The 72,089-nt window shown below is 28.8% G+C and overlaps 3 protein-coding genes and 1 pseudogene across 3 annotated transcripts; 3 read left to right on the forward strand and 1 right to left on the reverse strand.

Moving 5' to 3' along the window:
• Positions 1–2,446: 2,446 nt before the first annotated feature.
• Positions 2,447–8,315, forward strand: ATR2 (P450 reductase 2). Its single transcript, XM_012218660.4, has 18 exons — positions 2,447–3,064; positions 3,153–3,212; positions 3,380–3,456; positions 3,553–3,610; positions 3,702–3,785; positions 3,887–3,923; positions 4,438–4,507; positions 4,603–4,797; positions 4,886–4,978; positions 5,116–5,341; positions 5,465–5,548; positions 5,633–5,784; positions 6,137–6,233; positions 6,484–6,633; positions 6,729–6,806; positions 6,886–7,008; positions 7,152–7,265; positions 7,866–8,315. The coding sequence occupies exons 1-18, from the start codon at positions 2,708–2,710 to the stop codon at positions 7,944–7,946; spliced, it is 2,136 nt and encodes a 711-aa protein (XP_012074050.1). The 5' UTR covers positions 2,447–2,707; the 3' UTR covers positions 7,947–8,315.
• An 18,441-nt stretch (positions 8,316–26,756) lies between these two features.
• On the forward strand, positions 26,757–28,839 carry LOC105635585 (auxin-responsive protein IAA33). Its single transcript, XM_012218661.4, has 2 exons — positions 26,757–27,321; positions 28,640–28,839. The coding sequence occupies exons 1-2, from the start codon at positions 26,888–26,890 to the stop codon at positions 28,704–28,706; spliced, it is 501 nt and encodes a 166-aa protein (XP_012074051.1). The 5' UTR covers positions 26,757–26,887; the 3' UTR covers positions 28,707–28,839.
• A 10,902-nt stretch (positions 28,840–39,741) lies between these two features.
• Positions 39,742–46,166, reverse strand: LOC105635586 ((DL)-glycerol-3-phosphatase 2). The gene is made up of 6 exons (XM_089725308.1): positions 45,923–46,166; positions 44,112–44,336; positions 42,836–42,896; positions 42,561–42,708; positions 42,322–42,401; positions 39,742–40,179 (listed from the first exon to the last, which is right to left on the reverse strand). The coding sequence occupies exons 1-6, from the start codon at positions 46,119–46,121 to the stop codon at positions 40,056–40,058; spliced, it is 837 nt and encodes a 278-aa protein (XP_089581434.1). The 5' UTR covers positions 46,122–46,166; the 3' UTR covers positions 39,742–40,055.
• A 5,661-nt stretch (positions 46,167–51,827) lies between these two features.
• Positions 51,828–52,582, forward strand: LOC149494409 (auxin-responsive protein IAA33 pseudogene; annotated as a pseudogene).
• Positions 52,583–72,089: the final 19,507 nt, after the last annotated feature.

Genomic DNA, 72,089 nt, shown 5'->3' on the forward strand with positions numbered 1-72,089 from the left:
GAGTTAAACCTGAGGAACTAACTAGATATTTACTCAAAACTTGGGATTAGTTGGTTAATTATATAAAACCTGAGAGACTAAATAATAATTTACCCTATTTTTAAATGTCCGTTCATTTTAAATGTTTTGGGTTAGCTGATTTATTTGAAGGCGAAGAAGTTTCAATTTTTTAAACTATAAAAGCTTAGACTTTTTTGTTTTAATTTTTTAAAGGAAAAAAAATTAATTCATCTACGAGGTTTAATCAAACTAAATAAGTCATCCTTACAATTTAGTAATATTAATTAATAGTTCCTAAATTTATATCCATTAAACCACTTGATTTTACCGTTTATTTTTAAGATAAAAACAAACTAAATCGATCTGTGCATATAATTAAATTAAATCGAATCGATTTAATTATGTGTTTGAGTTTTTTTAATCATTCTTGGATGGGTTCATGCTTTTTTATTTATTTAATGAAACCGAATAAAAAAAATTAGTTTTTATCAAAATTAAAATTAAATTGTATATACTAAAAACTGAATTTAAATGAGTCGATTTTACCAAAATTATGCTCAATTTTCATTAATGAAAACACTTATAGTAAATGTGACTCGAACTTGAGATATCTCATTCTCCACATGAATGAAAATACTAATCAGGCTATCTGATTGCCTCTAATTATTAAATTTAACAAATATTTTGCACTCATTTTATAAAATGAAAATTATATCTTAATTAAAAAATGATCAGGTCAAACTCTTTGATTTTAAAATTTCTTCAATGGTATTATTATTATTATTATTATTGCGTATGCAACAGAAGACCTGCCAATCGCGAATGGTAAAAATTGACCGTCATCTAAGAGTTGGCAATGTTGAGCAAGCCAACGACCCTCACATTCCTTGAAGGTCTGACAGGTGAATTTTTATATCTTACACCATTTTTTTAAAGAGATAGTCAATAATGCATATGGGCCATGTGGTTTCTAAAATAAAACAAGAGGTTTTGAGTTGATAATTTGGACTTTGACCCAAAATGCGACTCAACTCAAATGTCATCGACTCAACCCTGTTCAACAAATGATCAATCATAAAATTGTTAAGATCTAGCTATTAAAAAATTAATAACTATTAATTGCTTTTTTATTTATAAAAAGATTAAGGAACCGAAATAATATTGTGAATCATAACTTTTTTTTTTTCTCTTTATTTGGTGATAATTTTTATTATAAGATCAACTAGATTACAACACACTATAACTATTATTTATTAGTTGATAATTGATTTATTTATATTATCGTCAAAACGTAATTCTAGAGTTGAAGAAAATGATTATTAGAAAAAATAATTTTATGGAATCACTTTATTTAAGACTATTTACAAATTAAAACAATTTATTAAATATTATTACATTAAATAATATATAGCAGTTTCACTTTAAAAAATGGAAGAAAAATTAATGCATTGTTGATATTTTATTTTGATCTAAAGTTCAATTTTTTAACGTGCTGCACTTATAATTATAATTGCAGTTATAATTCTGTTCAATAATTTGATCGAAACAACAGATAAATGTTTGTTTATTGAAACAATAATTATTTTAAACTATTATGATTTCTTAACAGTAATAATTCTAATAATAATATATATTGTTATTACTATATACTTTTTGGTTCAATTATTATTATTTAAAAAGTAGTTCCAGCAGCTGTGTCGAGCATTCCATTCCTGCTTCCTGCCTGATTGAATAGAAGATAGAACTAGAAAATATTGGCCCCGTTTCGCGCTAATAGCATTAAATAGATATTTATAAAATTATAATAAATTTATCACAGCTCGAAAAATATTTTATGTTTTTAAAAATTAAAAATTATTTGTTTTAAAAATGACTTAATTTTTTTTTAGTAGAAAAATATTTTTTATTGACTTATTTTTTTAAATGTCTTAAATTACGGAAAATTATGAAAAATATTTTTCTGTAAGTTATTTTATAAAAATAAATAGAATATGAGACGTTGCTGTTAAAATAGAAAGGAGCTAAAAATCAATACCAAGGATACTTTGGTCTTTGGCATTTCACAGAAAGTAGTTTAAATGTTTAATTAGCATTGAAAATTTATTTATTCTCTTAAAAAAAAAAAAAAGTAAATTTTCTTTAAAACATCGTTAACCAAACTTTTCGTCATAGAAAGTGGCAAACCAAGGTATATATCTTGCTCTTGGTAGTGAAATTCTGAGAGAGAATAAGACAGAAAAAGAACAACATTTTAGAACTCCACTAATTAGCTCATAAATAAATAAAAATAAAAGAAATTTACTTTTCTATCCCTTTTCTCAAACTTAACTCTCTTTAGAGTAGTAGTTTTAACCATAGTTAACTTTGTGTTAGGTGATTTTGACCAGTCTGGTTTGGTGGGCGCTTCTGGCTTCTCTCTTTCATTCCCTTCTCCTCTAACACACTATTAAAAGCCCACGCCATTTCTCTCCTACCCTCTTCAGGAAGCTTGCTCTACCACTAACTCGCCTTTCTTTACCTACATTCTCACCCACCACCAACCGCAAAAAGCCCTAAAGCAAACGCAGAACGCAAGAAAGAAGCAGAACTTGAAGAAAAGAAGCAGCAGCATAACTGAGCGCTCTTTCTATTCCTCTTTTTCTCTTCTCTTGCCACCATTTAAAAGCTTTTTGTGGTTGGTTAGTAAGTTATTTGATTAAATAATACCATGCAACCTTCAACTGGTTCAATGAAGATATCACCGTTTGATCTGATGTCGGCAATTATTAAAGGCAATATAGACCCGACGAATGTGTCGTCGGAATCGGGAGCTGTTGAGGTAGCCACTATGTTTCTTGAGAATCGTGAATTTGTTATGATTTTAACGACGTCGATCGCTGTTTTGATTGGCTGTGCGGTGGTGTTGGTGTTGAGAAGATCTAGTGGTCAGAAATCTAAGACTGCCATTATTGAACCTCCTAAACCGTTGATTGTAAAGGAGCCTGAACCTGAAGTTGATGACGGCCAGAAAAAAGTTACTATATTCTTTGGTACTCAGACTGGAACTGCTGAAGGATTCGCTAAGGTTGGTTTAGCACTGTTGTTAGTTTAGCTGGTCTTGGTTTTGATTGTTTGCGTCGTACTGAATTTTTGACTTGAATTTATCATAATAGGCTTTGGCTGAAGAGGCAAAAGCACGGTATGAAAAAGCAACATTCAGAGTTGTTGATTTAGTAAGTTTGAGATTCTTTCTTGTTCTGTTTTTTTTTTTAAATTTTTTTTTTGAATTTCTTTCTTTCTTTTTATTTTTTAATTTTCTTTTCTGAATAAATTTTATGATGGGATGGGTTTACTGTGTTTTTTGATTGACATGATTTTTGAATTGTCAATTTGGTGATAGGATGAATTTGCAGCTGATGATGATGAGTACGAAAGGAAATTGAAAAAGGAGTCTTTATGTTTGTTTTTTGTCGCTACGTGAGTATAAGATGCATAGTTTATTGAAATTTTTTTTTTTTTTTTAAATTTCCTGTATCGGTCTTTTGTTTACATTTTTTGTTAATGTGATTTTAGTTATGGAGATGGTGAGCCAACTGATAATGCAGCCAGGTTCTATAAATGGTTTACAGAGGTAAAGTTTGATTGGATTGTATGTTTTTTTTCTTGTATCAAATTATGATTATTCCCTGGTAGATTGATTATGTAAATGATTATGTGTACAGGGAAACGAGAGAGGAGAATGGCTTCAGAACCTTAAGTTTGGAGTGTTTGGCCTCGGTAACAAGCAGTACGAACATTTTAATAAGGTATCTAATGCGATCCAATAAGTTTATTTATTCATTGTCTTATTTATGTGGTTGATTTGGTTGGTTGATGTTATATATGTGCTTTTGTTATTATTGAACAGATTGGTAAAGTGTTGGATGAGATTCTTGCTGAGCAGGGTATGCTTTTCCATTTTCCTTCACTCTTTTCTTGTTGATTTTGCGATGGTTGCTTATTTGACTGTTGATACTTTATGAATTGATATGTTAAAAAATTAAAATAAAGTTACAAACAGAGATTTGATGTGGCAGTGATCATCCTGTCACTTATTGACTTTCATTAAAATTGTTTTCCCATATTTTTTATGCATTCTTTTGTTAGAATTTGTGAATAGATAATATGCAACAAACTCTATTCGAAGGTGAAAAGAAGTTTGTAGGAATGTAATCATGCATTGAAGAGTTGCATCTCAGAAGCACGCTCCACACTCTTGTTTGTACGAATGACACATCGCCTACCTGTGTTGAATGGTTTGGGCATGTACTTGGTGTTTCTTTAGGCTTCTTTTTGACGTACTTCATTTGCTTGGAAAGCATAATATAACACATGTTTTTTATCCAAAAGACAAGTGATAGTGTTGCAACTTGCCAATTATTTCTGTTCATCAATATAATATGCTCTTTGCATTTGCAGGTGCAAAACGCCTTGTCCCAGTGGGTCTTGGAGATGATGACCAATGCATTGAGGATGACTTCACTGCTTGGTATGAAGATCTTGAACCTCTCATGCATCAACAGTTTGACTCTATTATAAGAGAGACTTATATTTTGCTCCCATATTTTCTGCTGGCTATTTCAGGAAGGAATCACTATGGCCTGAGTTGGATGAGCTACTCCGGGATGAGAATGATGCCCCAGCTGTTTCTACGCCCTATACAGCTGCTGTATTAGAATATAGGGTTGTATTTTATGATCCTGAAAATGCACCTGTAGAGGATAAAAACTGGAGTAATGCAAATGGGCATGCTGTTTATGATGCTCAACATCCATGCAGGTATCAAAAAAATAAGTGTATATATATATATATATAAATCATTCATCATTTTTGCTCATTATCTAAACCTATCCTGTTTGCAACTTAGGTCTAATGTTGTTGTGAGAAAGGAACTTCATACACCTGCATCTGATCGTTCTTGCACCCATTTGGAGTTTGACATTGCTGGCACTGGACTCACGTAAGTTGTTGGATTTAAGATTTATTCCCCGAAGAATGACATCCTATTGAGAAAAAAAGAATTTAAAAAAAAAAAAAAAGGTTTTCTGATTGTCGCTAACAAGGAGCAGTTGTACTGATGACTGGTTCTTTCTTCAGATATGAAACTGGGGATCATGTTGCTGTATACTGTGAGAATCTTGATGAAATTGTAGAGGAAGCATTGCAGTTGTTAGGTTTGTCACCAGATACATATTTCTCCGTACATACTGACAAAGAGGATGGCACACCCCTTGGCGGAAGTTCCTTGCCACCCCCTTTTCCACCATGCACCTTAAGAACAGCTCTCAAAAGATATGCTGATCTTTTGAGTTCGCCCAAAAAGGTTAGCTGTTTTCTTCACTCTTTGCGTTGTGTATTTTTCATTATTTTAAGTATTCTTAACATGATTTTTTTAAAATTTTTTTATGTTTTGAGTAATTGATTGTTCCATTGTTATGGTTTCCAGTCTTCTTTACTCGCTTTAGCAGCTCATGCTACTGATCCAACTGAAGCTGATAAACTAAGGCACCTTGCTTCACCTGCTGGAAAGGTTGTGAATTGATCAAAATGTTTGTTGTTAATTTAGTCCCACTAAAATTCTTGTTGGTGTAACTTTGGTCTTCTTTTGATACAGGATGAATATGCACAATGGATTGTTGGCAATATGAAAAGCCTCCTTGAGGTCATGGCCGAATTTCCAACAGCCAGACCCCCTCTTGGTGTCTTCTTTGCCGCAGTTGCTCCTCGCCTGCAGCCTAGATACTATTCTATCTCATCATCCCCAAGGTGAATATTTTTCTGACTCTTCTCTGGGGAAAGTTTCAGCATTTTGCTGGAGTGTTTTTCAGCTGAGTTATCTGACATAATGGAAGATTGATTAGGATTTCATATGCTTTAGGAATAATGGCAGTAAGAACAAACCAGTACCTTCCTTTAAGGAAAAAGAAAACAGCTCCACTTTTAGTAGGGAGCTCTACTTGTTAAATTTGAAATTTCCATAGTTATTAAGGTTCATGCACTGTGGGGGGAATTGGAAATTCTCACATGGGATATTTTCATTTTTTCATTTCTATTTGTGGTTTATTTTTTTCTCCTCTGGATTGTTTACATGCTTACCACTTGAAATAATGCTCTGCAGTATGGCACCATCTAGAATTCATGTTACATGTGCACTGGTTCTTGAGAAAACACCAGCTGGACGGGTACACAAAGGAGTGTGCTCAACTTGGATGAAGGTAACTTTTAATTTGTTTGCTGTTTTCTTTATTCCTCATTTTCTTGCTTTTTGGATCTGTTTTGAAGTTTTTGGTCTCATGAGTTACATTGTCCAACTGTGGCAAGCGGAATCCAGTCTGATAGTCTTTTGCCCTGACATCGATATTACTACTATGATATGGATTATTTTTTGTCAGAAACCTGTTTCGGTTTCAGAAATTTGAAATTTTCATAGAATTTCACTCATCTATTTCCTCACTCTCCCTGCAGAATTCTGTGCCTTTGGAGAAAAGCAGTGAATGCAGTTGGGCACCCATTTTTGTTCGTCAATCAAACTTTAAGCTTCCTTCAGACACCAAAGTCCCCATTATTATGATTGGCCCTGGCACTGGTCTAGCTCCTTTCAGGGGTTTCTTGCAGGTTTAGCTCGAAAATTTGAGCTATTTGTTTGTCATCTTTCATTGTGTTGATATCTATCTAAGCTAGTTGTCTATATTGAATATTGCCTTTTGCAGGAAAGGTTAGCCCTGAAAGAATCTGGAGCAGAACTGGGATCCTCCATATTATTCTTTGGTTGCAGGAACAGTAAGATGGTAAGTCATGCCCTTGTAGTTCTGGTGCAGGACTAGTACTGCCCTCCATTTTCAGTGATTGACATTCTTAATCTTTCAGGATTACATCTATCAAGATGAACTCAGCAACTTTGTTGGAAGTGGTGCACTTTCTGAGTTGGTGGTTGCATTTTCACGTGAGGGACCTACCAAGGAATATGTGCAGCATAAAATGATGGAGAAGGTATTGTATCTGATTCACCTGCATCCTCGATAGGAGATTTGGATGCCAGTGTTTTGTTTTGTTTCAATCGATTGGTTAACTGATTAATCTGATGTATCAATTCATGTTTTTGCTGTATCCAATTTGTTGTTTATAATTTGCAGGCTTCAGATATCTGGAACCTGATTTCTCAGGGAGCATATATATATGTCTGTGGTGATGCCAAAGGCATGGCTAGAGATGTTCATAGAACACTCCACACAATTGCACAAGAGCAGGTATGATGTTTTCAAATGAGTTTTGGTATCTTTGTATTATGTTTTTTATTTTTGAATATCAGCGGTAGTGTGGAACTATTGGCCAACTTTTGCTTACTGTACTTAAAACCCTGGAACGAAGGGATTGACAAAAGAGGGAAATATCTCTTCTTTGTGAATCTCCTAGTCCCGGTGTACCTAATTATTATAGAGGAAATGTGCTTCCAAAAGAGCCACATCATTCATTTTTCGTGGTATAGAGGAAATGTGCTTCCAAAAAAGCCACATCATTCATTTTTCGTGGTTGGAATTTTCGTGTAGAATGTCCCATTACTTTCTCCTGTATATGGACAAATATCCCACAACCCAATCGTCATTTTTGCATACTCTCTTTTTGATATGGTGATGGTGATGTATATACCCTCTACCTGTGCCTTGAAGGCTAAAATCTCCTTCATAGTAGAGAAATGTCACTTTCATGGCTGTGCTCTATTCCACGTCTCCGGCATGCTTTTTTATTCGTAGATGTTAAATTTGACTACTGCGAAGCAATTGATACTTGTAAATTAATTTAATTGGGTCCATGTCATTAATCAGATCGTCTTTTGCTTCTCATTTCAGGGATCTCTCAGCAATTCCCGGGCCGAAAGCATGGTCAAGAATCTGCAAACGAGTGGCAGGTATCTGCGTGATGTATGGTGATGATTGAACCTTCCAATCGTCGAGATAATAGTAAAACATACTTGGTAATATATAAATACTGAAGCCATCCATGTTTGGGATGAAGAAAATTATTTGATGACTAGTCGGCAATTTCTGCGTCATCATCCCCGCGAGAGTGCCACCGGAAGGTGTTGTTATGACACTTGTGATTCTTTTGTGCTTCGGATTTTTTTGTTCAATGTAATTTATGTATACAAGGTATAATAATAATAATAATAATAATTATGAGTAGCTCTAATTAGCTTTATGAGTTATAATTTTGTTTGTACGAGGCGACAATGGTCTCAAATGACATTCAAAAATGTAGTTGTTTGGATGGAATATAATTATGAGTTTTCAAGTTTGGCATTTCAAGTAGCCTTTCTTTCTCTGATTACCTGTACAAAATAGTTATTGCTATATTAAGCAAACTATAAGTATGGTATTAAACTAATAATTTAAAAATAGTAATAATCTAATGCATTGACTATCATATATAAATTATTAAAATATAACATATGGACTACCAAAATTTGGTACTTTAAAATGAACCATATATAACATATCGTATTAATTTGACGTAACTATATATCATTTTATTACTTTAAAATGGACTATATATGCTTTTGTCTTTTGAGATGGTGTGAAAATGCATAAAATGATAAAAAATAAATGTAAATAGAAAACAGTTAGTAGACGCAAAAGCAGACACAACCTAATAAATAAAATACTTTAATATTTATTGTAAAGCAATTAAGCAAAGCAGTGGGGTGCCAACTGCCAACTGAGGCTTGATGTAGGTAAGTAGTAGCCTAACTAATAGGCCACCTGCAAAATAATAAATTAATAATAAATTCCAGTTCCTCTGCGTTTATTATTGTTTTATTAAATCTTTTGCGGTCTATATCTTCTCCACGGTTCTTGGTGCACAACCGCTAATAACGTGGTATGTGTTTTTTAAATATATTACATGTTGTGTCTTAACTCAAGTCCACGTGATCATCTATGCATCACATGGTGTTTATTTATTTTGTTTATTTTTTAAATTTAATATAGCATGATTAATTTGTTCAACGCACCTAGAGCAAAAAGCTTCGATCTAATATTTATACGGATAACATAATTCAATAAATTTATAAATTATTTTATTTTATCTATTTATTTTGTCGTTTCTAATATTTGCTTCCTCTAATTTTTTTTATTGAGACACGTAAAATTTAAGAAGACTTTGTTATTTTATTTGCATGTGCAAAATAAAAAATAATGTGCAAAATCTTTTACTTAAATTTCACATTATCATTCAATATTATTATATTATATAAAACTAATATATCTTGTTAGGTCAAGCCGCCCTGACGTAAAAGATTAGCAATAATATTTGAAAGAACCTCCAAGATTTAAATTGGAATTAATATTATATAATATAAAATGAAATTAAAACACCTTCACTTCTTTTTTGTGTTAGACAACGTAGAAGAAAATAGTGTTATAAAAAAAAAATCAAGAGGAGATACACGTCAATGCAAACATCAAATTTGGCTTAATTAATAAATTTATTTTTTTAATCATATTTAATTTGTATATGAGCCATTTGAATATGCCAACATTTTGAATAAGAAAAAAATAAAAATAAAAACCCTGAAACAAGTCTTATTTAAAAATTAAATGGGGTATTTTTTTTTTTAAGGATAATTAATAAGGGTATTTTTGTCTTTTCATTAATGTATTCAACCATTGCAGTGATACCACGGATACATAATATGAGGACATTTTAAAATATATTTAGTAAATTAAAAAAATAGTTAATTAGGTCAAATTCTAAACATTAAGCTCTTGATAACTGCTTTTGAGTTAGCTTTTAGCGTTTTAACAAAGTTAACACTCTATTTTTATTAATTATAGTATTCGATAATATAATTTTTATAATAAATGTCACGGTGCTAGAATCTCGGAGCCTTTGGCACGCGCGTGGCTCCTAGACTTAGCTCATAACCTAGGCCAACTATGCATATTCGAAGGGTCTTTGCATCCTTTTCGACTATAGGACTCATCTTGCAATGCATATCTAAGGATCTCGCACAACAGTATATGAGCTCCATGCTTTCGGGCATCCCGGGCAGCATAGTCCTGCCTATACCCAAACCTTCATTTAAAGAGAGATGCGCACTGTAGGCCCTCGGCCTTATAGTGTCCATAGAGCTCATTCTCTATGGAGACATCAGTCCCTCTTGATAGAACATGATGCCCGCATCCTAACTCATTAGGGTTCGGTCTCGCATACTAGCTTTGGGGCGGCGGAGAGCATTACGCCGGGTCTCTCCTCTTATATTTTTGGTTCAAATACCATTCAACATGCTATTCTCATTTCCAATAGCCTTATTTTGTTCATAGGGTCACCATAGTATGACACCATGTATAGGGACATTTTGAAAAAACTTTTTATAAAAAATTAAATGCTGTAAAGTTTAACGTTGGACAAAAATTGATTGATTAATTAATTTTTTTTGACAAATACACCAATTGATTTTCCCCTAGCTGAATAGAAATGCATTTATAAGTGGGTCATTTTCTGAAAGGAACACTCTGTCCAGTTCAAACTAGTTGGTGGTGTTGGTGGGGATAATTAAGTCACAAAAGAGGTTAATTAATGAAAGACAAGACAGGACCTAAAGAAAAGACTAAGAGCATAATTTTGCCTCAGCAAAACCTGTGGGCACCCATTGGAGATAGATAAAGAAAGGAGGTTTGGCACACTATATTTTGGTAGGTCAGCTGATAGTTGCAAATTTATCACACATCTGTGGTAGGTAGTTCAGAATTACAAAAAAAAAAATACAATGATTCCTTGAAAACTAAAGTATATACTTACTCTACTGCTACATCTGTTATATAATATTTCTTTAAATAAATAAATAAATTTATTTAAATTATAATAAATGATTGAGTAAATTAATTATACTATCTTTAATTTAATAGTAATTCTTTAAAAAAATCATTAAATTAAAGTAATAATTATTGATAATCTATAAAAGGTAAATATGAAAAAAATGAATTTATTATTTCTTGAAACAAGAAATATGATAAATATTATGGAACAGAAATAATTATAAAGTTCCATTGATTGTGACTATTAAAATTTATGCCTATACAGTAATGGATGTAGATTTAGACTATGGACAATAGAAATGTCTATTTAAATTTATTATAATAACTTCGAAGAATTAAATACAAGAGGTTGATGCAAAAAAATTTCATATCTACATTTTAAAAAATGAAAAATTTAAATTTTAAAGGAGAGAATATTGAAATTATAGATTGCTTGTTAGCAAAATTCTTCAAAGTTTAATTGTGGCCGTGAGAGATCAACAAAAAAATTTTCAATTAAGTGTACAATAGCTATATGGCTAGCTTGAACGCCAGTAGGACGGTTGAGCCGACAGTATAATGAAAGATTTACTGATTAAGCACAAACTAATTAAGCCATTCTCAATGATCTATTGGATTGATAACTAAAATGTCCCTTTCCATTTCTCTTGCACCGGCATCTTCACCATTGTTCTTTCCGGTCTTCTTAATGTGTTTTGGTTAGAATAAAATACGATCTTTATTGTTCAGTCAAATCTCAATTGTTTATTTATAAAATGAACTGAAAAGAAACAAGAGGACAACAATTATTCTAAGGGCCATCAACAGATTGCTTAGACATAAGCAGGATCTAAAAAAATAGGGGGGGGAGGGAAATAATATAAAATTTAATTAAATAAATAATGTACAAAGTAAAAGGGAGGCAATGTGATTGAAAGGTAGTCTCGCCCATTCATCAAGGTTCAAATCTTAGCATCATCAGAGGATTCTATTTTCCTAAAAGACAAGGAGGCGATTGTCCCCCTTCTCTATGCGGTTGCCTCGTCTCTGGACATAAGTTGTTTTTTTTAATGGCAACTCCAAATTTTTAACTCTAGATAAAGTTTGTTTGGAGATATAGTTCATTTTCATTAATCTAACTGCTTGTTAATTTCAAAATTATTTATGATGAGACAAGTAATTTTTTTTTAATTTACCATAAACGAGATGGCAAATGTCCCTAATATATATATTATTCTTAGTGTTACAAGAAAATAAACACCAAAAATAACATTGGAAACACATGAAAATAAATAAATAAATAACAATAATGATACAGTAAAAATGTAATTTAAACCAGAGTCATAAATAGCGGCCTTCCTTTTGTGTTCAGCTTACTGTTGGCCACAGAACTTTCAGATTGCAGTTCTGCATTTAAACTGAGTGTTGCCAGCCCAAAATATGGGCTTTGAGCCCAATAGTAACATACGGGTCTGTATTGTTCAAAGGCCTGTTTAGAAAATTTTTGTATTTCCTAATTGGGATATTATAATAAATATCATATTTTAAAACTTTATTTAAAAAAAAAATGTCAGTTTGACTTTAAATATTAAAATAATATCATAACATTTTACCTATTTATTGTCGTTTTTATTGCCATCGCCTTTGTCTCCTTTGTCACCGTTATTTTTATTATCATCGTCATTGTTCTGGTCGCCTTTGTTACTATTATTATTGCTACCATCCTCACTATTGTTTTGGTTGTTGAATCACTTAAACTGGTCGCCTTTGTTACTATTATTATTGCTACCATCCTCACTATTGTTTTGGTTGTTGAATCACTTAAACTGTATAAAGATAGTTTGAAAAATTATTTATTTATTTTTTACCAATATTGATATTTTTTGTTTATATATTTTTTTGACATTTTATTAATATAAAAATTTAATTTCTGATATTTACGACTTAAATATTTCGAAATTGAATATATATATATATATATATATATATATATATATATATATATTAATAGGTTTTAAAAATTATTTGCAAAAATTTCTTGAATTTAATTTAATTCTAATGCTGTTTAGTCAACATTAAGTAATTGGCTAAATTGCTATCTAAAAAGAAGGATAATAAGCAAACGATAGGTTTGAATCTTCCTCCCCACAATTTCTCTCCATTATTTTTTCTATCTAAATAGGTTCCTATTGCCCTCTTGAGCCTCATACTCTCCAATAGGTTTATCATGCATTTGATAACATTTGTAACTGTTAAGTTTATTCCATCACAGGCTGCCTATTAGATTTATAATACATCTATTATTTATAATAATTTATGGAAAAGAAACAAAAAAAAAAAGCCTAGACCAGAACAAAAACCAGGTAAGCACAGCAGAAACGCAGAATCACTCCACACCCAGTGCATTGCTTCTCCATACACAAAGAAGCATCAACATTTGCACTTAATAATGCCCGAAATAGGCGCCTGCCATTTTATATTGTTCTGAGCAGATTGTTGTAACCTTGAAGAAATAAAATTCAAGTTTTTCGCTTCACGCCAATCTTCAAGAGATCGAGAAGCTAATGACACAATAATATGTGTAGGTGTTTGCTTATTCCGCCATACCAGAAGATTTCTAAAATACCAAACAATATTATACAAGACCGCCATAGTATCCTGCATTTTAGGCTTGTCATTATCAGATAGACTATCCATAAGCCAAAAACCAACATTATCATCAATAGTATTAGGTATCACAAGACCAACATCATCCCAACAGGCACGAGCAACATGAGATGAAGTGTCAGGAACATGACAAGAAAAACAGTTAGTATTAAGAGGAACACCATGTTGAGAGCAACTCGTTATTGCTTGCTTTTATTTTCATTCAAAATGATTTAGTAAAATTATTTATAATGGTTGTAATTAAATGCAAAAGAATTATTATGAGAATAAAGCTCTCTATGCTTACAAAGGGACAAGCAATTATATATACAGTAGCACTTACTCGCATCACGCCTGTGAATTACTATAAATTATCTCTTTTATAATTAGTTTTGGATCAAAAATCAAACATTACCAATCAAAAAATTTTTGAATGCGTGGGTTATATTCTAATCGTTCCACCACCATGCACTAAGGTGGGTCCTAAAAGGAGGTTGTGAATATGTCGGATATAAATGTCTATCTATGATTAAATGTGGAATTTTCATGAAGACATTTCTCTATGGCCAAATTTGTTAATTATTATGAATTGCGACATTAGGGGAAGAAACTGAGCAACTAGAAAAACGAATTAGTTGGAAAAGAATTATTGTTATTGTATCTTGATCCTCATATAAGACAGTGCGAACTGAAAGTTTAAAATGATAATTCATTTGCAAAATAGTATAAATTAGTTATTATACACATTTATTGATCCAAAAGGAAATAATTAAATCTCACATACTAGTTATAAATACTCGTATTAGAATTGGAGTCCATGAAGAACAAACTGCCTATGATGCTCTACGGAACGCTTGAAGCGTTGTAGATCAATCGGTTTCAAAGATAAAAATCAAAGAAAATGAATAAATGTTCATGATGGTCAAGTTCTAGGAAAATAGATTTTAAAAGAGATTTTAGGCATGACTAATAAGTTTTCCAAAGAAACTAAGATACTTGAAATCAATGAAAATTATGAGATGTCTATAAATTATATCATGTCAAGACAAATATGGAACTAATAGAAAATAAAAGTCGACAAATATTTTTGTATAACACTTAATTTTGTGAAAGATTACAAGAATCTTGAGTATAATCTATTGAGAAGTATATGCATAAAATTGATTGGCCAAAATAGTACGACACATTTGACATTTAATTTACTTGAAAAGTAAATTTTTGAAATTTTAGTCTAAACATCAAGAGATGTGAAGCCAGTAAAATAAAAATATTTGAATATAAAATTGTCATTATTTCATTCATGAACATTGCTGAAACTTTTGAATAGCTTTCCAAAAATTATAGATTCGTTAAACGAATGATTTGAAATGAAAGACCTTTGGAATATAAGATTTTGTCTTGGCCTAAAGATTATTCATAAATGAAACTTTGTCCATCAGTCTAGATATATGGCTAAGTTATGTGGATGTTAATGGTTGTAAGGCCACTTGATGAGAAAAAAGACCATTTTACCTTGAGAAAATTATGAAGAACTTATTTATCATGAAGTACTATATCTTAATGCAATAGAAACAATAATGAATCTTACTAGTCATACTTGACTTGATATAAAATTTTGACTGAATACATAAATTCACTTTTGAACTTTGCAATTTTAACCTTGTGACATCCTGAGCTTCGCGGATGATTTGTCGTGCACTTGAACTTCTAAATTTTAATAATATTACACTTTTTTCAACACTAATATCAATAATTTTTAGAGTTTTTGGCTTTTATCTATAAAATATCGACTTGATATGTAGTTAGCAAGACTTTTGAAACAGTAATTTTTTAATAAATTTCAACTTTTTAATGAGTGTTTAATTGATCTAATTTTGCAAGTTAAAATATTTAATAAAAAACTTTTGAAAATTGAAGTGTTTGTAGTTTTATAAATTGAAGTATTTGACAGATCAAAGTAAAAGTTAAAGGTTCCGCAATGTTAAAGTAATAGAGTTTAGAGTGAATTTATGTATTCAGTGATAAGATTTTTATTAATTATATTATAGTAAGATACAGTTCTTTTTGAATATGAAGAAATTGAATTGAATTAAACATATATTTTTATATCTCCATAGTATTATGACTAACATGTTAAAATTAGATTTGATTGGCTATAAAATGCAGGTTATTTATCTAATCTACATTACATTGAAGTATTTGACAGATCAAAGTAAAAGTTAAAGGTTCCGCAATGTTAAGGTAACAGAGTTTAGAGTGAATTTATGTATTCAGTGATAAGATTTTTATTAATTATATTATAGTAAGATACAGTTCTTTTTGAATATGAAGAAATTGAATTGAGTTAAACATATATTTTGATATCTCCATAGTATTATGACTAACATTTTAAAATTAGATTTGATTGGCTATAAAAATACAGGTTATTTATCTATTCTACATTACATTAGATCACAAACAAATCATTCATTTATATAGGGAGTACAATTATTTAATAGCATTCAAGAAATAAAGTATTGTTACTACTTTTAACCATGCATAAATTTTGGTAACTCATGAAGAAAGGTTAGAATGTGTTTGATTAAGATAAATATTTTAATATGTTCAAAGTACGTGCAGTTTATTTGTTCAAAAAGTAACTTTTACAATATTATATGGAGATAATATTTCATACACTCGTCTCTCTCTTTGAATGAATGATATATTAAAAGAGACAAGAAAAATATATTTCGCTAAAATTTTTTCACTCATGATCTCCAAAAAGGACGAGGATATTGATATTAAACAAATTCATTCAAGCGACAATATTGTTGATTTACTCATTAAAATACTTTTTATTATAAGTTTTCTACTAAAAGTTTTGGAGAATTAGCTAGTGCGTAAAATTAGAATGCATAAACTCAAACATATCAGGTGATAGCTTTAAGAGGGGGAGTAAATACTCACTATACTTTTTTTCCCTTTTTGTTATTAACAAAAATAATTTTTATTAAATTGTATTGTTCAGGAAAAACTTATTCTATCCAAGTATTATCTCAAGCCATTAGACATCCTATTTACACCCAATCTAACCTAAATAACTTAAGTAAAAAAAACCTTGTCAAATATCATAGACACCAAACTAGAAAACATAAGAAACTATTCAAAACTCTGAACACAACTAATAACTAAATTGTCATAATAATAAAAAAAGAATGAAAAAAAAACAGATGCATGTAAAGCCCACCTGTTGCAAAGTGTTTTCACAACTAATCATATTGAGAAATTGCAGTTCAAAAGATTTGCGTATTGTCCTTTCCATCGTTATAACCAAGCGAGAAAATCTTTATGAGTTTCAACTTCCTTTTTAGCTAATGAATTTGCAAAATAATTTTGTTCTCTACATATATGTAAGAATTGAACCCAACATAAAGATCCACATATGCTATCAAATCTATTCAACAATAATCTCTACTTTCAAGGTCTTTTTTCTTTATTTAAAACTCAATACACAACATATTTTGAATTAGATTCAACAATTAATGGTGAGAGTTTGAACTGAGATTGGAAAAAAAATTCTATAGCCCTGGAAATTATTCTTAATTCAGCTTCATTAGAGTTAATAATGCAAGCTGATTGAAAAAATAGACACTTTACGTCACCTTCATTGTTGCTTAGCACACCACTGAAATCGGTAGGACTTGGTTTTCCTCTTGAAGCTCCATCAACTAAGGTTTTTTCTCACTAATTTTTCTTGATAAAGATTTTTAATGAGTCAGCATTTTAATGCGTATTTAAAAAATTCATTCACTAAGATTTTTTTCTACATGATTTTTTCTTAGGGTAAAACTATAATGCAGAATCCTAATAATTCTACATCCATACAAAATGGTTAATAACCATTGATTTTTACTACTTAAATTTTGTCCATCTATATATATATATATATATATATATATATATATATATATATATATTGAAGTAAAAAAAATCTTCAAAAAGCTTGAGTGACACTCTATTCTTTCAACATTCCCTTTTTTTCTTTTTTTACAAATTTTCTAATTTTTTATTCAATTTTTAAATATTAATTTTCATATTTCTAATCTAACATATTCCTATATCTAAAATTTTATATAATTAATAATTTAAAACTTTTGAATTTTAAAATTAGAACTTTTAAAATTTTGAATTTCTTTTAAATTTTGAAATTAGAAAATTTTAATTTAAAATATTTGAATTTTAAAATTAAAACTTTTAAACTTTTGAATTTCTTTTGAATTTTAAAATTAAAGTTTTAAAAAGTTTTTAGTTTTTTTATCTATTATATATATATATATATATATATATATATATTTATTTATTTATTTATTTATACACCTCTATATTAATCATCTCCAATGATTTTCTTCCACGGTGGTTTTTTACTTATTTTTTTTGTTGCTTTTCAATTCTCTGAGTTTTGATTGCTTTCTTTATTTATTTCTTTATTTGTATATATATGTGGTTTTTTGTTTTGCAACTTCAATATCGATAATGTTAATTCCTTTACTTCGGTCCAAATAATGTTAATTCCTTTTCTTAGACTTAGGTGATGTTAATTCTTTGATTTTTTTTTTTTTTTTACATTTCAGATTTTGTTAATTTTTTTGTGCAATTTTTATGGTGTTATCTCTCTCTCTTTTATTTTTTTTTTTCGTGCATCCTGTGATTTCTCTTCTCTTTATTATGCAGGTATGAGAAATATCATGTTGATGGAGATGAAAAAAAAGAAAAGATTTATTATGCAGGTATGAGAAATATCATGTTGATGGAGATGAAAAAAAAGAAAAGATAATTATCAATCCATTTATTATATTTTTAGTAGATAGTAGAAAACTGTAAATTTTTTTATTCATTGTTTCATATTCATATATATATATATATATATATATATATGTATATATATATCTTATTCTACAATTTGTTAAGTCACTTAATTGCATGATTTGAGTATTTGAGTTTTGAGAGAGTTTCACTAAAACTAAAATTGGGTAGAGAAATATAAGTATAATTTATATTTATTTATTTATTTATTATTATTATTTTGCCAAGAAATCTTTTTACTTAAAGTTATATATCTATCAAAGTGAATATTTAGATCTACCTATAGTTAAAATAATATTCTTATTATTTAAGTTTTATTATCATTTATATCAAATAATTATATTTTAAAAATTAATATTCATTTACAATAATAATCTATATCTATATTTTAATTTTAAATTTTTATTTTTTATTTGATCATTTAAAATACTTTTTATGTTTAAAAATTATTATTTATTTAAAATAATTAACTATATTTATATTTGAATACTTATTATTTTTTAGTTTTAGATTGAATTGTTTAATTTGTTGCGTCATTTATTTAAAATAATTATCTACTTTTATACCTATATTTATTTATAGCTGGAACTTTTTTATGTCTTTTCAAATTTGTGATCTTATATCGAAAGCTTATTGTTTAGGGCTTTTATATTGTATGTATTTATTTACTCTATTTTAGTTTATATATATATATATAATTTATTTATTTACTTCTTTTTATTTCTTTGAAGTTGTAGGATTTATTTTTTATAAATATTTATTTTTATATCTGCAATAAAAAATAATATCTAATACAATGTAAAATAACAAAGTAATAAAGTAACCCGCGTAACACGTGGTCCTCCACCTAGTTAGATGATAAAATGAAATGGAAACCACTGACCTATTTTATAGGTAAACAATTCCTATTTCATTTAAAAATAAAAATAATTTTTCAACTTTTATTAAATGTTTATATTCTAAAACTATTTTCATCAATTTAATCTTTTAAAAGTTTACATCTTACTCATACAAAAAATACATATAATTTGAATAAAATTTTATTATTATGACTGCATATCATTAAATTATTTTTATAATCGATAAATTTCTTATTAGTCCAAATGCTTGTATTAAATGCTTTGTTTATTAGTTATAATCTTTCTCAAAAAAATTTAAATACTTTAAATACTAATTTTTCCAAAAGCGACAACATATAAATTTATAGTTAAACTTTCATAATTCTATTTAAGTAAGATTATTACCTTTAAATTATATGTAAATTTTTATAATAGTCCATTCATAAATCTTTAATATTTCTAAGTATTGTATTGATACATTTCAAATACTCAAAATATACCATGTATTATAATTTATAGTCTTCACATTACGAAAAAATTATTTTTTTTCCAAAGAAAAATTATATTTTAATTTAGAGGAGAAAAAAATAGAAAAACCTGCAAGATTGACATTTTAATCACCTATTTATATATATATGTTGCAAAATATTTTATACTCATAATATTGAAAAGGAAGATTTTTATAATAAATAAATTTGAATTTTAGACATATGTACTCTCAAATAATCTTCTAGTTATTACTAGACTTTAGGATGAGAAAAGAATTTTTGAATTTCAATATCATATTGAAGTATTATATATTTTTAGAAAATATATTATTATATAAAAAAGAATGACGGCATGATTTATGTGCCTGTATATATATGAATTCTCCTTAATAAGAATGAGGCTTTTATATTTTTTTTTGTCTACGATCTCTCCCTACTTTTTCCATCATTTTATAACATTATTATAATAAAACATTATTTCAAAGGATGTGCCATAATTTTACTCTTAAGGTTAGAGATTTTTTGCATAATTCTTTATATGTTTCTATTTACTATTTTCTCTATGACATTTTTAATATATATAACATAATTAAATATTAGGTAAAAAATTATATTTAATTAATATATAACATTTAATTACGACTGAGAGACATCAGACGGAGACTGCATATAAAATTGGATTAAAAGCAACCACACCAATGCAATGAATTCATTAATATGTGAAATAGGAAGTGATTGCGTCCCGTCCCCGACCATCACACAGTCAAAGAAGCGAAGTGTTCGCCGACCGCAACGCTTGCATTTCAATTTACAAGATCTTCTTATTAAACAAAAAAAATAAATTATTTGCTATTTTTGAAGTACATTTTATGTTTTCTTTACAGTTTTGCTTATCCCTTACGCATTATATCACCATCCCCATACGTAAATGCCTTATTTTTTATTGGTTTTAACAGCTTTTTGAGACAAACTCTCTTTTGCATTCACAAGCAAACATACTTTTTTTTTTTTTCTTTTTTACATTCTCTATATAGAGTTTTTAGAGGTTCTTGTGTGTAACATACTACTGTTTTTTTTTTTTTTTTTTTTTTTTTTTTTTTTTTTTAAATTATTAACAAAATCAAGCCAATTTTTAAAAAGTAATGGTAAAAGAATAATATATTTAAATAGCCAATCACAAATAGAAACATGCATGTATTAAAAGTAAAACTTTAAAATTGAATTTATTAATTAGTAAATCTATCAATTGGTTGACTAATTTGCCTAATTAAATCGCATAGCTAGAAAATTAATTATAATTCAAAAGATGAATAATGTTAAATATCAAAACAGTTGACAGATAAATTTACTGTGTCTCATTACTTATTAGAAATAAAAAGTGCAAAATTTATCAACGTGATTGATTTGAGTAAAAATAATTCAGATCCTTCAAAATAAATGTGTTTTTAATACTTGTGAATAGATAAAATTTTGCTAAAAATGCTTTTCTCTTATTATTGATCTGATGCGGCCTGAGCAAGATTAGACCAATGAGTTAGGAACACCTTTGATAGAAGCTAAAAAAGCCAAACAAAAAGGCATAAAGTATGTTTATGACATATTACTAAGCAGTTAATAATTGGTGCGATTAATTTAAGTTATAGAAATTATTTCAGCCTAATATATTAAATTAAAGTATCTTGAAATTTTCCGGACTTTATAATTTCACCCTATTTGATTTTTTTATCAATTTCGACACTTTATAATAATAGCACCTTGAATTGTAATTAAAGATGAAATTACAAATAAAAAAAAATATTTTCATATTTAAATCATTACGTGAGACTTATAAAAAATTTTAAAAAAATTTTCCATTAATTTATCAAATTAATAATGAAAGATTAAATTTTAATTTTTGAAATAAATGTGTTAATTAATAATTAATAACATAAACTTTTGTTGCTTGCTAAAAAAATCCTAAAACATGAGATAAAAATTAATTTAATAAAATATAAAATTTTCATTTACGTATTTTATTTTCATATTATAAATTTTTTAAAAGATGAAAAATCTTAATAGTTGTAATTTTTGGATTGATAATATAGTTAAATTATTATTCATTTAATAAAAAAATAATTTCTTAATTATTTTAATTATACATGTCTTAAATATCATATTTATAAATCAATAGATATGTCATTCACTAGATGTAATTATAATTTGATATTCAAAGGGAATTTAAAATCTTATTTTTATTATTAAATTTTTAAAGTAAAGGAAATGAATTTTTATTTACAATTTCATCCTTAATTGCAATCGAGATGCTATTGCTATAAAAGTCGAAATTGAGGTAAGATTAACATAAAAGCCAAAATAGGGTGAAATTAAAAGTCTGCGAAGTTTAAGGTATTTTGATGCATTAGGTAATTATTTTGATGCATTAGGTAATTATTTTTTATACTAAATATTTGAGATTTTTTTGAGACACATAAGAGGCTCAATGGATCAAAAAAACACGTGAACTAGTTACTAATTAACTTTTTCCTTTGAATAACATTTATCAAATTTTCTACAAGACATGAGAAGACTAAATATTTATTTACTTAATTGGTAATTGTCACCGCCCATAATCTTTTTATCATCCGTGTTCATATTGAAAAATTGTGAGGGTATTTTTTTTTTTTTATTTGCATATCTTCTACGGACTGTTGGAATTGAAGAAATTTAAAAATATTTTAATCGATTTGTAGGTGCTGAGTGTTGGGTCCGTTTGATTTAAGTGAAATTTTCAATTAAACTGAATTAATCGAATTATTTTTTAATTGATTGAATTTAACTAAATTAAATTGATCGAATTAATTATTGTATTAACTGCCTCAAACCAAATTTGCCGATTGAATTAAATTTGCCAGACTATTTACAATATTTTACTTAAGCCTGATATTTGTTTTCTAGTTTGGTTAATTTGGTTAATACCGTTAAATTAAGCAAACTATGACTAATCACCAAATAACTCCAAATTTGTTTTTGAACCGAAAACCAATCTCCATTTATCAAACTAAATTGAAACGAATTAACTAATTTAATCAAATTAACCGAAACATTTGCACACCTCTTTCAATTGTCATATTTCTTTATGGATAGGATATGCTTACATCTGGTATATAGTATAAGTGGTCTCATGCACGAAGCCAATTCACGAGGAGTACTTAAAAGTATTTTTAATATATATTTTTTTATAAATAGTAAAAAATATCATCATTATAACCAAAAACTTAGTTTTAATGGGTTTATGAACCCTTATATCAGAGCTGTATTCGGTAACAATTTTTTAAATAAGCTTTCAATATTTTGACTGATTAAAACGCTAAACGTTATTTTTATAGTCTTTGGTAAAATAGCTTTTGAACTAACTTTTAAAAGTTATAAAATCTATTATGAAGTGTGTTACACGTTGACTTTACTCATTATATACTCATTTTAATTCATTTAATTTTTTTATTTATATAATATTAAAATACGAATTCTTATTTAGATTATAATATATACAATGATTAATTTATATTGCACTTTATTTATGCAATGATTTGTACATCTAATTAAAAAGAAAATGATATTTCTATTTCTCCCTTTAAAATAGAATTTTTTTAACTCTTAAAAATAACACTTTTCATTTATATTACTTTTAAAGCACTGGTCCACTATAATGTGAAAAACATTATATTAATAATTATTATCTAAATTAGGTTTGTGCTATTTTTTTAAGTTATCCAAATTGAGTTAACGGAGTATAAATGTTAGGATATTTTCATCTCTTTAATTTAAATTTGCTTTTGAGTTTGATTTATTTCAAATATCTATTTTAAATATAATAACTAATGTCTAATACTCGTTCCTAATTCTGTGCATTGGACATGAACATAAATATATTGTTTAAATAAATTTTTTTATTAAATTATATTACTATTTATTTTGATTAAAAATAATAAAAATTAATATGTATTTTTACTCATTTAAAATTAACGATAAAAGTATTTTTCTTCCTTTTAATTAATATACTTTATAAAATAAAAAAATAAAAGGACTACTATTTCAAAAAGAGTGATAAAATCAAAATAGTTAAAAAAAAAATAGTATTTTTACTCGTTAAACTTAAAATATATTTAAAGGTAACTAAAATTTTTTCAATATCTAATTTTATATTTAACATTCAACTACCTTTATTCCAATTGTTTCAAGATTTTTTCTTTATTAAAAAAGGCTTCAAAATAACATAAATAAATGTTAATATGTAACTTAAAAATCAATGGACAAACAATAACAACAGTAATGGAAGATCCTCCTTAAGTTTATAGATAGATATATATGAGGTTAAATTCAAAAATTTCAAAGTTCTATATATTTATTTGAAAAATTAAAATATCAAAGGTCTTGAATTTGATAAATTTTTAAAAAATAGAATGAACAGAGAGCTCTTAAATTTTTTCATCATTTCATCTTTAATATAGAAAATTTGAAAATGAAAAAGATAAACAAAGATGCCCAAATAGCCATTTTTAAATTATTTCAAACTTTTATAGCGTATTTTAATAAGATTTCATTAGATTAAAAAAGGAAAAACTTTTTATATGATATTAGTCAAATGCAATAATGTGTAAATAGTCCAAATAAGTATACATCATCATCTCAAAAAAAAATCAAAGAGAAAGAATATATTTAAAAATTTTTATTTTAATTTCATTGTATTTAACTAATAGAGTGTAATAGTAAAGTGTTTACCCATATTTTAAAAATTCAGAACATAATTAATTAAAAAACTCAAATTTCATTTTCAATACTTGAATTAAGGTTTTCGATTTACCTTCTAGAAAGTAATATTATATGAGAACCTATAATTAAAAATAAAAATTATTGGACAATAATAATGCAAGATCAAATAGAGAAAATACATACACATATTTTTTCCAATTAAAATGCATAAAAAATATAAATAAAAGGATATTCAAAAGGATAAATGAAATCTATTTTCTCCAATTAAACGACAATAAAAGCATAAATGGTTTCTCCAATTAAAATGCATAAAAAAAATCTAAAAAATGAATATATTAAAAATTTTAAAATAATCTAATATTATTATAGAAAATCTCATTATTCCTATATTCTCATATTTCTATATAGTATAGAAGGTATCATTTTATAAAAAGTTAACACATGTAACTTTTAACTTTTAGCGTTTCATAAAAAACTACTAAAATAACTAGCAATTATCAAAACATCTAATTTTGTCAAACAGATCGAGGAGTAGTTAATTATTCCCTTTCTTATTTGGTTGAGAAAAAAAAAACCATAACGTTTATAATTAATAAATTCTATCATGGCTTAATTTTATAATTTTTTATTAATAATGAATTTAAATCATTTAATTTTTATTCCCAGTATTTTTAGATCCATAAATTTTGTTTTCTAACTAATGGACATATTTGAGATTCCATGAATTTGTAATCCACAAAATTTTGCCAAAAAAATTCATTTCATGTTTCATCAATCCAAACAACATAGTAGCTAGATTAATAATCATTCCATCCATCTTTTGGAGTGATAAGCGACCTCAATTTCCGTAAAGGTGAGAACATAAATTTACTTTTCAGAAAGCGGTTTTTGGAGTGATAAGCGACCTCAATTTTCATAAATGTGAGAATATAAATTTGCTTTTCGGAAAGCCGTTTTTGCTGGGAAGCCAAAAAATTTTTATGTTCTATGGACCGAAGGAAATTATACCTCTTGCTTAAACAAAAAATTTCATCCCATCCCATAACTACATGCTTATTTTTCTTTTTTATTTTTTGAAATCATATACCACTTCTTTCTAAAAGTACAATTTTATACTATGAACCATGTTGGGATGGATGACTTAATGCTCTTCTCATTTAAGTGAGATCAAGGGTTTGATTCAAGAGTTTGATAATCATGAATGAAGCAAATGCACACTTGAAATGCTTTATCCTCTAGTGAGCCGACCTTATTCTTAATAGTCCGACTTGACGCAAGCAAAAACTAATGTTGAATGATTAAGATACATATCCAGTGAATACTTGTTTGGTTAATACCAAAAAAAGAATACAATTCTCCTACTGTTTGACAATACTAGCTGTTCTAGTAACTATTAGCTGTTTTAATAGTTATTAACTGTTTTAGTAGTTGTTAGTTGGTAGATATTAGCGGCTAGCTGTTAGTTGTTTAAATAGTGGTTGAAAGCGAAAATGTTCGATAAAAACAGTTATTTGATTGACAATAAAATTAAAATGATAAAAAGGACATTGAAATATTCATTTAGAATTTTCAATTAAATTTATTACAAAAAAATTATTTCACTATATCTAAATTTTCAAAATTTAAGGCAGCAAAAGTTGAAAAGTTCACTATTTTATAAATAAAATGGGAAATTTTTAATATTTTAGGGGATCAACATGTTTAATTTTTAATATTTGTTTGAGTTTAAATACAATATATAAATAATATTTTTTTTCTTTTACTATCAAATATAAATAAGCCAACTTAAAGATAATAAAACATGTAATGTGATAACATAAGGATTTTATATTAATTAAGGATAAGGATAAGGATAAGGTTGTAAAAAACATTTAATAAAAAGAGTGAAACACTAAACGTTAGATAAGAAAACATTTTAGAAAATTCTCCATAAACCTCTTAAAGCTACTTTGTATATCAAGTTAAACACTCTATAAACCTCTCAAAACTACTTTGTATATCAAGTTAACGAACATAGTAATTTAGAGAAATATTATTTTGATTAGTTCAAACACTAAATGCTGCCCTAAATGCTACTGCAGAATACACCATAAATAATTTTCTTAATCCGTGTGACAAGAAAAAAAGCTTAAATTTGTGGGGCGGATCAAGTAGAAATTAGTGAAATGGACTTGATAAGTGTGAAAATTACAAGATGATATCGTATTTCTACAAAGAAAATAAAATAGTAAAAATTTTAAAATAAAACATTTGACCCAACATCTCATTGGATCCCATTTTCTCAAAACAATATTATGGAATAGAATAAAATGGAACCAACACCAAAAGTTGTAAATTTAACATGTCCTCTCTCTCTCTCTCTTTCTCTCTCATTCATTTATATATTTCCAACGAAACCACGTCAAACACACCCACACACACACTCTCTCTCTCTCTCTCTCTCTCTGAACCGCCAAAAAACCAAACTCTTTTCGGTTTCTTTACTAAAATCCAACTAACCAAACCATTAGACATGAATGCTTTTGATCCTCAACGGAGACAAGATAAAACCTTTAAAAAGAGATCATTATCATCACCATCACCGTCACCATCGAGATTATTACTTTCAAACGCAACCCCTAAACCACCTTCTTCTCTTCCTCTCATGGCTAATTACTCTAGATCATTTCCCTGTCTGGATGATGACGATCTTGTCTCCGCCGTGGTTCCTCCGGTCACTGTTGTTTTGGAAGGACGGTCAATTTGCCACCGCATCAGCCTCCACAAGCATGCAAGCTACAATAGTCTTGCTATGGCTCTCCGGCAAATGTTTGTCGATGGCACTGGTGGTGACATGGCGGCGGAGATAGCAGATAATCTTGATTTAACAAATGCTGTTCCTGGTCATCTTGTTGCTTATGAAGATATGGAAAATGATCTCCTTCTCGCCGGTGACCTTAACTGGAAGTACGTAATTACTTCTTTTATTATTTTTTTACTGTGACTATATTACTAGCTTATACACATTCAGGTTATGTCTTATGTTTGAATTTTTGTACAACATTGTTTTTATATAACATATAATATATCTATAAAAGGAAAGTATGTTACATTTTCTTAAATTTATTTTTGAATATATATATTATATGTCAATGTTTTATAGGAAAGTACTTCATTGGAGAATATCCATTTCTTTTACATCTTCGGTTATCACCTCATGTTATTTATGGGTTTTGAATCAAAATCGAATAATATATTTTAAAATTTTAAAATATTTTTTTAAAATTTATAACTTAGAATAAATAATAATAATAAATATTATTATTAAAAAAATTAAATCAATTTAATAAAAGTTCTTAAATTTACTTTATAAACTGTAATAAAACAAAAAAGTAAGTTAGAAATTTCTTTTGAAGAACATGTTTTTCACAGTTTTAAGTCGAAATTACCGATTTTTAACCAAAACCGCCTGTTTCAAATTAAAACCGTCCGTTTTGATCTCAAAAAATTAAAAACTCTTACCGAACTTTAAGTTCAAGGTTTCGGTTAGAGTTTTAGAAACAGAAATCACTAGTGGTCATTCCTACATCATCACTGGTGGTCATCACGGTATCGGTTTTGACTGGTTCAGTTTCGACTGAACTGTGTCATCCCTACATCTTGCTAGAAATCACTGGTTTATTACTGTTTTGTCCTTTTTTATTATTTTTAGTGCTATAAAGATAACTTTGTTTAAGGATTTTTTTAGTATAAAAACTTCTAGATTTATTGACAGATTTTATTGACAAATTTAAAGTAAAAAAAAATGCACATATCTTTATTTGTGTCAATTATTATTATTAGCTTGGTTATTTATGTGGTTGAGTTTTTTTTTTTAAAAAAAAACTCATATTTCTAATTGTTTTTTTTTTTTGAAAATGGGTAGTTATATTAATTACTATCATTGTATTTGCTAAATGGGTACACTTATGCAGATCTGATTAGACTACCAAATCAATTAAAATAACAATTTTTTCAAAATTTTTTTAATTTATTATTATTATTTATATATGATCAGAAATGTTCTATTTTAATAAAATTTTTTTTTTTTATTGATTTTGTCTATCATTGTGCCCATACAACTGGTGTAGGAAAATCAATCCAAAGTCTTTAGCGATTTAGTACATGCTTTGTCCGTGCTAAATTATAGTTCCTTATGTGTAACTTCTGTTTGTATATATAAATCAGTTCTGAGTTTTATTTAAAAATAAATAAAAAAATTTACCGCCCGTTGTATTGTGATTAGGGATTTTGTACGAGTGGCGAAGAGGATTAGAATATTGCCGGTTAAGGGGAATCCAAGGAAGAGATGAGGAAGAGAGGCATGGATGGCAAGTGTTTTTGCTGTTTACGTGGAAAATCTTGTATCAGAGGAAATTAAACTTTGTTTTTACTAATACTTAAAAAAATATTTTTAACTATGATTATTAATTTTCTGATTAAAAATGTCCATCCAACTTTACCGTACGTATACATCAAGATATATACTGTCTGTTAATAGATCCAATTCAAATTCCCACCTCAAATACTAAAAAAAAAAAAAAAAAAAAAAAAAACTTTGTCCTAGGTTAGAAGTAGTTTTCAACTTAAACTTTATATCTAAAATGGTATTTCAGTTCGAATTTTTAAACATGCAGTTCATAACAGTTTGTTAGTTATGATCTTTTAATTTACAATACAAAAATCATTGAATTAATTAATTAACCATTTACAATTAAAATACAATAAAACTACTGTTTGAGTGTTATAAACATTATTTTTCAGAGTAGTTTTTGACTTTTTCACAAAATTTAAAAAAAAAATGATTGAATTATATTGATCCTAAAAAAAACATGAGGATAATTGACTAAATTACTCTTTAATTAATAATCATTTATTTGAGATAAAGTTTAATTGAAATATCTAAACAAGAGTAAAGTTGCAATAAAATAATTAATGCTACTTTGATTTTTTAAAAGAGTCATTTAATTGGATACAAAAAGTTAAAAACTGTACTCCCTGTCCCGAAATATAAATCGTTTAAATTTATTGTACAAGGATTAAGGAAGTAATTAATTCTCCTAAATCATACTCCATTTGTACCAAAATATAAGTCATTTTTTGTTTGTTATTTTATCCTAAAATATAAGTCGTTTTGTGTATTTCAAAAAGTAATAAATGACGTTTTTCTAATATTGCTCTCGTTTATGCTAAATATAATAAATACTTTATAAGCAATTATTGGTTTTGAGATAAAATATAATTTGGTCAAATTATCCTTGAGTTTGTTACAATTTAGGAGAATTAATTGCTTCTTTAATCATTGTGCAAAAACTTTAAACGACTAGTATTTTGGGACAGAGGAAGTAACAAACTCAAGGGTAATTTGACCAAATTATACTCTATCTAAAAACCAATGTTGCTTCTGAGGTATTTATTATATTTAGTGTAAACAAGGGCAATATTGCAAAAATATCATTTATTACTTTTTAAAATATATCAAACGACTTATATTCTGAGACAAAATAATAAATAAAAAATGATTATATTTTGGGACAAAGCCAGTAAAATTTATCAAAACGGACAAAGTAATAAATAGCTTCTCTAATTTGTTTACTCGTTATTCAATCTCTTTTTGTTTATTTTTTCTCTTATAGAACGATATTTTATTCATAAAATAAACAAAATTTCCATTAAATCATATTGTTCTGCATGTTAGAACTTTATGATAATTAATTTACCCACTATAAGAGTGACTTTTGTTGTAATGAGTGATTAAATTTAATGATTTTTATGTTATAAATAAATAAAAAAATATTAGCCATAAAATATAGGCTAATTTTTATACTTGGATCCTTAAATTAACTCTTAAATACTTTATCATTCTTAAATTTTAATTTATGAATTAAAGATAACTCACCATCAATTTTTCCATAACAACAGCACTTCTATTAAATTCTCAAATAAAATTTTATACAGTGAATATAAACAACAGTTTTTATTCTTATTTTTTATTACAATAAAGCTATTTAGCACAGTTTGTGCTATATCAAGAGGGGCTTTTTTGAATTTTTACTATTTATATTTATCTTTTTTAGTTTTCAATTGATTAAATGCTATAGTGTAAAGGCGGAATTATCCTTTATTATGAGGGAAAATTTTTCGTAATTAAATTTCAAATTTAAGTTATTTGTTGATTCTTGAGTAAAATTTATTGCATTTAATTAGTTCCAATGCATATTACTTTTAGTTCCAATGACCATTTATTAAAGAATTAATTACTGACTAAATGTTTAATTAGTATTTCAATTGGCTTAGAAACAAGGAGATTACAAAAAAAAAAAAAATGTAACATTAAAAATTAAATGTATTTGAGATAATATCATGATTTATACTTTAAAGAATTATATAGTTCTTATATATTCTTAACTATGATTTATATTTATAAAAAAATAATATGTATTGGCTATGAAACTACAAATAAAATGTACGAATTTAATAAAAAAAAAACCTTTAAGATTATTTATGTTATGGATTTTTATTTAATTCAATTAGAGAAGTATATTTAATTCCATTACGTACGTAAATATCTTAATTTTCAACCATATTACTCATATATGATTTATGTATTATTTTCTTTAGACAAATTAATAATTTCTCTTCGATTCATATAATATTATAATATGTTTATTATAATCCAAGAAAATATAGATCATTTTAATCAAAAAATTTATTTTTTTATTTAATCTAATTATAATCACAAAAACTTTGTAACTAATCAAACTCGAAACATGAAGAAAATACTAACTAATTCAATTAAATATATTGGTGTTTAATGGATTACTCTTGTAAATAATTTGCACTTATTTAAATTATAATATTATATTAAATTATTTAATTATTATGTTCAATTTGATTATTTTTATTAATTTTTTAATTTTATTACAGATATTACAGATTTATATTCATTCAAACTAGCATTTTTAGAGATTTAGATTGAAAGTTCTAATAATTATATCATTAAAGATTTCTACTTAATATATATACATATATAAAAGCATAAAGGAAAATTAGCTTTGATCCGATAAATATTTAAAAAGACACCTCTTCGGATATCCAACGGAGGTTTCATAAACACTTCTTCAGATAAGTCCCCAATTAAAAAGACATTTTTAATATCCATCTAATAGAGAGACCGTTTTCGGGGTAAGACAACAGAAATAAGAGCTCGTACAATAGGAAGGCGAGCAACATGAGCAAAAGTCGCCTCATAATCAATTTCATATTCTTATGTGTATCATTTTGCAACCAAGCATGCTTTATACCGTTCAATACTCCCGTCGACAAGAGTCTTAATCTTGTACGCTCATTACAAACTACAATAGATTTACCTCGAGGCAAATCAACTAAGTCCCAAGTGCTAGTTTCAATAAGTGTTTCTAATTCTTTTCATAGCTTTCTACCAAAGAAGGTCAATGGAGGCTTCTTTAAAGGTGGTAGATCATAAAAGATTGCAAGAGCAAAATAACAATGATAATGATTAAAATGGACATTAAATTTGACTACTCTAGAAGAATTACAACACCATGTTCAATGGCTGTGGAAGGCGTGAATGTTTAGAGGGGAAGAGCCGAAGCATGCAAAAAGAAAAAAAAAATTGACTAGAAAAATTCTGATATCATGTTCAATGAAAAGGAATTTGTATTATATTGCAGGGTGATTTACATTATATAGGTGTACAAGAAAAAAAATGATCATATAATTAGATATATTACAGATACACTAAAATCATAATCAAATACACAAGGATCAGATTTAGATATATCACTTAGGATTTTATCCTATCAGTCTTGAGTTTATGTACTTCTCACTGCCGAGTGAATTCTCCAAGAAGTGATCGTGTCCTTGTGTTTAGTTGGAAGAGACAAACAATGTCAATATATTATTAAACGTTATCGCAATATTCATTGCACGAAATAAAATAGAAAATAGAAAGTAAATTCTATAAGAATTAATATGTTTACAAAATAGAAAATATCTGGTAGTAAATTCTATAAGAATTAATATATGATAGTAAGATATTTGAAAATTTTTAAATTTTTTACTTTTTGAAGTTATTTTTAAATATTTTATTATTTGACTGTGATTTAAAAAATTTTATTTTAGGATAGGGATAAAGAAAAAAACATTATTTTATTTTAATATTTACTTTTTTTAAATTTGTATGATATGATTGGACATATTGTTTTTACTTGGCTTTTAGTTTTTTTTTTTTTTTTTTTTTTTTATCTATCAAAATGAAATTTCATTAAATGGCCTTTTCAGTTGAAGAATGAACTAATTTTTAAGATTCAGATAGTAATTTTTTAAAAATAATTTGTTTTTTATTATATATTGAGTTCTAAAAATAATTTTTTATTTTTTATTTTCTTTTTTATTAATGAATCAGTTTAACTGAAAAAATATAGAATTATATATTTATATTTTGAATCACTTTTTGTTTCAAGAATCTGTGTATATGAATATGTGCATTTTTTTAACGCACCAAGTAATTAATATTATCATTATAGTTAAAGTTATTACCACTAGGATTCTAGTTCGTGTTATTTTTAAACAATTCAAATCACTTTTCATTTCATTTCTTTTACCTAGCAGTAAGAAATATATTTTTTACTTTTTCATCGTGTTGGAGATTCAATGATAGCTTGATTTACTTTTTGGACATCTATTAAAGTTTTAAAAATTTGCATATATAAATTAGGGGCTGAAATTAGGTTTAGGAGTTGGATTAAATTTTATTTTGAAACCACTTCATTGTATAAAATAGAAGAATTAAGTACATAGAATTAGAATTATAAGTAGTTTTTAAGGTAAAGTGTAATGTAAATAACATTGTATTTATTTTATCTAAATAAAACTTATACTTTAATATTATATAAATAAAAAAATTAAACGAGTCCAAAGAACAAATTTAGTAAATGAAACACACGTCATAAAAAGGCTAGTATTAGCAAATTTCAAGAATGAGACTATATTATTAGTGATATAAGAATTGTTTTAGAACAAATTAAATTATTTATGCAAGTGGCAAGGTGATCCATTCTTGAATATACTTTTTTTTTTTAATTTTTCCGGGCATTTCAAAGATCTGTCGATGCCTTCATTTAGCAAGCTTCAAAACAGAGGTTTGTTCAGCCTATAAAACTAGGGATTAGGATCAAATGGAAGAGTAGAAAGAGAGATTGTTACTTCGTATACATCAATTTCAAGGCATCTTTTTGTTTTTGTTTTTTTTTTTTAAGTTCATCAAATCTGTTTATTAATATGTTTATAGATATACATTTTTTATTTTATTTTTAATAATAAATACCAAATAGTGTTAATGTCATGTTATTAATCCAATATATGTACTGTAATTTTTTATTTGTTAAATGTAAACTTATTCATATAAAAATTGAAAAAAAAAAAGAACTAAAATCACACACATATATAATTAGGCATGGCCATTGGTTTTGTTCAAATCGGTACTGCACCTTAGTATAGATGAATCAAAATCGAATCGAATTGTCGGTTTAAAGTTTTGAACTGGAACCAGTGGTTCAATGGCTTGTTAAAGTTCATATGAATGTTAAAATCTGAATCTGACTAAGCGGTTTCGATTTGATTTGAACTGAAAATTTTTTACTTTTATTTTCAAAATTACAATCACTCAACCTATTCTATACACTTCAAAAAGTCTAAATAATTTTTTACTATATGATATACTTTGCTTAAGATTTTTTTTTTTTTTTTTTTTGAAAATACATGTTACTTAAAAAGTTAAAAATCGAAAAAAGTAAAATAGTAAAACGAAATGAAATATTTAGTCTAAAATTATATTATCTGATATTTTTTTTCCTTTAAAATCTTCACTTAGTTCAAAATTATATTTTTTGAATGCTTATAAAGTTATTTCATTTTGACGAGGTATATAGTTATTATTGAAATGTAAAAGTGTAGATATAATAGGTTTCCGCAAACTTGATGGTTAGTAAATAGTGTAAACTTCAAGGGCAAATCTATACATTTGGGCGAAGTAAAATTGATGTTATTGTTATCAAAAGAAGAATCAAAAGATGCGTGAACTTATGTGAGATTTAGTATTTTCACTATTCCAAAACATAAGTCATTGTTTTTGCATAATGATTAAAAAAGTAATTAATTCTCTTAAATTATTTTAAATCAAGATTAATTTGATCAAATTACCCTTTATCTCAAAATCAAGAGGAACTTATGAATATTGTTATTGTATTTAATGTAAATAAGATAATATTGGAAAAATATCATTTATAACTTTTTTAAAATACTGAAAACAACATATGTTTTGGGATAAAATAATCACCAAAAAATAATTTATATTTTGGAACAGAATGAGTATTAGATTAGAGGTTGGCATGCATATGGTTGGTTTAAAATTATTATATGTGACAATCTTAGAGTTGGCCCCTCTATCTAAGCATGCTTGGTGGGTAATTAAGCATAGCTTCATTGCATATATTTATGTTGGCACACATTTAGTTTAATTGAAAGCAATAGAGCAACTACTTTTCCATGTGAAAAGACTTCAATACTTTATAGTAGTGTAGTACTTTGGGGACATTTTTCCCATTTTAAAGGCACACTTGTTAGTTTAGCCAAAAACAATTAACTCTTCAGTTGACTGGCTGAAAGAAATAGGGCAGGAAAATTTACGAAAAGTGCTTTTTCATTGGGTCGGTCTTACTGTCTATTAACGGTCGAATACATTAATTGCCCTCTAAATCTGTGCATGAAAGTCTTGTGGCCCCCTATATTTTAGAAATGATATTGTCCCCCCTTAAACTTGTTTTTTTTTAATTTATGCATGCCCGGCCACGTCAGAAAAGGGATGTGAAATACACGCCTGAAAATGAGCGAGTTAGTCACATAGCATCTTACATGGTAACCTATTGCTTTTCTTCAACCCCAAATACCCATCTCCTTCAAAACTTCAAAAGTTCATTTTGAATAACAATAATGGCACCACCAAACTCAAAACCTGTACCAAGAAAAGGCAAAATCCTAAAAAATCTACTGGTATCTCAAAATCCAACAATAACAATTCAAGAGATGCTAGTTCTAGCAACATGGAAAGTAAACATATCATTTTAATTCAAGAAGAAATGGAAAAAAGAGATAATTGTGAAGTTTTTTCATCAAAATGGGACTCACTTGGACGAAGAGATCTAGAAAAGAGCTTGGTGAAATGGATAAGCCAATGAATGAGAGCAATAACTATGGATCTTGTTGCGACAAAGACGAAAAGGGAGTTCTTCGAACTCCTACAAAGAGGCTGGCTTGACGTTTGTTATACAAGCGTAGCCTTGTATTAATGTTGTTGATATTTCGAAAACGGAACAAACAAAAAATCGAAAATGAAACAAACACAAAATCAAAAGTAGAGTAGGATTAGATTTTGCAAGGCAGAGCTTTCTGCATTCTTTTTTAAATTTTAAGAAAAAGAAAATAAAAAGAGAGAGAACAAGTTTTAAGAAGAAGAAAACAAAAAGAAAGAGAATGGGAAATCAAACCAGGTGAGATGGCATCCACCATGGCAGCCTAATTGCCAATTGTCTTGCCACTAGTCCATGTTGTTGCGTAAGTTATTCACTCGATGATTTGGCTCTCGACAGGCGTGCATAAATTAAAAAAAAAAATAAATTTAGAGGGTCACAAGGCCATTTCTAAAATATAAGGGGCTACAAGATGTTTATGCGCAAGTTCAAAGGGTAATTGATGTATTCGGCTGTCCATTAATTCATGTTTAAGGTCAAGAATCATACCATCAAGAATGTTTTTTTTTCGTTATATTCTCTTTATTTTTTAATATTTGTCATTTTAGGGTAAAGATATTAAAAAAAAAAACAGGGAATATAATGATAACCCATGATAAATTAGGTTAAATTGGTTAGAAGTTAAATCCATGATGCCAAAATGTGTAATTTGGGCTTATTTAAGTTTGGGCCAACCAAAACTAAAAAATTAGTACTAACCAATTAGCTAGCTAGCTTACCACCCTTATATGCCCTTTGTGATTTTGTTTTTAGTCCATTTGAGATTGTTAATAATGTCAAATACTTTCTTAAATATTTTCTTTCCTGATTTACTCTTCTATCACTAGTAACACTAATAGTCTATATTAAACTTAAACTCTATCTTGAATCTATTTATACCACGTGAATTACTACCTTTTCAAGAAGCGAAATATAGTTTTTTTTTTTTTTAACCTCTATTGTTATATTGTCCTTAATTTGTATGTAAAAAACTTAAACGACAGATATAAAAAAAGTAGAGGGAGTAATTTTTTATTTTTTATTTTTTTGCACATGTATTAAGGCTCCATTTGAAAACTCATATTCAATGCAATTAAATTTTCCTTTGAGATCTTTTCAAAAGAAAATGATGTTGGTTAAGGAAGACTACTTTTAGGTGGTGTTTGGTTAAGGCATTTATTTCTTGTTCCAACAAAACAAGGAATTGTGTGCAACGGCAACTCCATGACATGTATGCATGATATCAATTCAAATTGAGCCTCTCTATTTAATATGGCATGGTCTTATTCTTGTTCTCTCTTTTGAATTGTGGCTTATGAGACTATAGCTAGAAAATTTTCTAGGCCCCCACTTTTAATTTGCATTATAGCAAAGTGTGTGGAGGACACAATTTATTGCTCTTAACTTTTCCTCTCTTTCATTACTTAAATATTTAGCTGACTGAAATTAGTTGAAGTTTTAATTTAACGCTATGTGAACCAATTAAGAGTGTTCATAGCTAAGTTTAAAATCAAAACTACACTCAGTTTGAAATCGATTTGAATAAAATCTTATGAAATTATTTTGTTTACAAACTAGAATTTATTGGAATTCAAATCAGAGTAAAATCCCAGGTTGAACTAACCAAGAGGTCGGCTTCAGTTCCAAAATCAATTTAAACCTATCTAATTCAATTGAAACCAGTTGATTTTATATTGGTTATGATCGTTCCTATATTAACTCGTTTTAGTAAGTCATAATAGAATATAATACAATGTAATTAAATACATTTACAGTGTAAATATATTTATAGTATTCTACTAAATATGTATTTAATTATATTACATTACATTTCAATACGGCTTACTAAATTTAACACTACTTTCTTCTCAATTCCTATGAAATTAACTTTATTTCGTTGGTTGGAATTACAGTTTCAAAGCTGAAAATGTTCAACATGAGAGGAGCCCATCAGTTCATTTTTTTCCCCAATTGGAGGAGCTACATAATAAATTACCTATCCCCACCCTATTTAACTATATTTGACTTAGCCTTGCTAGATATTTCAAGCCTTTACCATTAAGATCCCCCCAGGAATTGCAAATTAGTTTATTAACTCGTCAAAATACATGCAATTACCAATGTGTGTTTTTTTTTTTTTTTTTTTTTATCTAATCAGGAGGTGTTATTCTCTCAGGTCGTATAATGTTTTTACTCTCTCAACAAAGAAATCGAACTTATATTTTCAGCCTTACAGAGATCACTTACCACCCCGATCAATACATCGTTGATTTTTAAAACATGTTTTGATTACAAAGTGTTGATTATTAAAAAATATTTTGATTACAAAGTGCAGGTAGAAAAATATAAGTCCAATTATCTGAATTTAACAATTATATATGTTTTTGTTTTGTGTTTTGAAAAAAGAGATTCTAATATTGATAAGACTTATATGTTCACCATCAAAGTATTAGCCTTTAAAAATTATAAATGGTCATAGATTTGAATGATCTTGTACATATCCATAACTAAATTAGGATTGAAATCCTCTACTTAGGGATGGGAGGGTGGGTATGTTTGGCATCCGTCTGTTTATATAGAATTGAATAGTTATAAATAGATTGAAAACGAGTGAAGATAATAAAACTTTAGGTGGTGAGTATGAATCTAAGTATTTGACATTTATTACTCGTTATCCGCTTTATTGAATAGATTTAGTCATGGAGTATCTACCGGTATCCTCCCCATTATTATATAAAAAAAAAACTTTAAACCGATTTAGATTCAAATAATTTAAATTTATGGATGTCCAACGCGTATAAGTGATACTTTAAAGCATTACAGCAGTAGGCAAGCATTTATTTGGAGGTTCAATGACTTTACTTGGATTATACTTTAAACCATTATAGCCATAGACATGCATTTATTTGGAGGTTCAATGACTTTACTTGGACCGTATAGTGGGATATTGCCACCTAAGTTGTCAATAACGGTGATCCTTCTGATTATTTTACTATTGAATTATGAAAACCAAAGATTGAATATAACTTCAATCTCAAATATGTTAATAAGGTATGGTCTGATTGGTGTTGGTGTTCCTATCTCTCGTAGAAAATATAGAGAGTAAGATGTCTCTAGTTTGAGTCTTCAAAATATATCGAGTTTGAATTTTCTTTACCACAAAAATATATGAAGTAAAATGTCTCTAATTTGAGTCTTCAAAATATATCGAGTTTAAATTTTCTTCATCACTAAAGGTTATTACCAATTAAGTGAGTGTTATTCAAAGGAAGAGTAGCCTCTACTGTATAACCTACAATGTTATTCCGACCCATTGAACCTCCCATGTATAAAAAAGAACTTCAATCTCAAAAATTAATGAATCATATTATAGGTTTTAATTTTACATAGATTTCTTCACAATTGTTATCTTCAAATATAATCTTATGCACTTAACGGGACGATTTCCAATTGCTACAGTGGAAATTGAAATAATAGAATAGTACAATTATAACCATTAAATTGAATGGTCCATGCTCTTGTTATGTGAGCCCAAAGCAAAAGAAAAGGCAAATATAAATAAATTTTGGCAGGATGCAAAAATAGAGACGAAAAGGAAAAGTTGGTGTGTTTAAGTTATTGAAAGAAAGTGTTTAAATTAATTACTGGAAATTGTTTTTAATTATTCACCAATAATTCTATTTTCAAGTACCTGTATTGTCATACAAAGTAAGTTCGAAGTTGAAACCATACAATTCCTTTACCTTTAAATATTTGCAATGCAATAGTCATTATTTGAGAAGTTCATATTGGAGCATTTAATAAAAATTATTATATAATATTGACAAAAAATATTATTAGTAATAAGTTGCTCGTTTAAAATAAAAATAAAGGCACTCCTCATAGGAGAAGATAAAATTTCATCACTGAATAAAAACTGCAATCAAAATTGATGGAAAAAAAAAAAAAAAAAAAACACACAGACATACAAACATGCCCACGACATATCAACATAAATTCACCGCTTAAAAAAGCAATAAACCTTTAATTGTTAACGGAGTGAAAAAAATATCTCTTATTATTAAAGGACCTTGAAGTGAAAAAACAAGAACCCATATAATATTCTTTTTGCACCTTGTTACTATTTTCTTCACATGTGTCTTTATCATGTAGGCTTCTGCCCTTTCAAGAACAAGAATATCAATATGATCAATAATGAGTAATCCTTCATAGAAATGTATTTGTGGATAGTAAAATGAGAATTAAAACGTATGCCCAAAGAGCAAACCAGAAAGGACATGCCTAAGATCATATCAATTGAAAAGCAGTAAAACAGATCATTTTTATTTCTAAAATCTGCAAATTTTAGCTTTCCTAATTTTCAAAAGAAGGCAAGCCCCAATAACCTGGATTGAATTCCAACAGCGAGCTTAAAACCTGATCTGCAGTACCATGATAAGAGCTATCCAACCTTGGATCTGGAACCATTACTACATTCCTGCATGGTGTATGCAACAATTAGTGCCAGAGGGACTATTCTGGTGTCAAATAAAATTTTCAGTATATCAGATGCCTCTCAACTGAAATAAAAACATATTTGATTACGTTACATTATGCCATATACCAAATATAACCTAAATGAATGGACATTCAACAAAGTGACTAAAATTATAACTATAAAATGAGTGCAAATGCATTAAATAAGACATTTAAATCCAGGATTTGTATTCTAATAAGCTAATGTGTGATACCATGTCTACACCCAAAATGAGTCAACAAAGATTTGTTTAGAGAGAATAATCAATCATCATTTTTGTTAAGGTTTTAAAAAGTCGAAGCGTATGCTTTTTGGTTTGATTTTGCTTCATTAAAGACGGTAATAAAGTAAAAGAATTATATCAGGTGTTGCATCAGGAAAAAGCAGCTCGACTGGCCTTCTTCAGTAAGAGAGAACACCAATTAGAAGAGAAAAATGTTATAAAATCATTAACAAAAGGCCTCAGGAAACTTCCAAGGCATCCAAACCAAAAGCTCTATACTGATTCAATATCTTCAATTCATTGAGATGTCAAAAGAAAATTGCTTTTACTATTCATTGAAATCCATGTTTGTAAGTTTTATTTCATTATTTTCCCTCAACGATTAATTCCACTTGGGATGGCAACAAAAGTTGGCTGTCACATTTATTTTGGAATGGAGGGGGAATTAAAAATCCCCAACACAAATATGGCAAGTAGCCAAGTGTATATATGCCTCAGGATTGTGAAAAACAATATGCATAAACAAGTACATTAAATAGGTTACTAAGGGTGTGCCTGGTAAAGTTCAGGCAGCACAATATTAGATATTTTCATCACATTTATCCCTCAAAAAATAGAGTTCTGATGGAAGTAAATGAAGGGAAAAATGTTTCATTTACCCCTGAAATTTCTTTTGAAGTCCAATAACTTGTGTCCAATTTAATCCAAAATTAACTTTTACATCAATTTTGGGAAAATTTTCAAATAGGTCGCCACAAAACATATGTTTTTCAGTCCAAAAACCAGACATGCATCCTTGTCAGTCATATGCCTGTCGGCCAAGTTCCCGCTTCTTCCATCAATAGGAACTCAATGAAGGTATTATATTTGTTTTTCATTTATTAAAGCATAAGATTTGATAGTGCTGTACACAAAATCATGAGGGCTTAGTATTAAAGTTAGGAGTCAAGGTTAGAGAATGTAGTAAAGGGGCGGTTGTGATGTTGTGGCAACATTGGCTACACTAATAATGGTTTGGTGGCAGTGAACTGTGAACTGATGATTGGGTGGAGAGACAAATGTTTGAGAAGAAAGGGAGGACGACAGGATGAGCTCTTGTATTCTGTTTCTATTTTCATTTTTTATTTCAAAACATTTTTTATTATTTAGGAATATTTTTAAAATATAAAAACAATATTTCATTGTTTTTGTCAAACATTGGACAAAGTTGATCATTAATCATAATTCCTATCCTAAGTTGATCCAAAAATCAATTTTAAACTTAATTACACATCAAAGGAAAGTTCAAGATACAAATTGAGTATTTATCATAAATGAAAATGAGTTTTAGAACACATTTTTGAAACTTAACCAATACATAAAACATAAATATGTTATAACCATATATCAATTATTTAATACAGACACATATATAGAAAGAAATATTTAATTTAAAATGAGTGAGGTCTAATGAGCTTATATTTCTTATTCTGGTTTGGTTTGTTACCTATATAATCGGAACAGAAAATTTTAGTTTGAAATATTATCTTGCGACACCATCCCATTGAGGTTCCCAAAACTCGATTTTACAGTCCCACTCCCACTGGTAATATAACATGATGCAGAAAGCATATGTTGTACAAGTCGCATAACACGATCCACTTACATAACCCACCAAATCCCGTTACTTTCGTAGCACATATTTTATATTTGCTACAATGTGGATAAATTCAACCATGATCATATTCTTTTATCACATTTGATAAAAAAAATAGATTTAAATGGATCCTACCATTAAAGAAACTATGGCATTTGTAGGAAAGGAAGAAAACCATTTACTATGATAGAAAATTTGCAATTGACACACCATATATGTGGGAAGAATACTGGACAATACTTACATTCCAGCATTCTTAGCTGCAAGAACACCTGAGGGTGCATCTTCAAAAACAAGAATCTTCTGTGGATCCAATGGGCCACCCTATCATTCACAAATGCCAAAACTGTTATTTTGCTAATTCTAGATGTCAAAATTAATAAAGCTAACTGAGGGGGAAAAACCATAAACTGAATCAATCAAATATCCCAGCAGATTTTACTACCACCAGTTATGATAATAGAAAAACCTCATCAAACTTACCTGAAATCTCCTGGCTGCTGCAAGGAATACATCTGGTGATGGCTTGCCTTGTTTAACTTCTGGATCATCCCCAAGAACAATATGATGCATCAAGGAGAAAAGCTCACCGTGTCTTTGTGTTTTCAATTCAAAATGCCGTCTGTGAGAACTGAAATATATACCCATTAAATAGAATTCACAAACTTGGAAGAACAAGTGAGATAAATCTGATCCAGAATCTATTCCGGACAAAATAAACATATAACTTGTAAGAAATGGGAACAGATAAAACATACCCTGTTGCCACAGCAATTGGTATTCCTTTTGCATGGAGATGCTTGATCAAACCGCTAGCTCCTACAATAAATGAAGAATTAAATATGTGAGAATAATCGATCTTAGTCTCATAACAAGCATGTAATCGCTCTATGCCTCAGTATTTGTACTTATTTCAAACTACATCTTCTTATAAACAGGATTTAAAACCAGCATAGAACAATAGCATACAGGTCAACAGAACTTCAGATTATTTATGTTTCTTGTTCTTTTTGCGATTTCCATCAAGTGACTTGTGCTTTCCTTCTTTCTATGCTTCCTCTTTGGATGGTTGCAAGACAAAGAAAACCAAAATTACAAGCCAGAAACCAAAGCGAGCTCCTATATTAGTACTCCTTTTTTATCCTCTTTCATAAAAATAGGAGACAAGTTAGATCTGTCTAAACATCATTTGGGAATCTTCTTAGGGCCAGCCTGTTTGGCACTGCTGCTTGAGTTGCTATCAAGAAAAGCACCATGTTAATATGTTAAAAGGTCATTAAAAATGTTTTTAAGGTGAACTTCACATGTTTAAAGGATATTAAAAAATATCTAAAAGGTGTTTTAGGAAAAGCAGCTTCAACCTCTATATCAAATAGACTACTGATGTACAAAACTTGTCTACATTTAGAGCCTGCAGCTTAAAACAGTAAGTCACTTCACCCATATCAACAGAGCATTTCAAATAACAACAGGCAAGGCCAACTTTTCTATAATTGCCAACATTAATTGAAAAAACAAACATTGCTAATACACTAAAAATCCGTAACTTTCCTCATTTCCTTTTTTTTTAAAAAAAAAAATCTATAACAGCCTTCAATGTTATGGTTTCAATATTGTTCCCATCCTCCAAATATGCGCCTAGTCCATTTTAATGGATATCAAAAGCTAATTAATGGAGCAGAAAGAGAAAGAAGATTGGAGGGGGGAAAATGAGAGGATATTGGTGTAATTACACAAGAGACTCATTAAATCATTATATTATTTTAATAATCACTTTCCTTATTCTATATGATTAAGATCATACTGCTTTCATGTGGATTTGAGTCAAGTCACTTCAAGTTTGGGACAGTTTTATTCACCCATCTGGTTGAATTGCAGGGAAACACCACCCACCCACCCCCCCCCCCCCAACCAACAAAAAAAACGACAAGAAAAAAATAAAAAACCTCAATTTATCAAAGTTGCAGTCATACTCAAAAGGTGAAGACTGAAAAGTATACTAAATCAATGTATAATTATTGCTACAAATAATACCTGGCATCAGATCACTTGTTGGAAACATGTTCTGCAGCATCTCCTCTCTTTCTACAAGAAAGTCCTCAGCCGAAAGAGAATCACTAATCCCAGTCTCCTCAACAAAAACCTTAGCCGCTTCTATTGCTTTCTTCCCCATCATTTTTGCCTTTAGAGACCAATCAAAAGTTTTATTGTATCTGGCAAGTATGATTTCCTGGACCTCAGTATAGAATTTCTCTGTGTCTGATATATGGAGTGGAAAGCTCATCAGATATATAGTTCATTTCTTAATGAACAGATTCAGGGAATAAATCTGCATGATTAATACATAGATTAGGACTGGAAGACTAGAATTTGGGATATCTGGGATACAAAAATTGGGTCCAGATTTATTTGTTTGGAGTAAGAAATTAAAATACGGAGCAAAATAAATAGTAGCCTCATGTTCACAGGTCCAAGGAATTATTTGTTGGTAGAGAGCCAAATGCTGAACCCACATCAAAATAAATGCCACAAATTGACATAATCCAACAAACATTACTTCCTCTATGATCTATCTGCAAGAAAAATTAATCTAACTGGACAAACAGATACTAAGTGGGATAAGATAAGGCATTAGAATAACCCATATGCTAGACTCGCATTACAGAAAAGCATAAGACTGTTTTTTTTATTATTATTGTTAATGCCATGCTAAAGCACTGCTAAAATACAGTGAAAACTGATGTGCGACATACTGCCATACTGTGAATAGTAAATCCAAGAAAACATCAAGCTAATCCTTTTGATTCTTCCACACCATTTGTTTACAGATAAGTGTGCTATGTTCCACAGCTTTTGAACAGAACCAAAAGGCCACAAAAAACACTTCAGTCCTCCCTTTTCAAAGCCCCCTAAAATTAGAAACTGGTAAAAATCCACTAGAAAGGGATACAAAATACTGCATTTTTTTTTTCAAAACAAGTCATTTTGTACTGCACAAGGACCAACCAAGTCACTTCAATTATTTAAAATACAACGAAATAATTCACATACTAGCCAAAACATGCCTCACAATTCAAAAACTTCTATTCTTAATTCTTGCTAAATTTACCAAATTATCCTTCTCTCAGAAAGTTATTAGTTTAAAGCAAGTCTTCCCCTCCTTAAATCCATCAATTCTCTTCGACTTAATTAAACACGCATAGAGCAGTAGCAAACTGCCCACTAGGTAAATGGTGAACCTCAGAATTCCATGGCTAGTGTGTTATTTGTCATAGATCTTGGAGAAGGAAACTAGCAACCACCATTAAATCTAAAATTTCATTCTCACAGTCGGCAACTTAAAATCTCACAACATTATTTGCATTTTTTGCCAAACAATTCAATGGTGTTAGCTAATGCATTAACATCCCAAAAAAAAAAAAAAAAATTAAAAAATTAAAAAAAAAAAAAAAAAGTCAAAGGATCTAGTTGCAAGTTAACATGCCAATCTTATTCACCATAAGAATCCATTTTGAATGATTTAAGGCTCTGTTTGCTAAGTGCAGAATGGAATCTACTGGATTTCCAGTTACAACTAGAAATGCATTTTGATTCCATTCTACTAGGCTTATAAAGATTCTTTAACATCATTAAAATGTCAATTGCCAATTCTTCGTATAACAAAGGAACTAGAGCTATGTGAATATATAGAGCAGTAAACTAACCAATCAATCTCAGAAATCTCATTTTAGTAAGATTTAGTGCAAAACAAACAAACAAGTACATACATTAACTATAAAACATATATCAACCCGTCAATCAACAAAGAGAAAAACCGACAACGAAAAAATGTTTGACGAAATTACCGAGTAAGAGACCATCCATGTCGAAGATGACGTGAGTGATGGGAGCTTTCACTGGAAGTGTACCGGAGGAATTGGCCATTGCAGAACAGTACTTGAGATTATGGAGGTCCCTTCCCAGTGTACGGGTTAAATTGTTGAAGGATCTAGGTCGAAAGGCAGGGCAAAGGCAAAGCTCGAATGATACTCTGATGCCGAGCATTCAGAGTAATAGAATTATAGTCCTATTTGCCAGATTTTCGCATTGAGAAGGAATAATGTTATTATCTCGGCATATATCCAAATTGACAAAATTATCCTTTTTGACTTAGGAAAAATTATTATTTCGTCCTTGACCAAATTTTTTAAGTAGTTCACACGATTTGATCGAATATCCGGTACATCTGAGGTTTGATTCCGTTCGTTTTAATAGTCCATCCTTTTAATTTTAAGGCCGTTAAATTGGGATAAAAAGATTAAAATGCCCTCAAACACTCTTCTTTTTATCATCACAATACACTCTATTTTCATCCTAACTATTTGTAGGTATGACTACGGTTTTAAAATCGCCGATTTCAATTTCAAAATCGTCAGTTTTGATTATAAAAAAGTGAAATTGAAATCAAACCGTTTTTAGACGGTTTTGAAACCATCAGTTTGGTTTTTCCCAATTTTAAATTAAAATTAAATAATATTCCATCCGTTCCATTTTTTTAGGTTTGTTATTCATTTTTTAAATGTTCCAAAATATTTGTAAAATTTTTAAATTTAGATATGGAAACAATTATTTTCTCCATAATAACTTTTAAGGTCTTTCATTAAATAAGGGACTTTTATTAATATCTTCAATAAATTAAGAGTAAAAAAAGATAAAATAACTTTTGTTTACTTAATTTTTAATGTGCGTATTTTATCAGATGTGCAAACAAAGTGGGACGGAGGATATTTTAAACTTCTTAAATATTTTTTAAAATTTTTATCTTGAATAAATAATAATAATAATAATAAATATTGCTATTGAAAAAAACCGAATCAATGTAATAAAAATTTTTAAAAAAATTACTTTAAAAAATGTAAAAAAAACCAAAAAAGTAAGTTAATTATTTTAAGAATATATTTTTCACGATTTCAAAGCGAAAACCATCGGTTTTAATTTGAAAACATGAAGAATCGGAATTGAACATTAAGTTCACGGTTTCAATTACAGTTCTAGAATTAAAATCGTTAACCATGGTATTATGTTGGTTTTGACCCGTTCGATTTCTGTTCTACTCTAATTTGAAACTGAACTATGGTCATTCCTAAATTTGGTATTTAAAGTACGTGGCGCCCTATAATCACGGGAACCTATCATGCCCATGTAGTTACACAGTTCAATAATAAATTTGCCCCTTGCCTCGTGAGCAGAGAAAGCGTGAAATACAAATGCAGTTGGGAGTGTTGAGGGCCTTTGAAGTTGCCTACTTGGAGTTCCAATGACTATAATAATAACTTCCTTTATAGCAGTTGGACCCTAATTTTGTCTCTTCCTCTCAGTCATGTTCTTCTCACGATTCACAACCAAGTGTTGGGTGAAGGTGTAGTTCAATTTAAGTCCAAAATTAACAACATCGCAACCTTCTAAGCTTTTCAATTTTGCAAGTAATTACATCTTTCATGTTGCTTTTGTGATAACTAAGCCTTTCGTAGCAAATTAGGGTTATGTTCATAGATATTCGACTAGGTTTTGATATTCCAATGTGCCGTTATGAAGAAACTTTAATCTTAAAACATTCATATACAGAGACTAATCCTGAGAGGAAGCCTTTTGGATGTAGGAAACATGGGGTAAAGTTTGAGGGTTTCTGTAATGCTATTTTTATTTTTATTTTTTTGTAACTGATGAAGGATGGTAGATTGTTCTTGTAGAATAGTTGGAGCTCGTAATTATTTTCGGTGGCATGATGCACCGCTGCCTGAGCATATTCAACACATAATCATTGGATTAGTGAGGAAGATTAAATGAATGGATGAAGAAAAGAACAAAAAAAAAAAAAAAAAAAAAAAAAAAAAAAAAGAAAGGAAGGCCATTGCTGTAGAATTGTATATGCAGTTGTCTGTGTTGTGCTTGAGGTAGCTTTTAGAGAATTGTTTATTCCTTTGGCCCCCAAACAGGGCATTGAATGCATGAATTGGGGGGTTTTTGAAGCAGGGTCATCGTCAAGGGTTCCTTAAGCGTAGGCTTGGTAGTTTGCCTCTTATAGCAGTTGCTCCGACGTTTTTCACTTTTTCTTTCAATTCACTTTTACTCTTTATTTAGCTTTTAATTTCTCGGTCGCTTTTTAATCAACTCATATCTATTATAAGAAAATGGATATATTTTTTATTTGTTTTTATTGTTATTACTATCGCTTTATCTCATATTTAGAGTTTTTTTTTTTTCCTTCTATATAAGGGTTTGGTCACTTCCATACTAGGGTTTGGTCGCTTCTAAATAAAATATAATATTTGATTGGAGACTTTAACAATCTTTTTGGAAAAGAAGAGGAATGAAAATAATGAAAGAACCAAAATAATAATGAATTGTTAATTTTTTTTCCATTGTTATTTTCCACCATTGTGTTTGGATAATGAAGAAAAGAAAATAAATTTATTTTTCTTTATTTAGAAAATGCAAAATTTTAGATTAAAAAATTGTTAATAATGATATCTTATCATTTTAACATCATTTATCCTTTTAGAGGACTTTGATAATCATATAACTTCAATATCTTCAATATTTAGTTAAAAATAGCTTGGGTGTTTGGATAATTATGTAAAAATTGGAGAAACTTCAATATTGCATCATTATTTTCTCTCCTCCAAATGGAGAGATCCTATCTATTGAGATAGGGAGGAATTTTTACTCATTTAAAATTAACGATAAAAGTATTTTTCTTCCTTTTAATTAATACACTTTATAAATAAAAAATAAAAGGACTACTATTTCAAAAAGAGTGATAAAAATCAAAATAATTAAAAAATAGTATTTTTACTCGTTAAACTAAAAATACATTTAAAGGTAACTAAAAATTTTTCAATATTGAATTTTATATTTAACATGCAACTACCTTTATTCCAATTGTTTCAAGATTTTTTCTTTATTAAAAAAGGCTTCAAAATAACATAAATAAATATTAATATGTAACTTAAAAATCAATAGACAAACAATAATAATGGTAATGGAAGATCCTCCTCAAGTTTTTAGATAGATATATATGAGTTTGGATTCAAAAATTTCAAAGTTCTATATATTTATTTGAAAAATTAAAATATCAAAGGTCTTAAATTTGATAAAATTTAAAAAAATAGAATAAAAAGAGAGTTCTTAAATTTTTTCATCATTTCATCTTTAATATAGAAAATTTGAAAATGAAAAAGATAGCAAATATGCCCAAATAGGCATGTTTAAATTATTTCAAACTTTTATAGCGTATTTTAATAAGATTTCATTAGATTAAAAAAGAAAAAACTTTTTATATGATATTAGTCAAATGCAATAATGTGTAAATAGTCCAAATAAGTATACATCATCATCTAAAAAAAAAAAAAATCAAAGAGAAAGAATATATTTAAAAAATTTTATTTTAATTTCATTGTATTTAACTAATAGAGTCTGATAGTAAAGTGTTTACCCATATTTTAAAAATTCAGAACATAATTAATTAAAAATTCAAATTTCATTTTCAATACTTGAATTAAGGTTTTCGATTTACCTTCTAGAAAGTAATATCATATGAGAACCTATAATAAAAATAAAAATTATCGGACAATAATAATGTAAGATCAAATAGGGAAAATACATACACATATTTTCTCCAATTAAAATGCATAAAAAATATAAATAAAAGGGTATTCAAAAGGATAAATGAAATCTATTTTCTCCAATTAAACAACAATAAAAATACAACGAAAATAATATTTAAACGTATAAATGGTTTCTCCAATTAAAATGCATAAAAAATCTAAACAATGAATATATTAGAAATTTTAAAATAATATAATTTTATTATATAAAATCTCATTATTTCTCTATTCTCATATTTATATATAGTATAGAAGGTATCATTTTATAAAAAGTTAACCCATATAACTTTTAGCATTTCATGAAAAGCTACTAAAATAACTAACAGTTACCAAAACATCTAATTTTACCAAACAGATCCAAGAGTAGTTAAATTATTCCCTTTCTTTATTTGGTTGAGAAAAAAAAAACCATAACGTTTATAATTAATAAATTCTATCATTGCTTAATTTTATATAATTTTTTATTAATAATGAATTTAAATCATTTAATTTTTATTCCCACTATTTTTAGATCCATAAATTTTGTTTTCTAACTAATCGACATATTTGAGATTCCATGAATTTGTAATTCACAAAATTTTGCTAAAAAAATTCATTTCATGTTTCATCAATCCAAAACAAAATAGTAGCTAGATTAATAATCATTCCATCCATCTTTTGGAGTGATAAGCAACCTCAATTTCTGTAAAGGTGAGAATATAAGTTTGCTTTTCGGAAAGCGGTTTTTGCTGGAAAGCCAAAAAATTTTATGTTCTATGGACCGAAGGAAATTATATATACCTCTTGATTATACAAAAAAAAAAAAAAAAATCCTATCCCATAAATACATGCTTATTTTTCTTTTTTATTTTTTGAAATCATATATCACTTCTTTCTAAAAGTACAATTTTATACTATGAACCATGTTAGGATGGATGACTTAATGCTCTTAAGTGAGATCAAAGGTTTGATTCAAGAGTTTGATAAATGCACACTTAAAATGCTTTATCCTCTAGGTAGCCGACCTTATTCTTAATAATCTGACTTGACGCGAGCAAAAACTTATGTTGAATGACTAAGATACATATCTAGTTAATACTTGTTTGGTTAATACTAAAAAAAGAATACAATTCTCCTAAAGGTCTGTTTGACAATATTAGTTGTTTTAGTAACTATTTTAATAGTTGTTAACTGTTTTAGTAGTTGTTAATTAGCTGGTAGATGTTAGCGGCTAGCTGTTGGCTGTTTAAATAGTGGTTGAAAGCGAAAGTGTTTGATAAACACATTATTTGATTGGCAATAAATTTAAAATGATAAAAAGGATATTGAAATATTTACCTAAAATTTTCAATTAAATTTATTACAAAAAAATAATTTCACTGTATCTAAATTTTCAAAATTTAAGGCAGCAAAAGTTGAAAAGTTCACTATTTTATAAATAAAATGGGAAATTTTTAATATTTTAGGGGATTAATATTTTTAATTTTTAATATTTGTTTGAGTTTAAATATAAATATATAAATATTTTTTTTTTCTTTTACTATCAAATATAAATAAGCCAACATAAAATAATCAAACACGTAATGTGATAACATAAGGATTTTATATTAATTAAGGATAAGGATAAGGTTATAAAAAAAATTTAATAAAAAAATAGCGAAACACTAAACGTTAGATAGAAAAACGTTTTAGAAAATACTCCATAAACCTTTTAAAGCTACTTTATATATCAAGTTAAACACTCTATAAACCTCTTAAAGATACTCTGTATATCAAGTCACCGAACACGGTAATTTAGAAAAATATTGTTTTGACTAATTCAAAACACTAAACACTGCTATAAATGTTACTGCAAAATACGTCATAAATAATTTCCTTAATCCGTGTGAAAACAAAGTGAGCTTAAATTTGTGGGGCGGACGAAGTAGAAATTAGTGAAATGGAATTGATACGTGTGAAAATTACAAGAGGATATGGTATTTCTACAGAGAAAATAAAATAGTAAAAATTTTAAAATAAAACATTTGACCCAACATTCCATTGGATCCCATTTTCTCAAAACAATATTATAGAATAGAATAAAATGGAACCAACACCAAAAGTTGTAAATTTAACATGTCCTCTCTCTCTCTCTTTCTCTCTCATTCATTTATATATTTCTACCGAAACCACATCAATCGCACCCACACACACACTCCCCCCACCTCTCTCTCTCTCTGTGAACCGCTAAAAAACCAAACTCTTTTCAGTTTCTTCACTAAAATCCAACTAACCAAACCATTAGACATGAATGCTTTTGATCCTCAACGGAGACAAGATAAAACCTTTAAACAGAGATCATTATCATCACAATCACCATCACCGTCACCATCGAGATTATTACTTTCAAACGCAAACCCTAAACCACCTTCTTCTCTTCCTCTCATGGCGAATTACTCTAGATCATTCCCTGTCTGGATGATGACGATCTTGTCTCCGCCGTGGTTCCTCCGGTCACTGTTGTTTTGGAAGGCCGGTCAATTTGCCACCGCATCAGCCTCCATAAGCATGCAAGCTACAATAGTCTTGCTATGGCTCTCCGGCAAATGTTTGTCGATGGCAGTGGCGGCGACATGGCGGCGGAGATAGCAGATAATCTTGATTTAACAAATGCTGTTCCTGGTCATCTTGTTGCTTATGAAGATATGGAAAATGATCTCCTTCTTGCCGGTGACCTTAACTGGAAGTACGTAATTACTTCTTTTATTATTTTTTTATTGTGACTATATTACTAGCTTATACACATTCAGGTTATGTCTTATGTTTGAATTTTTGTACAACATTGTTTTTATATAATATATAATATATCTATAAAAGGAAAGCAAGTTACTTTTTCTTAAATTTATTTTTGAATATATATATTATATGTCAATGTTTTATAAGAAAGTACTTCATTGGAGAATATCCATTTCTTATACATCTTCATTTATAAAAAGTTTAAATCAAAGCAATGGTTGTTTTGAAATCACCGATTTCTGTTTTTTTTTTTGGTTTTAAATTAAAATTAAATAATATATTTTTAAATTTTAAAATATTTTTTTAAAATTTATAACTTGAATAAATAATAATAATAATAATAATAATAATAATAATAATAATAATAATAAACATTACTATTGAAAAAATTAAATCAATTTAATAAAAGTTCTTAAATTTACTTTATAAACTGTAATAAAATAAAAAAATAAGTTGGAAATTTCTTTTGAAGAACGTGTTTTTCACAATTTTAAACCGAAATCACCGATTTTAAACCAAAATCGCCTGTTTCAAACTAAAACCGTCCGTTTCGATTTCAAAAAATAAAGAATCGAATCGAATCTTAAGTTCATGATTTCGGTTAGAGTTTTAGAAATAGAAATCACCGGTGGTCATCCCTATAATATCACTGGTGGTCATCACGGTATTGGTTTTGACCGATTCAGTTTCAACCAAACTATGGTCATCCCTACATCTTGCAAGAAATCACTGGTTTATTACTGTTTTGTCCTTTTTATTTTTTAGTGCTATAAAGATAACTTTGTTTAAGGACTTTGTGTGGGTGTAAAATCACTTGTATCTCCATATTTTTCATAGTGCATTTACTTCTCTCTCGCCCCGTGGTTTTTTCCCTCTATATTGGAGGGTTTCCACGTAAATTTTGTGTCTCTTCCATTTATTATTTTACTTCTCATTTTATCATCAATTACCAAAACTAAATATTTATCCATTACCACGCTAAATTCCGCAACATATATATATATATATATATATATATATATATATATATATATATATATTTCGATTCAATTAAATATAAATTTTTAGAAATTAAAATTTCAGGATGTTATAATATATATTTAATTTTAGATTTAACAAAATATAATTTAATATAATTGCTCTTTATGCATATATATATATATATATATATATAATATTTATAAAATAAAGCATTTCATAAAATTATATATACTCCGCATGCATACGAAAGATTGAATAATTATATAATTGAACTACATGGATCAATACGTATTATATAACTACATATAAATTTTAAAAAGTCGTTGAGCAATATAGACTATATAGTATAGCGATATTTACTAATTCTATAGAATAAACATACATAACTATAACACATGGTTTACTTCATAAAATATTAATGTACTAATTGAATCATAACAATAAATATTTAGCATATGTAGTAATTATGTGAAGTAAAGATATATACATATAGTTATGTAATTATAAGAGATGTTTAACTCATAAAATATTAAAATAATAATTAACTCATAAAGAACAATTACAACAAATACTATTTCGTCAAATTTAAAAAATTAAATATATTTACATGGTAACACCTTGAAATTTCAATTTCAAAATTGATTTAACTTAAATTAAAATATGCTAAATTATGTATTAATATGTATTTTTTGTATTTTATAATCAAAGTGCAGTTTTTCAATTATTTTTATATGAATTAATTAATATAGTACATTAATAATTAAATACAGAAAAACTAACTCAAAGGAAGTTCCTAGCTCAAGGGGAGGACAAAATTGGACTAGACATTTTTCAAAAAGGGCTAAAGCATGAATATTTGAGGTGTGAAGTTCGCAGGTGGCCCAATATTAAAGCAAGATAGAATTTGATACGTTAATAAAATGAATCAGGTCTAACTCACTCCCACGAGCTAAATATAAGGAAATAAAATTATCATTAATTTTATATATGAGATAATAATATATTTTGAAATTTGATACTTCCTCCTTTTCATAATACTTGTCACATTTGAAATTTCACATTCTTTAAAAAAACAATTAAATTTGTCTAAGTTATAATAAATTATTAAGTAAATTGACTATATTACCCTTAATTTAATATTCTTATATTTAAACACTACCTAATTATTTCCCATATACAAGGTTAAACATGGAAAAAAGAAACTATAAATGTGACAAATATTTTGAAACAAACTATTTTTTCACATGTGACGAGTATTATGAAACCGGAATAATAATAAATTTGAGAATTATGAATAAAGTTACTCTGATATTAATAATGGATTGATGATTGAATTTATGTTTTCTATAATTCATTGCTTGTTTGATCTCGGTTCCTTAATAAGAGTCCATTTTACAAAAATATTATTTTCCAATTTAAGTGCCCATTTACGAAATCTAAATAACATTATACTTTTACTTTCAAATATAGCCTTCTAAATTCAATTGAGTAATAAAATGAGTTTATTATTTTTAGAAGGACATTTTAGTACGTAATGCGTTAACCATATTAATGGCTTTTAATAATTTTCTTCATTCTTGTGTTTTTGGTAAAATAGACAATTATTAAGGAAGTAAGGGACTAATAAATTATTATTGATAACAGTTAAATATGACTCTCTCTATTCCATTTTAATATTTTTTACAAAAATTAAGAAAATGATTGAAATACATTAATTTTTTAAAAATATATGATAGAATGTTTAAATTGTCTTTCTTCAAATTAAAAACTCCACTATTAATTTTGCTACAAAGCACCTAATAAATATGGTGAAATTGGAAAAAAATAATTAATACATTCTCAAAATTCTAAATAAGCACTTGAAGTAGAACAAGGTAAAATGCTCGTTTGTTGCTATTAAAGTGGAACGAATGGAGTATCTAATTAATAGCAATAATAATTAAATGGAGAATTTTAATTATAATTTTGAATGATTTTTATTTAATTTTTAAAATTTCTTCAACCATTGTATTTACTAGAAGTTTTTAATCAGTCAGGAGAGACCAAACTGCTAATTTGTAATCTACACTCGATCTCATTGATTATTTTTTTTCCTTTAAATTTTAATATGTGAAAGATGCCTTTCCCCAAATTTGGTTGAACAAAATTTCCAAAGTTGAAAGCTTTAACTTACGACCATCTATAACATAAATAGAGGTGACAGCTGTTGATGTTTTTTTTTTCTTTAATCAGCAAAAAATTATCTTTTTATTATTATTATAAAAAAGAATTAATTGACCCTAATATTATTACTCAAGCCAAATCACTTCTCTATACACTTAAACCTAGCTGGAGCATGTTAAGTTAAGAAAACCTAAAATGAAGTACGTCAGAGAAATAGATATAAGAGAACTCTTGATGAGATAAGAAAAACTAACTCTCCTGGCTAGACTATCACTGTAAAGAAAGAATACAATTACACGTTCACTTTACACCATTGAGCTGTCAAACAACTTATCATTCAACAATTATGATTCAAAGAAATTCTGTAGAAATATTCAAAGCCAAAACATACCCAAATATACACCTTTTTCATTCAACTCGAGTTTTAGTAGTTGAATCTGCTTACTTATCCCATTAAATAGGAATCAGAACCAAATAGTTCTTTTCATTGTGAAATGAGGTATTTTTAGATGTAAAAAAGTGTACTTTTGTCAAATATTGACATTAATCGTCATTTTGAAAGAAACTGTCATTTGATTTTGAAAAAGTGCCTTTAATCGTCAATTGAATTGAAAAGTGGCTTTAATCATCGTTTGATTGAAAACGGTTCATTTGACTTTAATTACCAAAGGTTTGAAAAAAGAGACTTTAATCACCTATCTTGTGTAAAAATGGTTCTTTTAGCTTTAGTCATCAAAAGTTTTGAAATAGAGGCTTTAGTTGCTTATTTGCATGGAAAAAAGAATTCTTGTCTTTGGTTGCCAAAAGTTTTGAAAGAGAAGAAAAAAATGGATGAAGCAATATGCAAAATAAAGCAAAGCAACATGCAATTTCTTCACAACACACAAGGCAACAAGCAATCATCAACATTCATCTATTTCAAATATGCAAGTCATGTAAATGCCATTCAAAAGCTTAGAGCCTCACATTGAAAATATTATAACAAAGATGGAAAAATTGCAAAATTATAAAGTTATAGGATCATGCTCAAAGTGTTAAGTATTGTATCCAAGGTAGGTGATATATATATAAGAGTATAATTCAAAGTCTCTAACCCAAGGTAGGTGATTTAAGACTAATCGTGCATTCTAAGTATTTAACCATTTATTTAAAACTAAGTTAAATATGCATTTAATTTAATTTATTTCAACAACGTCTAATTATTTATTTTCTAGTTTAAAATAGACATTTAATTAATCCTGAGTTAAGTGATCATGTAACTTAATTAATTGTAAGTTTAATCACGCAACTCTAGATTTATCATGCAATTAATTAAGTCCTAAATTAAACTAATTAATCCTATACAATTAATTAATTAATTAAGTCACCTATTAACTAATTAATTTTAGTCTAATTAATTAATTCTAAGTGATTATGTAATTACTTAATTTAATCATACAATTAATTAAGTATTAAATTAATCTAATTAATCCTATGCAATTAATTAAAATTAGCTATGTACTTAATTTAATTAATACTAGCCTAGTTAATTAATTCTAAGCGGTCATGCAATTATTTAATTTAATTCTAAACTAATTAAACTTAAATAATCATGCATTTAATTTTAAACTAGTTAAATTTAATTAATACTAACTAGGCATTTAATTAATTAAATCTCGACTAACCTAATTAAATATTAAACCTAAGCATGCATAAAATTAAAGAAGATGCGGGTCCTACCTCTTGTAGCGTGCTTTTACAGTGTCTTGGAGGCGGCGGCTTGATGAGGAGAGTGTTGATATCCATACGAAGGTTTCATATACACCTCTTCGAATAAGTTCCCAATTAAAAAGACGTTTTTAACATCCATCTAATAGAGAGACCATTTTCGGTGTAAGACAATAGTAATAAGAGCTCGTACAATGGTAAGGCGAGCAACATGAGCAAAAGTCTCCTCATAGTCAATGTCATATTCTTATGTGTATCCTTTTGCAACTAAGCATGTTTTATACCGTTCAATACTCCCGTCGACATGAGTCTTAATCTTGTACACCAATTGCAACCTACAATAGATTTACCTCGAGGCAAATCAACTAAGTCCCAAGTGTTAGTTTCAATAAGTGCTTCTAATTCTTATCATAGCTTTCTGCCAAAGAATGTTAATGGAGGCTTCTTTAAAGGTAGGCATGGCCATTGGTTCGGTTTTAATTGGAACCGAACTGTACTGTAGACGAATCGAAACAGGACCGGAACTGGCGGTTCATAATTTTGAATCGGAACCGACGGTTCAAGGGCCGGTTAAGGTTCATATGAATCTTAAAATATGAACCGAAACCGGCCTGGAATCGGCAGTTAACCGGCGGTTCTGGTCCGGTTCGAACCGGATGCACAAAAAAATTGTAGCTTAAAATTTTTATAAAAAAATTTATATCACTTGATTGATTGTAGTTGATTTGATTTATGGTAAAGAGAAGTACAATGGTACATAAGTTATAAAAAGTGGTGAAAAAAAATACATATTTTTTTACTTAATTAATACAGAAAATGGTACATGAATAGTTGATTTATATATAAAAAAATCCTTTCAAGTATATAAAAAAAGAGTGTAACGAATAGTTTTTGATATGATAGGTTTTTTTTTTTTGGTAAATAAATTTTATTCATTTTTTAATCATTTATTTATTTATTTACTGTAATTTACTAAATTATCCAAAAATATAGTTGTTATTTTTCTGATATAACTTATAAGGGACAATTTTGGAAACTAATAGATGAGAAACATGTATAAATATGATGAGTTGATGATTTTTTATTTCACAACCAATTATATCATAACTCTTCTCTTATTCTCAATCAAAATTCTCTCAAATTTCCATATTTCATTATTTTTTCTATTGCTTTATTTTTCTTAATATTGAAATTATCTATTGTTTATTTTTTATTTTCTTACATCCAATTCCAAATTCTTTCTCTAATCTCAATTTTTTCCATTCATAAATTTACTTCATTTGATTTTTTTAATAATTTTCTTAGTATTTGAAAATAATAATTTCCAACTCATTTCATTAATTTTATATTCCATTTATAGTTGTCTATATTAGTGAATTAGTAAAATTTATAAATTTAATGTAATAATAGTTCTAAGTTAGTTAATATAAGTTTTGTTTTAAAATTTTATAATAATTTATTTAGTTAATAAAATTTAAACATTTTAAAATTATTATTTATTTATGAATTCGGAATCAAAATTTTATTATTTTTTTAAAAATTTGCGTAATGCCGGAACCGAATCGGAACCGTAATTCGAACCGTCGGTTCACTGGAACTGTGCCGAAACCGGAACCGGAGGTTCAAGGGTCGGTTCCGGTTCAAAATTTTAAACATTAGGAACCGGCGGTTCAGTGAACCGGAATTGGCGGTTCACTGAACCGGCCATGCCTATTTAAAGGTGGTAGGTTCATGAAAGATTGCAAGAGCAAAATAACAATGATAATGATTAAAATGGACATTAAATTTGACTACTCTAGAAGAATTACAATACCATGTTCAATGGTTGTGGAAGGCGTGAATGCTTATAGGGAAAGAGCCAAAGCATGCAAAAAGAAAAAAAAAAAATTGACTAGAAAAATTCTGATACCGTGTTCAATGAAAAGGAATTTGTATGATATTACTGGGCGATTTACATTATATAGGTATACAAGAAAAAAATGATCATAATTAGATATACTATCAGATACACTAAAATCATAATCAAATACACAAGTATCAGATTTAGATATATCACTTAGGATTTTATCCTATCAGTCTTGAATTTATGTACTTCTCACTGCCTAGTGAATTCTCCAAGAAGTGATCGTGTCCTTGTGTTTAGTTGGAAGAGACAAACAATGCCAATATATTATTAAACGTTATCGCAATATTCATTGCACCAAATAAAATAGAAAATAGAAAATAGAAAGTAAATTCTATAAGAATTAATATGTTTACAAAATAGAAAATATATGGTAGTAAATTCTATAAGAATTAATATATGATCGTAAGATATTTGAAAATTTTTACATTTTTTACTTTTTGAAGTTATTTTTAAATATTCTATTATTTGACTGTGATTTAAAAGATTTTATTTTATGATAGGGAAAAAGAAAAAAATATTATTTTATTTTAATATTTATTTTTTTATATTTGTATGATATGATTGGATATATTGTTTTTACTTGGCTTTTAGTTTTTTTATTTTGTCTGTCAAAATGAAATTTCATTAAATGGCCTTTTTCAGTTGAAGAATCAGCTAATTTTTAAGATTCAGATGGTAATTTTTTAAAAGTAATTTGTTTTTTATTATATGTTGAGTTCTAAAAATGATTTTTTATTTTTTATTTTCTTTTTTTTGTTAATGAATTAGTTTGTAACTACTATCACTTTCATTTAATAAGATATTTGGATCAAGATTTGTATCTGCTTGTAACAAATAGATAGTCTCTTGATGATTAAATACTTTTAATTTCTTTCTCTTCAATTTTAAATTTGTTTGACTCAAAAGAAAATAGTGTTTTAAAAAACTAAAAAAATATAGAAACATATATTTATATTTTGAATCACTTTTTGTTTCAAGAATATGTGTATATGAATATGTGCATTTTTTTTAATGCACCAAGTAATTAATATTGTCATTATAATTAAAATAATTACCACTAGGATTCTAGCTCGTGTTATTTTTAAACAATTCAAATCACTTTTCATTTCTTTTCTTTTACCTAGCAGCAAGAAATATATATATATATATATATATATATATATTACTTTTTCATCGTGTTGGAGATTCAATTATAGCTTGATTTACTTTTCAGACATCTATATATTAAAGTTTTAAAAATTTGCATTATAAATTAGGGGCTTAAATTTGGTTTAGGAGTTGGGTTGAATTTTATTTTGAAACCACTTCATTATATAAAATAAAATTAAGTGCATAGAATTAGAATTACAAATAGTTTTTAAGGCAAAGTTTAATGTAAATAACATTGTATTTATTTTATCTAAATAAAACTTACACTTTAATATTATATAAATAAAAAAATTAAGCGAGCACAAAGAACAAATATAGTAAATTAAACACACGTCATAAAAAGGCTAGTATTAGCAAATGTCAAGAGTGGAACTATATTATTAGTGATATAAGAATTGTTTTAGAACAAATTAAATTATTTATGCAAGTGGCAAGGTGATCCATTCTTGAATATACTTTTTTTTATTATTATTTTTCCGGGCATTTCAAAGATCTGTCGATGCCTTCATTTAGCAAGCTTCAAAACAGAGGTTTGTTCAGCCTATAAAACTAGGGATTAGGATCAAATAGAAGAGTAGAAAGATAGATTGTTACTTCCTATACATCAATTTCAAGGCATTTTTTTTTTTTAAGTTCATCAAATCTGTTTATTAATATGTTTATAGATATACATTATTTATTTTATTTTTAATAATAAATACCAAATAGTGTTAATGTCATGTTATTAATCAAATATACGTACTGTAATTTTTTATTTGTTAAATGTAAACTTATTCATACAAAAATTGAAAAAAAACACGAACTAAAATCACACACATATATAATTAGGCATGGCCATTTGTTTTGTTCGAATCGGTACTGCACCTTACTATAGATGAACTGAAATCAGATCGAATTGTCGGTTTAAAGTTTTGAACCGGAATCAGTTGTTCAAGGGCATATTAAGGTTTATATGAATATTAAAATCTGAATCTGACTATGTAGTTCTGGTTTGATTTGAACTGAAAATTTTTTACTTTTATTTGCAAAATTACAATCACTTAACCTATTCTATACACTTCAAAAAGTCTCAATAATTTTTAACTACATGATATACTTTGCTTAAGATTTTTTTTTTTTTGAAAATACATGTTACTTAAAAGTTAAAAATCGAAAAAAGTAAAATAGTAAAACGAAACGAAATATTTAGTCTAAAATTATACTATTTGATATTTTTTTTTTCCTTTTAAAGTCTTCACTTAGTTCAAAATTATATTTTTTTGAACTCTTATAAAGTTATTTCATTTTGGCGAGATATATAGTTATTATTACTGAAATATAAAAGTGTAGATACAATAGGTTCCCTCAAACTTGATGGTTAGTAAATAGTGTAAACTTCAAGGGCAAATCTATACATTTGGACGAAGTAAAATTGATGTTATTGTTATGAAAAGAAGAATCAAAAGATGCTTGAACTTATGCGAGATTTAGTATTTCCACTATTCCAAAATATAAGTCCTTGTTTTTGCATAATGATTAAGAAAGTAATTAACTCTCTTAAATTATTTTAAATCAAGATTAATTTGATCAAATTACTCTTTATCTCAAAATCAAGAGGAACTTATGAATGTTGTTATTGTATCTAATGTAAATAAGGGTAACATTGGAAAAACATCATTTATAAATTTTTTAAAATACTGAAAACAACATATATTTTGGGACAAAATAATCACCAAAAAACAACTTATATTTTGGAACAGAATGACTATTAGGTTAGAGGTTGGCATGCATATGGTTGGTTTAAAATTATTATATGTGACAATCTTAGAGTTGGCCCCTCTATCTAAGCATGCTTGGTGGGTAATTAAGCATAGCTTCATTGCATATATTTATGTTGGCACACATTTAGTTTAATTGAAAGCAATAAAGCAACTACTTTTCCATGTGGAAAGACTTCAAGACTTTGTAGTAGTGTGGTACTTTGTGGACATTTTTCCCATTTTAAAGGCACACTTGTTGGTTTAGCCAAAAACAATTAACTCTTCAGTTGATTGGCTGAAAGAAATAGGGCAGGAAAATTTTCATAAATTTGGCAGGAAAATTTATGAAAAGTGCTTTTTCATTTAACTCCCAAGGTCGGTCTTACTGTCTGTTAAGGGTCGAATACATCAATTGCCCTCTGAACCTGCGCATGAAAGTCTTGTGGCCCCCCATATTTTAGAAATGATATTGTCGCCCCCTAAACTTGTTTTTTTTTTTAATTTATGCACGCCTAGCCATGTCAGAAAAGGGATGTGAAATACACGCATGAAAATGAGCGAGTTAGTCACATAAGAGCATCTTACATGGTAACCTACAGCATTTTCTCTTCCTCCATTAAATCCCACTTGCTTTTCTTCAACCCCAAATACCCATCTCCTTCCAAACTTCAAAAGTTCATTTTGAATAACAGTAATGGCACCACCAAACTCAAAACCTGTACCAAGAAAAGGAAAAATCCTAAAAAATCTACTGGTATCTCAACATGCAACAATAACAGTTCAAGAGAAGCTAGTTCTAACAACATGGAAAGCAAACATATCATTTTAATTGAAGAAGAAATGGAAAAGAAAAATAAAAAAAAAAGAGATAATTGTGAAGTATTTGCATCAAATGGGACTCACTTGGACGAAGATATCTAGAAAAGAGCTTGGTGAAATGGATAAGCCAATGAATGAGAGCAATAACTATGGATCTTATTGCGACAAACACTACAAAAAAATCACCAATTTGCGACCAATTATTGCGACCGACTCAATGCAGTCACAATTTTGGGACCGATTTGCGACCTATGGACAAACAGTCGCTAATTGTAGCGCTAAGAATTCCCTCGAGTTTGTTTTTCAGTTTGCGACTAGTATACGACGGATTTGCGACCGATTTTGCGACTGATCTGCTAGTACGTGTTATTCCGTCGCAAAATTGCGCTCTTCAAAATAAGGAATAAATTCTGAGATCGATTTGCGACCGATTATGTGCGACCGATAAGTATAGTCGCAAATCGGTCGCAATTTTATTGCGGAGTAAAACGACGATGCAGAGTTAAAAATTGCGACCGATTTTAATGAAATTTGCGACCGACTTGGGGCTTTAAACGCCAGACGCCCTCCTTCTTCTTTCTTTCTTCTCCTCCTCCTCTCCTCTCCTCCGTTAGCAGCGCCGTCCCAGTGCCTCCTGACCCCGCTCCAGCCCGCCTGACGCTACCATCTCCGCTCCATTGCAAGTCCGGTCACTCCTCATCGTCGTTCGTGCTATTTGGACACATGTTGAGGTAAGTTTTGCGATTTTTTTTTTCGATTTTTTTTTTGCGATTTATGTGTTTTTATTATAATAATTTTTGGTATATTTGTTTGTATATTTGATAGTTAGATTAGGAATTATTATTATTAGTATTATTATTATATAGAAGAACATAAAAAGATTAATAATTTTAGCAATGAATTAAATAGAAAAAAATAAACAAAAATATAATAATTAGGAAGCAAGTTTCATGTCATGTTAAGTGGAAAACAAGTTAGTTAGTTTTTTAATAGTGTTAAGTATATTAAATGATAGTTAATTTTTTAATAGTTAATTATAAAAAAAATTAAAAGAGTAAATGATAGTTAATTTATTTAGTTTAAATCATTAATTTTAAACATAATTTAAATTATTTCGTCAATTTAAAATATCATTATATTTTAAATATGTCTTAAGTAAAAAATTAATAAAAACATTACGAGTAGAATAACGAGTAAAAATATGTATAACACATATTAAAAAAAAAAAAACAAGTCCAAATATAAGTTATAACATTGCCACATGATACATGATACATAATAGCAAAAATAGAAGCCAATTGTTATGATTCATGTAATTAAAATTACTCTTTTTTTATAATTATGAAATAATGCTTTTTTTTTGTTATTATTGTTGTTATTATTCTTAAATATATTTTTTTAAATGAATGATGCGTTTGGGTTGGAGGCCTAGTTGTGGCCATTTTGCCTTTGGAGAATGTTGGTATGATATAGAAGTGTTTATTGGAGTGTCTTTATATTTGAGATTTGATTGTGTTGTGCCGAAGTACTGCCGAATTTTTTTCCAAAAAATTCAATATGTGGAATCGTGCACTTACCTTTATTATCGTAGGCTTATATATATATATATATATATATATATATATATAACCTTAGTATTGAATAAATGAACTTAGAGAGTGAGTTCACATTTATATATAGTTACCCTTATTATATAAATAACTTTAGTAAGTTAGAAGTGTAAATTGAACATTACATTGTGGCAAGTTTTAAGGATGGTTTAGACTAATGCAATTACATATAATTTGCCCTTTATAAACACATTGTTAATTAGGTAAAAAAAATGCGAACTAATCGAGATTGGATGTACTAGAGGTTCGAGGTTAATGGGATATTAAGACAAGAGTTCTTGCAAGGATTGGAGGCGTTTATACAGTTTGCAGTTAGTAATCCCAGTTGTATGGATGGTAATAAGTTGAGGTGTCCATGTAATCACAAGAAGTGTCGAAATAGAGCCTTCTTAGACATCGATACAATTAAACTTCATTTATGCAAAAATGGGTTCGTGGAACATTATTACGAATGGATACATCATGGTGAACCCCGAGTTTCCAGTGGGTCAGGCCACTCTATTCCGGTAAGTTTAGAAGGTCAGCCTTATCAATTTCTGTATGGTAATCAATGCAATGATATGGTAATCGATGCGAGTAGAGTAGAATGTTATTGGGATAATATGGAGGAATAGCCAAACGTAGCAGCATAACAATTGTTTGACATGCTAAGTGCAGCTAACAGTGAACTGTGGCTTGGATGCAAGAATCATTCAGTTCTATCTGTTGTGGCACGATTACTACACATAAAAGCGGAGCACCATTTTTCAAAAAGGTGTTACGATGATTTTGTGCAGTTAGCAAAGGAAATGTTGTCTGAAGGTCATTCAATGGTTGATAATTTTTATCAGACAAAAAAATTAGTTCGGGGATTGGGACTACCCGTTGAAAAGATTGATTGTTGTCGTAATAATTGTATGATATACTGGGGTGTTGACACGGAATTCAAAGACTACAAGTTTTTCAATCTTCTAAGATATCAACGGTGGGGTCAAGGGACTGGTAGAGTACAAAGAGAGAAGGCTTTCAAGAAGATGTATTATTTCCCTCTTGTTCCTCACCTTCAAAGGTTATATGCATCTAAGGCAACAGCTGAACACATGACGTGGCATGCTTTGCATGAATATGAGGATGGTATAATGACTCATCTGTTAGACTCTGAAGCATGGAAACATTTTGATAACATTCCTCCTGTATTTGCTGCTGATATGAGAAATGTGAGATTGGGGCTTTGTATTGATGGGTTTCAACCGTTTGGCCAATCAAGACAACAATATTCATCATGGCCTGTCATTGTCACACCATATAATCTACCATCGTCAATGTGTATGAAAGATGAATATATGTTTTTGTGTGTTATTGTTCCTAGCCCTACTAATCCGAAACACAAAATTGATGTGTTTCTGCAACCTTTGACTACCGAACTTAATTATTTATGGGAATATGGGGTTGAAACATTCGATATTTCGACTAATCAGAATTTCATAATGCGAGCTGCATTGCTTTGGACTATCAGTGATTTTCCAGCATTTGGAATGTTATTTGGGTGGAGTACGGTAGGTAAATTGGCTTGTCCTCATTGCATAGAAAACACTAATGCATTTACACTAAAAAATGGAGGTAAACAATATTGGTTTGATTGTCATCGCAAATTCTTACCAGAATCTCACCCTTGGAAGAGAAATCGACAATGCTTTAGAAAGAACACGACTATTGTTGAACCCCCTCCACCTGTGAAGTCTAGAGCTGAAATATTATAAGAAATTGAAGATCTGGGGCTTATGAAAGTTACAGAGTTAGTGCAGATGAGGCAAATGCAAGAATTGGCAGGAATAGCGGGTGGAAAAAGCGAAGCATCTTCTGGGATTTGCCATACTAGAGTTCACTTCTTATCCGTCATAACCTTGATGTGATGCACATAGAAAAAAATGTGTTTAAAAATCTGTTCAACACTGTCATGAACATTGAAGGGAAAACCAAGGATAATGCAAAAGCGAGAGCAGACATGAAGGAAATTTATCGTCGACCAGAACTCAAGCAATCTGTACTTATTGGTAAGTTTCCAAAGACATGTTATTGTTTAGATAAACCCCAAAGGCAATTATTGTGAGAATGGGTACAATCATTAAGGTTTCCAGATGGATACTGTTCAAATATGGGTAGATGTGTAGACATGAGGAAGTATAGATTGTTTGGCATGAAAAGTGATGACTGTCATGTTTTCATGCAAAGATTGATCCCTGTGGCATTCCGGGAATTATTACCAGGAAAAATTTGGGAAGCAATGACAGAATTGAGTCTCTTTGTCAAGGAATTGATGATGATTGTTATACAATACGATGATATGAACCAATTAGCGCGAGAAATCCCAGAAGTGATATGTATATTGGAGCGAATTTTTCCACCCGGATTCTTTGATTCTATGGAATATCTGCCGATTCATTTGCCCTATGAATGTCGTGTAGCAGGACCGATACAATATCGATGGATGTATCCATTTGAGAGGTGAATCACTAACATCCCATTCTAATCATTACATCATCTATTTGAACTCATACTTACATATTGACATTGTACAATGACAGACACCTGCAGAAAATTAAAAAGAATGTGTGCAATAAGGCAAAGGTCGAGGGATCAATTTGTAATGCATATTTGGTGGAAGAAGCTTCCACCTTCTGTTCACACTACTTTGAACAACATGTTTTCACCAAGCATCGGAGAGTGCCACGTAATGATGATGGAGAAGATAGAATAGAATCTGAGTTTGAAGGAAATCTAACAATTTTCACCTATCCTGGGCGTACGATTGGTAAATAAAAAAAAAGACGATTGACTGATGCAGAGATACGAGCGGCTCAAACCTATATTTTGTTGAATTACGAAGAGATTACACCATTTGTACAGTAAGTATACATATTGTAGAGAGTCTAAACCCAATGTGGGGCGTAGTTAAATCATACTTATGCTAATTTGGTTCGTTCATAAATAGGAAATATATCAATCTTTTGCGGCTTCAAAATCCTAATTTGACTGATACTGCAGTTGATCTAAAACTGGACTCTGAATTTGCAGAATGGTTCAAATATTATGTAAGTTACTTTCAATGTACACAACATGGAATGTACATTTATTAAATCTCACTCGCGTCATTACTATTTCCCATAGGCTCGAAGCTCGAAAATCGATATTGGTAACAGATTCATTACGGATCTAGCAAAGGGACCTCTACCGGTTGCTAATGCCTACTCTGGCTACTTTGTAAATGGTTATAAGTTTCACACTGAGGGTTATGGGAGAAGCAGAAAGACATTGAACAGCGGTGTTTGTATAAAGGGATCAAACTACAGTGACATGTCAAACGATTTTTATGGGAAATTGGTTAAGGTTTTAGAGTTAGAATATCCAGGCCTACCAATGAAGTGCACAATCTTATTCAAATGTGAATGGTATGATCTTATGCCAAACGTTGGGACGAAGGTTCATCCTAAGTATAATCTGGTAGATATTAATCAAAGAAGAAGATATACAAAGTATGAACCTTTTATGTTGGCAATGCAAGCTGCACAGGTGTACTATGTCCCATATCCATCGTTTAAATGAGATCGTTGTGATTGGATGACAGTGTGTAAAATCAAGGCTAGATCAGTTGTTCATGCACTTGAAACCAAACAATCTGCTTCACTCGCAATATCGGAGCCATTTTAAGAAGTTAGGGTTGATACGCAACCGATGCAAGTTCGTGAAGATTTAACGAATAAACTGGATGATGAAAGCCGATCTTATGTTGAAATAGGAGCATCGGATGATGAAGAGGAAGAAGATGCAAATCATCATGGGTACCTCAGAAGATGAATATGAAGAAGAGGAAGAAGATGCAGAGGAGGAGGAAGCGGATGATATTGAAGACACTTAATACTTGGAGCAATTTACTGTTACAAATTGATAAATGCATATCTAATATTATTAATGAAGAATTTCAATGTTATTAACTTTCTTCACTCATATTTACCACATGTTCTACAATTCATATAATTGTATAAATTCATTTATTTAGGTTCTGATATCTGCAGTACAGATGGCTAGAGGCAGATCGTTTGACTCAGACGCGTCTGGCAGTGGTTCGCGTGGAGGTCGTGGCCCAGGACGCAGTGCCCGTGGACGAGGAGGGACTATCCCTCCTTCTTCTTCAGGTATGTCTGGGGCTTCATCCTCTGCTCAGCAACCAGTACTGCCGCCATCACTTCCTTCTGCTCCTTCCTCTTCTACCCCGTTTCCGGACCAGTACAGTCTCCACCAGCTGTACAGTCACCTACTGTGCAAGGTAATCATAAATGTCATTATTGTCATTTCAATTATATATTAATTATTTATCTGCATTTATAGCATTTGTCACTTCTTTTGCAGCTTCATCAGATCCACGTATCAACCTCAGTTTGGTAGCGAGATAGTAAGTACTTATTCACTTTTTCCAAAGGCATGTTTTGTTCAGATTGTGATGCTTTCATCTAATTATATTTCACTTGTGTTTTTTTTCTCAGCATATATCCATCTTCTCGAGCATCGAGGCAAATTATGAGGATAATCAAGCTACAACTACATAAAGAAGGATACACACGGGATGTCGTAACACAAGAGGCGAGAGACTTTTATTGGGAGGAGTTTCAGGTATGCTTTGGTTTAAGTTATATCATCATTCAATGTTTACAATTCATCAAGATACCTCCTTAGTATTGAAACGCTATTTTTCATTTTTTGCAGAAGCATTTCATATGGGAAGAGGCAATTACGGCTATGCTGAAAGTGGCTTGGGAGAAGTTATACGCTGATCGATATGCTGACTTCACCTATAGGATGAGAAGAAGCGCTAAGAAGCAGTAGTGCGTGTCTCAAAAGATATGGGAGAGCTGACAAAAGGCTTGAGAGGATCCTACATTCAAGAGAAAGCGGGAGATATTTGCACAAAACAGGTGCAGTGAGACTGGCAATGATGGAGCAGGAGCCAGCGCAGGACCACATCCCGAGCATGGTGCCGAGGAGTTTACTGCATTACGGGCTCGTGTTGATGATCAGCAGAGACAGATTGCAGAACTTAGAGAGCATGTCATGCGACTGTCCGGTCAGCCCGGTGCTGGTACTTCTTCCTCTGATCCTGCGCCTGCTACAGATCGAAATGTTTCAACATCTCAACAGCAGCCACTACCGTCTCCTGATCCCGATGCTGCAGACGATACCTTGGTCACCCCTCCCGGCACTACAGCACATCCAGCAGGTACTCCTCCCGGCGATTTGACATTGGATCGTGAAGATAAGCAACCGCGTAGATTTGATTTTGGACCTTTTCAGTTTTTCAGTTGTTTTTTGACATTTTGTTCAATACAATAACAATTACATTTTTATATTGTTTTTGAATTGTGTTTGTTATATATATATATATATATATATATATATATATATGCTAATTTTCACAGTGCAAAAAAATTATGGTTTTATAATAATATTTATTTTTTTTATTTTGCGACAGATTTGCGACCGATTTGCAACTAAAAATAAAAACTTTAAATTTACAATTTGTGACCGAATTTCATTTTTGTGACACTTTTTCTACGACCAATTTGCGACAGCGTTTCCAAAGGAAAACATGATCAAATTTTGCGACCGATTTTTTCAATTTTGCAACCGCTTTATCGGTCGCTAATTTGCGACCGAAGAAGAAATCGGTCGCAAAATATTTTACGACGACCATTTTTGCGACTGATGTTGGTCGATCGCAGATCAGTCCCTAATGGAATTCAGCAACCGATTTGTTGCGTTTTGCGACCGATTGATTGGTCGCAAAATGCCATTTTTTTGTAGTGAAAGACAAAAAGGGAGTTCTTCGAACTCCGACAAAAAGGCTGGCTTGACGTTTGTTATACAAGCGTAGCCTTATATTAATGTTGTTGATATTTTCGAAAATGGAACAAACAAAAAATCGAAAATGAAACAAACACAAAATCAAAAGTAGAGCAGGATTAGATTTTGCAAGGCAAAGCTTTCTGCATTTTTTTAAAGTTTTAAGAAAAAAAAATAAAAAGAAAGAGAACAAGTTTTAAGAAGAAGAAAACAAAAGGAAAGAGAAAGGGAAATCAAACCAGGTGAGATGGCATCCACCATGGCAGCCTAATTGCCAATTGTCTTACCACTAGTCCATGTTGTTGCGTAAGTTATTCACTTGATGATTTGGCTCTCGACAGGCGTGCGTAAATACAAAAAAAATAAGTTTAGGGTCACAAGGTCATTTCTAAAATATAAGGAGCCACAAGATGTTTATGCGCAAGTTCAAAGGGCAATTGATGTATTCGGCAGTCCATTTATTCATGTTTAAGGTCAAGAATCATACATCAAGAATGTATTTTTTTTTTTTATACATCAAGAATGTATTTTTTTTTTTTCATTATATTCTCTCTATTTTTTAATATTTGTCATTTTAGGGTAAAGATATTAAAAAACAGAGAATACAATGAAAACTCGTGATAAATTGGGTTAAATTGGTTAGAAGTTAAAATCCATGATGTGAAAATGTGTGATTTGGGCTTATTTAGGTTTGGACCAACCAAAACTAAAAAATTAGTACTAACCAATTAGCTAGTTAGCTTGCCACCCTTATATACCCTTTGTGATTTTATTTTTAGTCCATTTGAGATTCTTAACAATGTCAATACTTTATTAAATATTTTCTTTCCTGATTTACTCTTCTATCACTAGTAACAATAATAGTCTATGTTAAACTTAAACTCTATCTTAAATCTATTTATACCACGTGAATTACTACCTTTCCAAGAAGCGAAATACAGTATTTTTTTAATCTCTATTGTTATATTGTCCTTAATTTGTGTGCAAAAAAACTTAAATGACGAATATAAAAAAAGTAGAGGGAGTAATTTTTTATTTTTTATTTTTTATTTTTTTGCACAGGTATTAAGGCTCCATTTGAAAACTCATATGCAATGCAATTAAATTTTCCTTTGAGATCTTTTCAATGGAAAATGATGTTGGTTAAGGAAGACTGCTTTTAGGTGGTGTTTGGTTAAGGCATTTATTTCTTGTTCCAACAAAACAAGGAATTGTGTGCAACTGCAACTCCATGACATATATGCATAATATCAATTCAAAGTGAGCCTTTCTATTTAATATGGCATGGTCTCATTCTTATTCTCTCTTTTGAATTATGGCTTATGAGACTATAGCTAGAAAATTTTCTAGGCCCCCACTTTTAATTTGCATTATAGCAAAGTGTGTGGAGGACACAATTTACAGCTCTTAACTTTTCCTCTCTTTCATTACTTAAATATTTAGCTGACTGAAATTAGTTGAAGTTTTAATTTAACGCTATGTGAACTAATTAAGAGTGGTCATAGCTAAGTTTAAAATCAAAACGACACTCAGTTTGAAATCAATTTGAATAAAATCTTATGAAATTATTTCCTTTCCAAACTAGAATCTATTGGAATCCAAATCAGAGTAAAATCCTAGGTTGAACTAACCAAGAGTTCGGCTTCAGTTCCAAAATCAATTTA

This window comes from Jatropha curcas, chromosome 8, assembly GCF_041381405.1.
Source record: "Jatropha curcas cultivar XTBG-Jc1 chromosome 8, XTBG_Jcur_1.0, whole genome shotgun sequence".
Classification (NCBI taxonomy): Eukaryota; Viridiplantae; Streptophyta; class Magnoliopsida; order Malpighiales; family Euphorbiaceae; genus Jatropha; species Jatropha curcas.

Coding starts and splice junctions, on each gene's coding strand:
- ATR2 (XM_012218660.4), top strand. CDS start 2,708: ATGCAACCTTCAACTGGTTCAATGAAGATATCACCGTTTGATCTGATG. Junction 3,611..3,701: donor TCTATAAATGGTTTACAGAG/GTAAAGTTTGAT, acceptor TTATGTGTACAG/GGAAACGAGAGAGGAGAATG. Junction 7,266..7,865: donor ACACAATTGCACAAGAGCAG/GTATGATGTTTT, acceptor TTCTCATTTCAG/GGATCTCTCAGCAATTCCCG.
- LOC105635585 (XM_012218661.4), top strand. CDS start 26,888: ATGAATGCTTTTGATCCTCAACGGAGACAAGATAAAACCTTTAAAAAG. Junction 27,322..28,639: donor GCCGGTGACCTTAACTGGAA/GTACGTAATTAC, acceptor TATTGTGATTAG/GGATTTTGTACGAGTGGCGA.
- LOC105635586 (XM_089725308.1), bottom strand. CDS start 46,121: ATGCTCGGCATCAGAGTATCATTCGAGCTTTGCCTTTGCCCTGCCTTT. Junction 42,897..44,111: donor AACAAGTGATCTGATGCCAG/GTATTATTTGTA, acceptor CATTTATTGTAG/GAGCTAGCGGTTTGATCAAG. Junction 42,709..42,835: donor CCAATTGCTGTGGCAACAGG/GTATGTTTTATC, acceptor TATATATTTCAG/TTCTCACAGACGGCATTTTG.